Here is a 62,301-nt window from a genome sequence, read left to right as displayed (position 1 = left end):
CCTATACGGCTCAAGAGTTATATAACCAAAAAACGTGAAGCAGGCTTAAGCAGGCTTAAACCATCTTAAACCATCACAAAACCATCACGCACACACGCCTCATGGTGGTTTAGGGCCACCATGAGGTGCCGATTTTCAAAAACTTGAGTGTCTTCTGCGCAAAAAGACTAGTGCTGATTGGCTCACACACATACACACACACACACACACACACACACACACACACACACACACACACACACACACAGGGGTGAAAACATGGCGGAGATGATCAGGCTCTAACTGGAGGAGTTTCACTTATTCGGTTCTTAAGTCTGACGTCATTTTGTAGTCCGACGTCACGTCCGGGTCCAAAAGGCACCAGCGCCGTCCACTCTTCATTGTAAACAAACATGTTAGAACCCGTAAATCTTTTTACAATAACCTCCTTTTTCAGAAATTAACCATTGAGGGTTAATAAGGGTCTTAATGCTAATATCATAGACAGTAAAAAGTAGGCTAATATATATATTTATATTTGTATTTATTTATTATTATTATTAACATTATAATATATATTTTTATATTTATTTATATATATATATTTATATTTAGATGTAAATAAAAAAAACGATTTCCTCTTCTTTTTGTCGTTGCCAGGAAAGCGGTAGAATGACACTTTAGTCGTTGTTTTAGTCTCAGATCTGTTAAAACAGCGAGGGACACAGCACTGCGCATATTGGGAAAATACACACTGGGACCCGGAAGTTATTCTAGCGGGGCGCAACGTCACGTCTTAACAACCGAATAGCGTCTCACTTGGTCAACAGCATTATGGTGACCACTGCAGGGACCAATGCAGTAACCTCCTGAATCCACTAGATCCCCCCTTACCCTCTGCTCTGTCTGCCCGGAGACAGCGGGCAGAGTGACGTAGCGAGGTCAGGGCACGGAAGGAAAGGACGGGGTAGTGATGGAAGAAGTACTGACATGTTTTACTTAAGTAAAAAGTATCAATACCCTATTGTAGAAATACTCTGTTACGAGTACAAGTTCGGCATTCAATATTTACCTGAGTAAAGTACAAAAGTATTGGCATCAAAATATGCTCAATGTACCAAAAGTAAAAGTACTCATTATGCAGATTGTCCCATTTCACAAGTTTTTCCAATTGTATGACAATATTTTGAAAATAGCAGATCTACAAGCTCACAACGCGTCGCGTTGTGAGCTTGTAGATCGGCTTTTTTCAAATAGCCAAAGCATGTATAGTAGGGGTGTAACGATACGTTTTAACAACGATTCGATACGTATCACGATACTTGGTTGTCGATACGATACATGAACGATACAGGTTAATTTAGAACGATACGATACGTTTCGATTCAGCGATTTAGTCGATACGATACATGAACGATACAGGACAGGTTAATTTAGAACGATACGATTCCATTCAATGATTTAAAATCGATATAGTAACTATTTATTTACCCAAAAATTCTGTGTGAAAAATAAATACCTGGATACTGGATATAAACCCCTCTTTCTCTTTTTTTCTTCTTAAAAGTACTTAGTATTGATATAATTGATTATTTGCATTGCAGAACGATTCGATACGATTATTTGCATTGCAAAACGATTCGATACGATTCAAAGTCAAACGATACGATATTTAGCTGTTTGCATATCGATATAGTAGATCGTTGAAAATTCAAAACGATGCATCGATGCAGTTACTGTATCGTTACAGGCCTAATGTATAGGGTTGAAGTGGTTAATGTATATGTTTTGTAATAATATTCAAAATCTTAAGTAACTAAAGTTGTCAAATAATTGTGGTGGCGTAAAAGTACAATATTTGTCTCTGAGATGCAGTGGAGTAGAAGTACAAGTATTGAAATTGGATATACTCCAGTAAAGTAAAAGTACCCCAAAATTGTACAGTACTTGAGTAAATATACTCAGTTACTTTCCACCACTGGGAAGGGGACAGTGCCAGCGGGGCAGATGGGGCCGGGTGGAGGTCGGGGGGGGGGTGGAGGAGAGACATACTTTACATTCATGGATAAAGTTTCTTCAACCTCTGCAGTGAAATGTGCTGGCGATGAGCTTATGCCTAATTATAGCTACTGTAGCTGAAGGGAGCTGGGGTGGACGGTCAGAGTGTTTGTGGTTCAGACCAGTGCTTCTCAAACATTTTCATGGACCCCCAAAATTCACATTTAATGTATTTGATATCCATCCATCTGAAAATAATGAAGTGTTCACACTTTTTAAAGTTTTCTTATTTTTTTTTGCCAATCTGCAAGCTTGTAGATTGGCTATTTTCAAATAGAATATATATTATATTAAACAAAATGTTTTTGATACACCCTGATGAGGATTTATGGACAAAAAGTGTCAACGTTAGCTTTTAACCACATTCAACCTCGTTTTTGGGCATGTAAAAGAAAAAGGAAAGAAATGTCAAAATGTAAACTATTTGAAAATATTTTAATTTGAAAAAATATTGGGAAAAAAAGAGTTCTACAGGCTCACAAGCATTGTGACATTATAACATTGGTAGTCAGAGAGTGCCTTGGAGTTGACATGCAGTATAGCCTCGATCTCCAGGCTTTTATTTTTTAGTTTTGCTAAAAAATAAAAGCCTGGACCAACCAGTTTGATGTTCCTGGAATAGGAAGTGTTTCATTTCCCCAACCAACCAGAGTGCAGTGGGCGTCGCTCCAAATGTGGTGACGTCAGGGCTCTCAATGCTACACATTGGGGAGGAGGAGGGGCGGGGGGCGGGGGCTGACGGATAGATCGGTGAACCAATAGAATCCGGCGGAAATTTTCTCCGCAGATTTTGAACTCGCCCCGTCTAGACATGATATCAGACACGCTAGGGCAGTCAAGTAAAGTGCCTGCGGGGTCAGATTCAAACCCAGGCCAGCTGGAGGAAGCACTATAACCTGATTTACGTGCTATGTATGTATGCACTCTTACTTGTTGAATCACCAGGGAATCCTTCCAATATATATATAGCTGTCGGGCAGAAACCTATCGTCTCCATATTCTAACTGTTTGTTTTTTTTCGTAAATGAATGCCCTATAGATCATACTACAGAGTCACGCAAAAGCATCAAAAGTAGCATATCTACAAGCTCAAAACGCGGCGCCAAGCGACGCATTTCGAGCTTGTTAGATCTGCTACTTTTGCTATTTTTTTATTTGAATCCTGAAAAGTAACAGTTTTGGACATATGAGGTTTCCACCCGACAGAGACGATATATTCACCATACTTGCAGGTTTATGTTGTTAACAGGACCTAAGAAAAATGCAATCACATATCCATTGTCTAAAACATTTATTTTAAACAAAACATTTATTAGCTTATATATATATATATATATATATATATATATATATATATATATATATATATATATATATATATATATATATATAATATATTTTTTATATTTCTACACATATACAGACAACACACATACACACAGGTATGTGACGTGTATCTTGGAGACAGTCGTTGAATGTCAAAAGGCTTTCTTTCAATAAGAAAAACTAGTGCCATACATGTGTGGTTGGTTACATGAAGAATTAAGCACAGCATCTACGATTTTAAAAAGTGTCAATTTTATGACCTGAACAAAATGACATCAGCTGAGCACAACTTGGCACTTCAAAAACGGTGAACAAGAAGATAAAATTTAAATACGTACATTTTATATACAGAGATGTGCTAACAAAGTGAGTCTATATATAATACACTGTGACAATACAAATTGACATTTTTAATACCCCTCTCAGCGCGGTTTTATTCACACATACATTTGTCTCTAAAGCAGCATTCACACTTTGGCTACACCACTGAATAATAAATACTGAATTCAATGGGGAAAAAATGTGCTGTTGGTTTTTTGGGGGGGGGGGGTTTTGTTTTTACGAAACTTAATTCATTTAATATTTGTTGGGATCAAATTTAGGATATTGCCCCTGTTCATAAGGTATGACATTGTCGTATTGTCGTATTGCTACCAACACTGCATACATGTGCTGTAGGCTGCAGTGTGACTCCTCTATATATATTTTTTTTTCTCAAAATGTTTTATTTTTGTAACCCATTTTTTTCACCCAGTGCCAATTGCCTATGTAATCCTGGGCGCTACACTCCCTCTGCCAGCCTAGGGAGAGCCTAGAGCCGAGCTCATGCCTCCTTCAATGCATGGGAGCTAGCGAGCCGCTTCTTATCACCCGACAGGGGGGACTCCTCCATATTTATGGTTGCAAGGGGTATCAAGGCCATTTTTGTGTGGACATAATATGGCCATCAAAAGACACGTGACCTTTCAAATGATGGGATGGATACATCCAGACAGAACACATCCCCCATCCCACAAGCATTCTAATGGATAAAGTGTGACACAAAAAAAATGTGACCCACATCAATAGATATTAGCTTTTCCCCTCGGGACCTATCTGAATAGATGATAGAGCATCATGTAACATAGTGAATGACACAAATGTCTACTGTGCTTCACTATATTTAAGCAACCGATAAATCATTTCTACGACAGTGTGTGACTGATGACTGATGACTTTAGTCACTTTATCAGTCATATAATTGGTCAGTCGGACAGTCAGTCATTGATATACTTGTGTCATTTTTCTATGGACAAACAACAAAACGCTTCTTGAACTCAAACCCTAGAGTGCTATCCAGCGCTACATTATTTGTAATATCATCAACCTTCTAATTATAATGTCCCAAGTCATTTTGATTTATTTTATATAGTATTTTTTTAATTATATATTGTCATATTACTTAAATATATTCTATATTTGGTTCAGTTTATTAAGTTTTTAGACATACATGAAAATATGCCATTGTTTTAAGAAGCTGACAAGATGCTGCTGAAGATATTTCACCCATAATCATGTGGACATTACATATCGTACTTGGTGTCAGGTGGGAAAAACGTTACTTTTTTGTTATTATTTTCAACACATTTTAAAATAGTGAAAATAGCTCACACCGCCTCGCGATCCGAGGCGTTGTGAGCTATGTTATGTAGGCCCCCATGTTAATATGTATTTGCCTGCGGGACCCCCATCTGATTTTTATTTTATTTTATTGCAGATCAAGCTCTGCTATTTTCAAATAGCCAATGTAAATATAGGGTTAAAGTGGTTGAAGTGATTTTGATGCTATATTGACTAATTCAGCTGGGGACCCCCTGGAACCCCCTTGAGGACCCCTGGGGGTCCCCGGACCCCACTTTGAGAACCACTGCTCTGATCAACTAAGGCCCGCTGGTGACCATTAGCTCACAGGTACACACACACACACTCTCTCATTCAGCAACATCCAAGGACACGTGTGGTGGTGGTGGTGGTGGTCGTGGGGGCATTTTGGCATCCGAAAAAAAAAAAAAACGCTAGGTGGCGCTACCATCTCCTCGAGGCAGACACTTCTGAAAGGGGCTGTAAGGGAGGGAGAGCAGGAGGAAGAGGATCCCTCCGATGATGAGGATGGCTCCGGCGGCGCCCACACAGGACACGGACCAGGAGAGCTCGTGGTGCAGCGGTACGGTGTGGTCACTGGCCAACAGGGCCAGCACGGACTGGTGAAACACCAGTACGGACAGGAGGATGAGAATACCTGGGGAGGGATGGGGATGGGGAGGTTAGAGAGAGAAACTTCGAGCCATTTCTTTTTTTTTTGGGGGGGGGGGGGCGAAAACACCAAGACGCTCGCCTCAAAACGCTTCCTGAAAGCATTTCAGCTCTCAGCAAGCAGATTGACCCGTTAAGACCTGGAACGCATCTGTGTCACTTTTTCATTTGAGCTTAAAAAGCATTATTTTACACTTTGGCTATTCAAAAATAGCAGATCTACAAGCTCATAGCACGGCACCGAGTGCTATGACAGGGCAGGGCAGGGCAGGGCAGGGCAGGGCGAACATTTTTAACTCTATTCTTTGCTTCTGGGGGTCCCTGGAACTAAATATTTTGAGATGGGGGTCTGCAGCCAAATACATATAATTCTGGGGGTCCTTGACATGAAAAAGTTTGAGAACCACCGATATAGAAACATAGGTTTTTCAGAAAACTAGGATTTAGAAGACATTTGTAGAATTGGCTTCAGGTCTTAATGGGTTAAAAACGCCACACGTGATCGCGCGACCGCAAGATAAACGTTCAGCGCCTCAGAGTTGTCACGCGGCGGGAGTTTCCCAAAAGAATAACGCAGCTCTCCCATTGTGAACAAATTAAAACATACTCTGTGCTCTGGAAAGAAGTGTCTTGGTGAACACGGACCCTAAATCCCATCCTTCTATAAAATGTGTGAAATCTCTGCCGTGTGAGCGCATCGCTCCTTCGCACATCTCGAGAACCGTCCCACTGATAGACTCGCCGCGCCGTAACTCGTCACAGCGGACCCAAGGGTGTGGCGCGCCCCTGTGCGGTGTGCCCGCTGCGAAGACGGTCAGATCGGCAGTTCTCCCCCAAGTGATGAATCCGCAAATCCCCATAGATGGGTTTGTTTGAGGTAATAATGGGGCTGTAGACCAACCGCGCTGTCTACCTCGATCTCCTCTCGTGACCTTATGGAAGTCATGAAACGTAAAACCCAGACATTTTGGGGCGGTGTTAGGGTGTGGTTCAGGGACTTCCAGAATGTGAAGCAGAGCCTCGTGCCGGGGGGGGGGGGGGGGGGGGAGTGTCAGGCGTTCCAGTTCAAACAAACGGGAAGTTGGGAAGTGCCCAACTTGATAAAACCAATGGCATCCTTACGCTCATAAACAAACATCCACAAGGGGAGTCCACATGAGCCCCTCGTCCCGGAATTAACCACTGATAGTGACACCCGACGCGGCGTGTTGGGTGTTCGGTTGTAAATACCTGCAGGGAGGGTTTCTACATCCTCCCTAGTAGTTATAAATGTGGCTCAAACGCAAATCTACATGTCACTCTGCCAGCCCCCCCCCCCCCTTTCTGTTTGCTTGCCATGGAAAACCTCCAGTTTAATGTTGTCCATAACAGGGATCAGCTGGGGGCACCAGTAAGACGAGTGGAACGTCGAGTGGAAGGTCTTAAAACCTGGAACGCATCTCTGTCATTTTAGATTTATTTGGCTATTAAAAAATAGCTGATCTACAAGCTCACAACGCCTCGCAAGCATGTAGATCAGCTATTCTCACAATTTTTGCCTCTTTCTCCGGTAATATTTCTCAATTTTGGCCAAGGTTTGAAAACGTTTTATAGTATAGTTTGTTGATTACTTTTGATGCAGATATGGTGTAAAGTAGTTAAATTGTAACTTCAGAAATTTGCAGATACCCTGTATACACATTTTGGTTTGTTTATTGTGAGTGAGAAAACAATGTTGCACATTAAAGGTAGGGTAAGTGATATTTTTTGGTAGAATTCGTTTTTGTTGTTAAAAAGGTTAAAGTACTATATTGTGATAGTAATCATCGCTACAGAGCGTTTGTTCGGTCACAGGGGTCTCTCCAGCTCTTTAGTAAACAGAATATAGTACATTTTCAGGTAGGTGACAACATTTAAGACAATCAGGAGAGAGCACTGAAAATGCATTTCCTGTTTAATAAAGAGCTGGAGAGACATGGGAGACTCCTTTTAGTGAAACACTCTAACAAACACTCTATAGCAATGAGTACTATCAGAATATAGAGGTATTTAACACTTATTTTAACCAAAGAAAATCACTTACCCTACCTTTAAGCTAATCATCCGGGGACCCCCCAAAATCATTAGGGGACCCCCCTTGGCCCACAGGTTGAGAATCATTGGTTTTAAGGTATGTACCACCACATAGGCTCTTATGCCTGACAGTGAGTCCAAGGTTGTTGTTTTTTTAATCCCCAACTGGAACCCTGCATGTACAGAGTAGCCTACAGACCTGTGGCTGTTTTGGCATAATTTCAGAGCTGGATCTACTGGGGGAGTATATAGGCCTACATCCACATCATTTACTGTTTTCCTTCTGTCAAAACCATAGACCATAAAAATGTATGGACAAAGTGATGCCATTGGTTTCTACAGACCGTAAATGAAGCCTATTTTTCAGCGATTTTCAAATCCGCCATCTTTCTATATCCGGTCCGAAATCCGGTCCGAAATGCTAACGGAAATTAATGCTATAGAGCATCGCAGTTCCCGCCCACTTCCTGGTTCCACTTCAAAATACTCAATGCATTTTTCCCATTGACATTTCCAAAAATATTTATATCAATTAATTTAAGCCTAGAATCAAGCCATCCAGGGTCCTGGTGAATCATGACCATAAAACATTTTTTTCTGTGATTTTTTTTATTTTATATTTAATTATATGATATACTATATTTAATAAATACCCTTTGTTTTGCCGTTTTCAAAAAAGTTTTTTCACAGAATCAAACGTTTTATGGTCATGATTCACCAGGACCCTGGATGGCTTGATTCTAGGCTTAAAATAATTGATATCAATATTTTCAGAAATGTCAATGGGAAAAATGCATTGAGTATTTTGCAGTGGAACCCGGAAGTGGCCGCAACTGCGATGCTCTATTGGCTGCAACCGCAGCGAGGGCGTGTCTTCACTCGGTAGAACCAGTAGAAACCCTAGAAACACACCCTACTTTATCATTCATTTCAAAATGAATGGGACCATAATTTACTAAACGCACATCATGATGATTTAAAAAAAAAGACTTTAAACTAGCGATTGAAAACATAAAGTGTTTATGAAAAGGTTTACTAAGGTAATAAAACCAAGTGTAAAGTTCGCCCAAAACCTCATTGACTTGCATTGAGTTCATAATGTATTGCGACCGGAGAAGGTGAAATAGCAACATCTGCTGCATGGGCTACACTTGATAGGAACAGCAGGCTGAACGAGAACCCAGAAGTGAGCTTCAATTCCAGCGAAGGGGGTTTGCCCCTTGGTCAAAACGAATGGGATTTATGGATATTATTATTGATATTACAATTTACAATTTAGGTCTCACCTGATAGGATGAAGCAGAAGGAGGCGGGCTTGAGGAAGAAGGGCACTGATTTGCTGATGGACATGGTGATACAGATGGAGCCCATCACCATCATGGTCAGACTGAACAGGGCCAAGACGGCTGCTGATAAGTTCAGGTCTGAGAGAGACACATAACAGACAGACATCACATGGGGAAAGTGAACCGAGATTACTTTACGAGAGATGAAAAGATAGCTGAGTGGTTAGTGAGCCCGCCTAGGGAACCAGCTGGCCCTGGTTGCCCCAGGTTCGATTCCAGGCTATCCCAGCATATGTGCCGATGATATGAAATTTGTCCCTGAGCAAGACTCTTAACCCCAATTGCTCACAGGTTCTCATTGGAAACAAGACCGCAAGGACTTTCATGAACGACCTGTTAAAAGGAATTATCCTTATCCTTATCCGAAGAGAGGATGATGGAATTTTTTGTTTTGTTTATTTAAACGGATGCCCATTAGCTGACGCCTTAACGTCAGCTCATCTTCCTGGGGTCCAAGGCATTAAAATACATTAACAAAAACATTCATATCACAGTGTATTACAAAGAAATACTAAAAACAACAAAATCTAAATAATACATTACAAAAGTCGATAATCATCGTTCATGCATATCTTTCACACTTGTTCTATAAGAACAACCCAGAACTAGTCTGGCAGCCTTATTTTTGCAACTTGTAATTGAAGGTGGCTGAGAGAATGTATGTATGGATGGTTGGATGGATGGATGGGAGGTGCTTGTGCATTGGGAACATAGTCTCGACCCCATTTTGGGTCTCTGACTACTATGACTAGATTTTTTTATGGGTCACAGGTAAATATCTTTTCTTTTCTTTTTTTTTAGGGGGGGGGGGGGGGGGGGCAAAAAATCTATTTTCAAACTAATTTCAGAAAAGAAAAATCACACATTTTCTGAAATAATAAAAATAGCTGATACAAGCTCACAACGCATCGCAATGCGACGCACCGTTAGCTTGTAGATCGGCTATTTTCACAACTTTTGAAATAGGCCTTAAAGGACCATTTCACCCATTTTCGACACATCTTCATATAGCCGGCCCTCACTACTGCTCATTATAATATGGTACCATTTCTGTCTATGTGTCTCAGAAACCTGCCCTACAGTGACATCATCGGCAGGCAGGTTTGGTCATTTTAAACAAGAGTTAAAAAAACGTCTTTGTATTTTTTATTTAAGCAAGAACATTGACTGAAGGAAGGAAGGAAGGAAGGAAGGAAGGAAGGAAGGAAGGATGGATGGAGGCAGGGAGAAAGAAAGAAAGAAAGAAGGAAGTTGGGGGGAAGGTCAAAGAGTCTCTGGGTTAGATAGACAGGAAGCACAAGATGATACTGTAAGTGTTCATCATTGTGTCTGACTTATGTAATTAGAGAGAGAGAGAGAGAGAGAGAGAGAGAGAGAGAGAGAGAGAGAGAGAGACACAGACACACACACACAGAGAGACACACAGAGAGAGAGAGAGAGAGAGAGAGAGAGAGAGACAGACACAGACACACACACAGAGAGACACACAGAGAGAGAGAAAGAGAGAGAGAGAGTAGGATCAGGGATGGATAAAGGAGTGTGGGGGTGAAAGTGTGTATCTCACTCTTGTTGGCGGTCTTGCCGAATATGACGGCGCTCTCCCCAGATGTGAAGAATTTGAAGTAAGTACAGTTGGTCTCTGTGAGGGGAGAGAAACAATGATCAGAGACACACACACACACACACACACGCACACACGCACGCACGCACGCACACACGCACGCACGCACGCACACACGCACACAACCCCTATGGTTGCTGGTTATTATGTATGATGTGGCTTCTCATGCATCCATGTGCTCTTTCCTCGCAGGCATCTTCTCCTATTTATATCCACACACGCGCACAAACGCAAGCACGCACACACACACACACACACACACACTCTCTCTATCTCTCTCTCTCTCTCTCTCTCTCTCGCACATATGGTGCCACCAGAGAGAGGCAGCAAGACAGTGAGAGGGCTGGATGGGAGATGAAAGATTTTATATAGAAATGAGAAGATGAGTGCAGACGGAAGGGGAGGAGAGGAAACAGAATGACACGGGGGTGCGGGCGGGTTGAAGAACATATCGTTGCTGTCGGGCAGAAACCTCTTATCTCCATATTTTATCTTTTTAGCGTATTTTTCGTAAATTAACTCCCTGCTTGATCACCCTACAGCGTCACACAAAAGCATCAAAAAGTAGCAGATCTACAAGCTCAAAACGCAGCGCGAAGCGACGCGTTTCGAGCTTGTAGATCTGCTACTTTTGATGCTTTAGAATTTGAATTTTGAAAAGTAACAGTTTTTGGACGATAACATGGATGGATGGATGGATGGAAAGAGATGAAGGATGATGGAGGGAGAGTGGGATGGGGGGGGGGGGGGGGGTAAGAAGAGGGCAGATGGAGAGGTGGGCAGTGCTGGGGAAAAGAGACTGGACCACAGATGGAGGGAGGGGATGACAGGAGGGAGAGAGAGAGAAAGAAAGAGAGAGAGGGGGGGTGTATTAAACACAGTCTCTCTCGCTCACCCTCCAAAGTCAACTCATGCTTTTTCCTTCTTGCTCCACCACTGTCCTCATCCCTCGCTTCCTTTAACCTGCCCCCCATGATCCTCTCTCTCCCTCTCCCCCCCCCCCCCCCCCCCCTTTGCTCCCTCTATATTTAGATCAAAACTGTGAAGTGGTCACATTCCGCTTGGCTTCACCGGCACAGAGGAGAGAGACTTTCACCCACTGAGTGAAAAGATCACAGTGTGCTCTCACACACTCTCACACACACACACACACACGGGTGCTAGGGCTGTCCTCTGAACTAATAGTCAGGAATTTGTCGACTATAATCAATTAGTCGACGTAACCACTTTCAACATGGCGTCCCTGTTTTGGGCATGTCATTAAAAAAACTAAAATGTACATTATTTTAAAATATTTTTTTAACCAATATTTAGCCAATGTGATGCATCGCATCACCACACACACACACACACACACACAGGGTAGGGTTCAAAGTGGTTAATGTAAAAAAAAAAATCCCATCGCAAATATTTGGCAGACCCCCTGTATTAACTCAGAGGACCCCCTAGGGGTCCCGGACCCCCTGTTGAAGACCTCTGCACTAGATACTATGTGGTCAAACACATGCTCCTCCGCCACATGCATCCCGGTGAAACCTTTATACTCTTATCGTCACTGCAAATCCTCTCTGTCGGATCTACAAGCTCAAAACGAGCTTGTAGATCTGCTACTTTAGATGCTTTTGCGTGACGCTGTAGTGTGATCAAGTAGGGCGTTATTAATTTACGGAAAAACGCAAAAAGTTAAAATATAGAGTTAAGACGGCGACGATATGATAACAATATTTTGCAGTTGGCAGAAGAGACCTTTGGTGCCAGTGGTGGAAAGTAACTAAGTACATTTACTTAAGTACTGTACTTAAGTACAATTTTGAGGTATTTGTACTTTACTTGAGTATTTCCAATTGCCAATAATTTTACTTCTACTCCACTACATCTCAGAGGCAAATATTGTACTTTTAACTCCACTACAATTATTTGAAAACTTTAGTTACTAGTTACTTTTCAGATATAAATTATTACATTATGAAACATACATTAACCACTTCAGCCCTATTTTATACCTAGGCTATTTGAAAATAGCCGATCTACAAGCTCACAACGGGTCTCATCGCGACGCGTTGTGAGCTTGTAGATCTGCTATTTTCAAATATTTTTGTACTTTTACTTTTGGTACTTTAAGTACATTTTGATGCCAATACTTCTGTACTTTTACTCAAGTAAATGTTGAATTCTGGACTCTTACTTGTAACAGAGTATATATTATATTGCAGTATTGGTACTTTTACTTAAGTAAAGAATTTGAGTACTTTTTCCACCCACTGTTTGGTGGTGGAGATAGATAGATAGATAGATAGATGGATAGATATAGATGGATGGCTAGAGATGACAATCAGGGGGCCAACTCATGCACCAGGGAGGCAGGGACAAGGGCGCCAGAGGCGTGCAAACGGGGCCGTAATAATAACCGGATATGCGGCAGACAACAAAGACAGCTGTTTTCTCTCCAAATGCCACATGCCCACGGCCCACTGCGATGGCCCTGCGTGGGCCCACTGCGATGGCCCTGCGTGGGCCCACTGCGATGGCCCTGCGTGGGCCCACTGCGATGGCCCTGCGTGGGCCCACTGTGTTTGGATGGCTGCTACAGAAAAGAGAGACTGTCAGAAAGCATTCTGGCTGCCTCTCTCTCTCTCTCTCTCTCTCTCTCTCTCTCTCTCTCTCGGGACGCCCACGTTGTCTGTGTCTCTATAAGCATCCGGCTAGATAAATAGACATTATGATATCGTTGCTGTCGAGGGCAGAAACCTCTTATCTCCATATTTTAACTTTTGGGGGATTTATCGTAAATTATCGCCCTTGCTTGATCATACTACAGAGTCACACTAATGTATCAAAAATAGGCCTGGACCGCTGGCGTAGCGGTCAGGGCACCTACAGGCTCAGTGTAGCCTGACAGTGTGTCGTGGGTTCGAATCCCGATTCCCGACGGCCTTTGCTGCATGTCAGTCCCCATCTCGCTCCCTATATCCTGCATGTCAGCCTACTGTCCTATCGAATAAAGGCACCGTTTTAGACATATGAGGTTTACAACCGACAGAGACTATATCTATTTCTAACACATTGTTTATCAGAAGAAAAATCTCAATGTTCTGCCAGAAAAGCGACATCAAAAGCCTGTAAAGCACAACAGGGACAAACAAAGCAAAGACAAATAAGAGCGTTGGACCGAAAAATGCCTTTCTGTAGAGAAATGTTTCATAACAGTAAATAAAACACGTTTTAATGTAAATGCTCGTCCAGACTCGTCCCATGCATTCACAGTGTTCACAACGCCTAAAAGGCAGACAATGTTCAAGGCAGATAAAAAACACAATTAAATCATTGATCGCAATTATTTGTATGACAATTCATCGTCAAGTAAAATGTAATGATCATTGACAGCCCTATACCTCCTATTGGAGGTGGTGGAGAACTACAAGTTCCTGAGAGTATTGGTTCTTCATTCTCTCACCTGTGTTTCTTTCTCACTGCTGTTGCTGCCTATGATCAATAAAGGTTGATCTCATTCTCTTATTTACATTATTTTTTAAAGTGTCTTAGGGTCCTGGGGGAGGGGGGTTCTAGGGGGTCCCCAGCAAAATGAGTTAACCCAAGACCGGGGACGCATCTTTGTCATTTTAAGATTTCTTTGGCTATTCAAAAATAGCAGATATACAAGCTCATAGCACGGCACCGAGTGCCGTGCTATGAGCTTGTATACGTGCTATTTTAGACAAATCGTGAACATTTGTGAAAATCTTGGAATATATATTTTTTAAAGTGAACATATGGAAAATATTGAGTTCCAGGGACCCCCAGAAGCAAAGATTTGAGTTACAAATGTCCGCTTAAAAAAAAAAAAATCTAATATTTGCACAAATGTTCATGGTTTTCAAAAAATTGTAGATCTACAAGCTCATGCGCGGCAGCCGCACTAGCCAAAGAAATCGAAAGTGACAGAGATGCGGTCCCCGGATTGAATGGGTTAATGTAGCAATCACAATCATTTTAACCACTTCATCTACTTATACGTTGGCTATTCAAAAATAGCAGATGTACAAGCTCACAGCGCATCACTTCGTGAAGAATATCAAAAATGTTTTAGTTTTTAGTTTTTTCTCGCCTCGGGTTCCCTGGCACAAAACGTTTTCAGAAGGGGATTTGCGGCCATATCAATTTGGGCTGTCCTTGACATGAAAAAGTTTGAGAACCACTGGTCTACGGTATAGTCACATACAGTAACTGGATTTCTCGCTCAGCATCATATTTCTTTAATGACTCGATTTGCACATTATCTGTAGGATGACCCAGATACATACATATACAGCCAGCCTCACTCACACAACCAGCCCCTCTCCCCCTCTCTCACTAGCCCTCTTCTGCAAGATTACAGCACACACACACACACGCACCCACACACACTCACACACACACACACACACACACACACACACACAGGGTGCATTGATCTAAGAGATCACTTGCGTCGATTATAAATCTGTAGATTGCCTCAGCTAGGAATCCAGAATTTTTGCTTTTTCCTTTATACGGGTCCAGATAATGCTCTCCAAAGACCATTTCCCCCATATTTCATTCAGTTGATGACTGCACTACACTAATATGTTATTATTACCTATAATAATGCCATTACCAGAATATCATACATTCTATACCCGTGGAACGTTTTTGTTATAGGCCTATCACAGATTGATAACACACAAAAGGAGCGAGGTGCTATACGGTCAAAGTGACCATCAAAACCCGTAACACATCCCATGTATCGTCTCTGACGGGTGGAAACCTCAGATGTCCAAAACTGTTACTTTTCAGGAATAAAAATTAATGAAACGGCAAACGCAGCAGATCTACGAGCTCAAAACGCGCCGCTTCGCACCGCGTTTCGAGCTTGTGGATCCGCAACTTTTTATGCTTAATTTTGAGTAACGCTGTAGTAGGCCTATGCTATGATCAAGTAGGGCATTCATTTACGTAAAAAAAAAACTGATAAGCGGTTTCTGCCCGAGAGCAAAGATATTCAAAATACGACATACACATACACATACAATGCAGCAGTGTGCAATTGGGTGAAAGAATGACTCTATATAGATAGATGAATAAACAAACAGTGTGTATGTAAATGCATGCGTAGACATATGTATGTGCATCCCCTCGTGGCTATGCCTGCTCCCCTCTGTGTTCACATCAGCGTGATGATAAAGGGAAATGAAGAAACGGTGAGGTGTGTGTGTGTTGTCCATCCTTTTCTTTCTCCCCTATAGCCTATGACGTCATCATCAACTGGTGCAACTCATTTCGAAAGCCCCCTCTTGGCCCTTTTTTTCCTGTTTTAATCCCCTTTCATCAATCAGGTATTGTTAGGGACGCGGCACATGAGGACAGCCTTGAGGTAAGCCCCCATATGGCCTTGGGGTTCAACAATAACATGACATGAACTGACAGGGGAAACAAATGCATGAGTTCTGCTGATTGTGTGTCTTTTTCTTATTTTTTTTTCTTTTACAAATTATTATTTTATATCAATATAAATAGCTCTCATGGGGATGAGATATGAGATATTTCAGCAGTAACCTGCATTCCCAGGTGTTTACAAGGCCACACAACATAAGTAATCGACTGTTTCACATTATTGAGCTATGTATGCACAGATGATCACAATGTTAGTTATGATGATTATTAATTCCAGTGTGCGGCCTCTGGACAGTGTGACAATGACAAAATGTCTTTCCAGGAAGGTAATGTTGAAAAGTATAAAAGAATAAAATCTGCACACCAGAATATGCCTATTTGTTTGGCAACGCTTCAAGCTCTTCCTCCGAGGAAGAGTTGAAACGTTCACAAACAAACAAAATTTTTCAAGTGGGAGCATAATTTTGGCGTGCAGATGCCACTCTCCTTCGCATGTTGAATTTTGTATCCAGCACCCGCCTCGTAGGTTATTCCGGGATGTGTTAGTCTTTTTGCCTTTTACGCATCTTAATAATGTTGAAAGTGGAGCCATCCTTTCCAGTGGTGTAAAGTAACTAAGTACATTTACTTAAGTACTGTACTTAAGTAACATTTGGAGGTATTTGTACTTTACTTGAGTATTTCCAATTTCCAATACTTTTACTTCTACTCCACTACATCTCAGAGGCAAATATTGTACTTTTACTCCACTGCAATTATTTGAAAACTTTAGTTACTAGTTACTTTTCAGATATAAATTATGATATTATGAAACATACATTAACTACTTTAGCCCAATGTATACCTAAGCTATTTGAAAATAGCCGATCTACAAGCTCAAAACGCTTGTGAGCTTGTAGATCTGCAATTTTTCAAACATTTTAGTACTTTTACTTTTGGTACTTTAAGTACATTTTGATACCAATACTTTTGTACTTTTACTCAAGTAAATTTTGAATTCTGGACTTTTACTTGTAACAGAGTATTTCTATATTGCAGTATTGGTACTTTTACATAAGTAAATCATTTGAGTACTTTTTCCACTACTCTAATCCACTGACAGGCACGTTTTAATTACAACCACAAGATAGACACCTATAATTTCAAATCAGCAACACACAAATCATACGAAGCGCTGTACAGTCCAGACCAGACAATGTCCATCAGTATCTCAATAATAAGTGACAGGCTTGGACCAGGTTTGGACCAGGTAATGTCCACATCAGTGCCTTCTCTGCTGTAAGTGCTGGAGATGTATAGGGCACTGTTTTTCAACGACAGGTCCGGGGACCACCAGAGGTCCACATGGACACATACGGGTCTGTAATTCCAAGAGTGTACAAATGGAACCACATGGAGAGATAAAAAAAACTGGGGGTCCTTCAAATGAACAAGAGAGTTGAGAACAGCTGACCCACCCACACACACACACACACTCCAGAAGGCTGCATCAACCTCAGTTGGCACCCGTCTTCGGCCCGCTCATCCTCGCCAGCTTAGCCTCCTCATCCAGCTCGTCCATGATGCGTTCCTGGGAGACTGAATGAAACGTGTAGCCGTATATTCCCATTACTATGGCTCCGATGGCGAGTCCGGTTAGAACGTTCCTGCCCCGGAGTGTCTGGGTCTTCTTCTTCCACTGCTCCAGCTCTATCTGTCTGATGAGGCGGACCTGCTCAGCAGTACGGCCCTCCTGGTAGGAGGACGAGGAGGTGCCCACTACTATCCTCTTCGCATAGGGAGCTTCTGGAGGCTGCTGCTTGTTGTCCGGCATTGCTGCAGTGAAGTCCGCTGATTGTGTCTTAACATCCTAACATTGGCTAATGGGAGGGCCGGCGGGCGGGCGGACCTCTGACATCACTCTGACTCAGCCATTACCATATAAGGAGTTCCCAATGCAGCTACACCCAAATACGGAGTGTGTTGTGCTGTCTAACCTCAATGTGTCGTCATGGCATCAGCCGCAAATATGGGCATATACTGATATGGGCATATACTGACGACATCAGCGATCTCCATATATGGGCATAAAAGGGATAAGGACTGACAGATACAGAGATCCGGTTTTCCAGAGCCACAGATCCGACTGCTATGCCCATATATGGGCATTTGCATATATGAGACCGACCCACTTCCAACTCGGCGAGTGCAGCGGCAAGGACTCTAGGAGTCCTAGGAGACTCTAGGAGTCCTTGCCAGTGCCCGCCTTGCAGTGCCCGCCGTCGAGTAGTTCAGATTATCCAGTTGTCCAGAACTGCTGATCCAACCAACCAATATGCCCATATGGGCATTTCAATATGGGCATATACTGATGACATCAGGGATCTCCATATATGGGCATAAAAGGGACAAGGACTGACATATACAGATATCTCCATATATGGGCATAATAGGGACACAGGTAGACAGATACAACGGGTACTCTGACAAAGTCCCCGACACTATGACTCTGACATATTGGTCTGATCGGCGGTGCGCCGTATGGTGTAGCGGCCCGAACTCTAGATGTGAGGGGCACGTAGCGGCCCGAACTCTAGATGTGAGGGGCACGTAGCGGCCCGAACTCTCGATGTGAGAACCATGTAGCGGCCTGAACCTCTGTAGTTTTTCCCTAGAAGTTTTTCTCTAGTAGTTTTTCTCTAGTAGTGTTTCTGTTTTTATGTTTTTCCGTACATATTTGTGAATGGAAGCATACAGTACAGTATATAGCCTATATCTGTTGACAGAACCTTAATACAAAATGCATTCGCATGTGCTTTTAAAAAACGAAACTTATTTGGAAGGAATCTACACATTTCAATGTTTTCCGTTAATGTGCAACCCCACTGTCACTTTCCCGCGACTCCCTAGTTTGAGAACCTCTGTTTTATATGGTATCACTGTAAATCCTTGACCATCAACACATACGTGTGAGACATCATCTATTCTACATTATAAGATTGCATGAAATTTGCTTGAATTGTCAGTCTGCATCATAACGTCATACTGTGATTTCCATGTAATCCTCACAATGTCACTGAATTCGCCTTTAACAATTCACCTGAACAACAGTTTATGATGTTGTACATGATATTATTGTAATCCTTGATCATCAAAACATACTGTAGGTGTAGACATCACATATTCCGTATCATCATGTTTGGTTCAGGAGATATGATGCAAATTACATAATTTGTTATTCAAAACAATTGCATTGCAAAAAAAAAAAAATTGCATTGCATTTTGCCCTAGGCAGTGTGATATTGTCTGGCCACGCGAGACTAGGGGACATTAGCCAAAAATAGCCAATCTACAAGCTCACAATGCGTGAGCATTGTGAGCTTGTAGATTTGGCGTAGATGGGAAAAAGTGGTCAAAGTTCAGTTGTGACTCAAGTCCAGTGCTCTAAGACAACAGGGGGTTTAAGTGGTTGATTATACTCACCTAGTATCCTCATGATTAATATAGCAGAGTGCCTATTCACACTCGGGTGAGAATAGTCTCCCGCCAGCTATTGGGCTATTTACACCCAGGCCCGCTCACCCACCCCCTGCTCCACAAAGAAACTCAAACAACGTGGAACCCTGTCGACTCAATAAAAATGTTGGCATCGAAAACAAGGCAGGCAGGCCAACAGAAGCCGGGGCTTGAGCCCCTGTGAGGGCGGTGCGCCCCGGCCCAAGCAAGGCCAGGTGCAAGCCAAGCGAGTGCACCGCGCCGAGGGGTGGTGTGATGGCCCCGCCCTGTGTCGACTCGGCGTCATCCGAGTTGCATACCGATAGGGTTGGAATCGGTTTAGAATCTATTTTTGGTTCCGAAATGTTGACATTCAACGTATCCATAGTGTGCAGAATTCCAACATTTCTTTGGAAGGAAGGACTCTGCTCTCACTATAGAGGCCGAGTCCTCGAGAAGAGTGTCTGTCGGCCTGGGCCGCTGGCGTAGCGGTCCAGGCACCTCGGCTCAGAGTAGCCTGACGGCGTGTCGCGCGTTCGAGTCCCGATCCCGACGGCCTTTGCTGCATGTCACTCCCCTGTGGACCAATCAAGCACACCGCAAGTAGGCCAATGAAGTATACAATCTCGAAAATATTTCCCATATGTTCTATACCTTTTTTCTTTTTTACACTGGAAGTCAATGGAAAGGCAAATGATTTGGAATAGAAGTTGATATGACGTCACAGTGTCAATAGGATGTCATCAATAAGGACGTCCAAGGTTCACACGGAAGCCACACTGTTATTAGACTGACTGTCCTTGTTCTCTGGAGGTTGGGTTGGGCGAGCCAAAGGCACACACAAAAGGATCAAAAGAGGCAGATCCACAAGCTCGAAACATGTCGCGAAGCAGACCCCCAGTGCAAATAGCATTGTTGAATGTTGACGCCTAGTGCCAAGTTACAACCACAACAAAACCTATACCTCAGGGGGTTCCCGAACGTTTCCACGCCAAGGACCCCCAACAAGCCATAGCCTCTGGCTGTACAGGGTCATACAGGGTTATGCGGCATCAATGTCTATGTAAGCCAACGCAGGAAAACGTGGGATCACTGGAAATGTTAGAATTGTCACTGTTTCATTTAATATGAAAGTGGACGATCATACCTACAGAATCAGGTATCACTTGATTTTTTAAGTTTAAAAAAAACAAACATTTTAGAACAGTTTTGTTTAGATTGACCAAACATTGTTGAGCAATCAGGCTCAACCACTTAGACCCTCTATTCCTATAGTGAAAGAATAGAGTGAGTTGCAACTGTACTTTTTCCCGTCCAAACCAAATCTCTTCGCCAAAAATACACTAGCCGATCTACAAGCTCACAATGCATCGCAGCGGCAAAAATATGCTGGGGTTTTTACCATTTTGCCGATGATTTCCATACTTTACTTTCTCAGATCTTTAATACCTCTTTGGGAAAAGATATGGTAAATGTTTGAACCATAAGATTATGACAATATTAAAACACAATACTGATTTAGGGATCAATTTGAACACTTTTATGTTAAATTCACCCCCCAACTCTCCTACACCAGCCTGAAACTTTAAAACAGCTGCTCTTCCTACGGTATCAAAACAGAAATAGGAGTCAAGAGATGTGTCAAAGGGTGTTTGTGTCTTACCAACTATACTGGTAAGCCCTGGCCTGACACCTATCCTACAATTCATTGCATGTGAATACTTGGAGCACCGAGGGTTGGGTGAGAAAACTGGCCTGAGTGGCTGGGAGTATGACAAGGAGGGGTGGGACTGGGAGGCATGGTTGCAAGCTCCATTAAAAACTATCCCTACAAAAGTCAGAGAGGTCTATAGTGAAAAATATAATGCACTATATCTATTAAGGGTGGGACGATATGGGTACCTCACGATACGATATATATCACGATATTAGGCCCACGATAACAATATATATCACGATATTCGACGATGTTCGATATATTGCGATATCACGATATTCGATATATATTGCAAGAAATTTCACCAACGATATATCACGATATCTGAAAATATCGATATATTGCGATATCACGATATATTGCATGAAAATTCGCCAACGATATATCACGATAGTCCTTGTATTCAATTCATAAACACATAAAATAGCACCAAACAGTTCAAAATCATCATTACACAAATACAGAGTAGGAAAAACAACGTATCACAAACTTGTTTTTATTTAATTTTTTTTATAAATATCGATATTTTTCGGCTGTATATCGATTATTTATCGCGGGAGAAAGTATCGCGATATATCGTCCCACCCCTAATATCTATACATACATTTATGTTGCATGGTGTCAGCCATCTTAGCGCCATCCCAGACGGAATGGGTCAGAAGAAATGGGTCCTTCAGCGCAGTATGAAATGTAACAGAGTCAAGGACGCCAATCCACCACAGAGTTTCTGGCAGTGTCTGAAATTCTGGGCCGTGTGTGTGCTGTGTGGTGGCAGGTGCTACGATTGTCAACGGGAGACCGCTATATATCAGCTATACCCGCACGTTAAAAATAAAGAGCGGGTGATTGTTTGTGTTTACAGGAGCAGGTTGTAGTCTTTTCACTCTAAAGTCAGGGGTCTTCAACAGGGGGTCTGGGACCCCTAGGGGGTTACTACAGGGGGTCTGCCAAATCTTTGTGTGATATATATTTTTTTACCTTAACCACTTGAACCTTAGCATCCCTTTTCTGAGGAGAACCTTTAGCCAAAAATAGCAGATCTACAAGCTCTCAATGCCTCGCGCTGCGAGGCGTTGAGAGCTTGTAGATCGGCTATTTTTGGCAAAGAGGCTATTCACCTGTTTCCTAGGCTGTGTGTGTTTCACTTCCTGTCGATTTGATCCAATGAAATCCAATGAAACTGGTCAGATGACCAATGATATCCAATGAAATCGACAGGAAGTGAAACACACACAGCCTAGGAAACAGGTGAATAGGTGTAGAGGGAAAAAAGAGCAGACTAATAAAAAAAACACTTTACTCTGAAACACAATTTTATACAATATAGAGTAGGGGGTCCCTGCTTCATCTCTCTCTCAGCTAGGGGGTCCTTGGCCTGAAAACATTGAAGACCCCTGCTCTAAGTGACAGGTATAGGCTCAGGCTGAATTCAATTCGACTGACAAGGTGGATAATGACTAGCCTGACACTCCACTATTCAGTCTGAAAGCCCTCTCAGTGCAGCAGTTTTCTGAGATGGGGCGTGGCCAAAGTGGGACTCTTTGTGGCGATTGGTTCATACTGGATTATCGCGACCCCGATTGGGTCGTTTAGATTTGCAAACGAGAAAACCCCGCCTTCTACAGCGTCACCAGACCCTGAATGCGAGGCTAGTGAATTCAGGGGGTGGAGCCAAGCTAGATAATGACGAGTTTACCGTTTAACCGTTGTACAGTGTGACATGTAATAAACATATAAGATCAGCAAATGTCCATAATGCTTCATTTGCCTACTTCCATTAGATGTTGTGAAAGACCCAAAAGACCCAAGTGCTCCCCAAATCTCAATTGTAATCTCCTTTTTAACCTGTAATGCGATTCAATCTCCATTCAATCGCATTACAAACCGCCTATCCACAAGTTTCCATGAGCCGTCGTGTGAATTATGGACATCACTTCTTGTTGTCAGAGTCATTTAATGCATTCAAGTGATCTGTGGCAGTCAACAATAATGACTGACACAGAACCTGACAGAAGTCAGAAAGGGTCACATTAAACCAGCCTTCTCCCCCACAACATCTCCCGTGACACAGCTGATTCAAACTAATGATCAATGGCTCTTGACCAGGGTTCATCGCCATGCCGGCTTGTGGTGGACATTTTTGTAAAATTTCCATTTCTGCCACGGACATACAAAATGAGTGGATGTTCTATTGAAACGGTGGCGGGCCGCCCTTCCCGCGAAAATGACGTCATCCGGCCGGAAAACAGTAACGGAAATGCAGCGGTTTCCTGTTTGTCCAGGAACTACCGCACCGGTTTCCTGTTTGGCCAGGAACTACCGCGCTATTAACAAAAAGGAACTCACGCTGTTTTTAAGACATTATAGGATTTGAAGATGGAAAAACAACAGCAAAAGAAAACACAGCTCATGGTAATGCTCCACTGGCTAAGAGAAACGATCCGCAGATAGTATAAAACAATTAAAATAACGCTTTTTGAAACCCTTCCGCCTTCCGGTGAAAACAAATGGAATTCTGGGTAATGCAGGACTACGGAAAATACATGCAGTGACGGTAGTGACCAGCAGAGGTTGCTAAAAATCGTTATTTGTGGACCTGCCTTGTATTGCTTTAAGGGAGTCCTTGCAAATAAAACATTTGAGAACCACTTTACCAGTGGACTCCTAATATGCCATAGTGTCGTAGTAAATAAGTGTCTTACATATTCAGAAGAAAACCTGGAGACTTGACATTCAGTAATTGGGTCTTATGATCAAAATAAGAACATTATAATGGTGTGTAAAAAAGATTTTAAAAAGAAATTTGCCACGGACAAGAACAAGTCTTTGCCACGGACACATTTTGTCCGTGTACGGACATATTGATGACCCTGCTCTTGACGCTTGCTCTTAGCAGTAGCCTAGCTCCTGTCCTGTGTTTCATTCTTACTGGCTGCCTGCAGTTGCTGCTGTGACCAGTGAAACCTGTGAAAAACGGCCAGGTCTATGAAAAAGAAGCCCAAAAGAAGCGACTATAGGCTAAGTTTTACTACTCTACATCGGCTATTCGCCTCGCGACACGTTGAGAGGTTGTAGATTTGCTATTTATTTAAATTATTGCGAATGAAATTTTATATCTTTGAAACATTTTAACAACACAAATCTTTTATGGGGGCCCCTGGCACAAATTAATTTCAGATGGAGGTCCGTAGACAATTACAATTTAATCTGGGGGTCCTTGACATGAAGAAATGTGGGAACCACTGGTTTAAAAAACATTAGGAAGCAAGACCAAATAAGCAACTACAGTTTAGAAACAAGCCCAAAAGAACGCAAGCAACTTTCCCCCAGTTAGCTCCTTGGGAAACTTGTGGATAGGAATGCGGTTCAAATCAGATTAGCAAAAAAATCTGTTTAATTTTTTTGCTGTTCAAACTTGATTCCAATCTGGATTGGACAAAAATCTGATTTGGTTTGCCTGTCTGAACCATAGACTGAAGTCACTTTTTTGGTAGACTGCCCCAACGCTCCTGATTTCGTGTGTATAGAGCCGGCAAGAGATTGCGCCTGATCCCATTGGTTCACCGATCTGTCCGTCAACCCCCTCCCCGTTAACACAACATTACGAGCGACGCCCACTGCACTCTGGTTGGTTGGGAAATGAAACACTTCCTCATACCGAGTACACCGACGCGCTGGGCCAGGCTTTTATTTTTTAGCAAAACTAAACAATAAAAGCCTGGAGATCGAGGCTACTTTTTTGGCGAATTCAAATCCGCCATCTTTGAACTTCCGGTCCCGAAAAGAAACCGGAAACGACTGCTATAGGCTGCAACCGCAGCGAGGGCGGGTCTTCACTCGGTAGAACCAATAGAAGCCCTAAAAACATACCCTACTTTATGATTATTTTATTAATGGGACCATAATTTACTAAACGCATATCATGATCATTTAAAAAAGACTTTAAACTAGCGAGTGCCAGACACACACAAACACACACACCAGTCAGCCAGTCAAGTAGAGCAGTGGTTCTCAAAGTGGGGTCCGGGGACCCACAGGGGTCCTTGGGAGGGGTTCCAGGGGGTCCCTATAGCTCTTAGAAGGAGTTCTCCTTAACGCTATATTACTTTTCAGCCGTTGCCTGCACACCCCCGGTAGCGCAGGCTGCGCAGCCTCTCGTCTGCAGTAAAAAAATATATATACACTTTTGCTACTCACCAAAACAAAGACGGTTTTAAGATGTTGAAAACCTACTTTCCTTAGTGGGAACACTCGGAGCCCCCCACCTCACGTCTAAAATACACTTTTACAATTTTGGCCAGAAAAGAAAATATTTCACCGGATGGAGAAATGATTTAGTTACTCCACTGCGCCCCCTACAGATCTGAACAATGGAATTGTTCTATCACAGCTACCAGGGGTGCGCGGCCAACGGCTGAAAAGTAAGATAGCGTTAAGAAGAACTCTTTCTAACGTTATGGACCAGAGCTAGGGGGTCCGCAGCTAAATGACTGATAGTTAGGAACCAAATGGACCCTTGTGGGTCTGTAACTCCGACAGTGTACAAATGTAACCAGATGGACCGTACGGGTCCATTTGGTTACATTTGTACACTGTCAAGAGTCAAATTAACACTGAGGATTTTACAGTGCAGATTGGGGTCCTAGAGATTTAAAAAATACATATCAAACTGGGGGTCCGTTAGCCTGGCATTGGCCAGACTGATAACGTGGATTCACTCTCACGTTCCTCCCCGGTATCAGTCTGGACTTCGGCCCATAGGGAGCGAGTATGAGAAATCATAAAATGATCGGGCCAATCAGTGACTGCGTTTCAACTGCTGTCCGTACAACAGTGAAAAGCATCAAAATCATTTTCTGATTTCTCATACTCGCTCCCTATGGGCCGAAGTCCAGACTGATACCGGGGAGGAACGTGAGAGTGAATCCACGTTATCAGTCTGGCCAATGCCAGGCTAGGGGTCCGTGGCCAAATGCATAATCAAACTGGGGCCGGTCCTTGAAATGAAACGGTTTGAGAAACACAGAAGTACGTAGCGTCTCACCTCCGTGCAGTTCCTCGGGGCCACAGCTGGCTCTGTCGGGGTCTATGTCGGCCACCAACAGGGTCTTGGTGCAGCCCTTCCACAGGCCGTAGTGGGCCATCTGACAGGTGTGGTTGCCGCTGAAGGTCTTGGGCTCGGCCAGCTGCACCCAGAACTCGGTGCCCACGCCCAGCACCGTCAGCGTCACGCCCACGATGGCCACGAAGAAGGCCAGCTTGATCTTCCCCTCCTGGGTGTCGCTCATCTTGGGGGGGCGCCTCCGCCCGCCGCCGCCGCCGTCGCCTTTAGCCCCCCTTGCATCCTGCTTTAGGATGAAGTTGGACCACATAGTGGATGTGGACTAGAGGATTGGGAGAGATCTGGTTAACTAGTGAGGGATGTGGACTAGAGGACTAGTTAACTAGTGAGGGATGTGGACTAGAGGACTAGTTAACTAGTGAGGGATGTGGACTAGAGGACTAGTTAACTAGTGAGGGATGTGGACAAGAGGACTAGTTAACTAGTGAGGGATGTGGACTAGAGGACTAGTTAACTAGTGAGGGATGTGGACAAGAGGACTAGTTAACTAGTGAGGGATGTGGACTAGAGGACTAGTTAACTAGTGAGGGATGTGGACTAGAGGACTAGTTAACTAGTGAGGGATGTGGACTAGAGGACTAGTTAACTAGTGAGGGGTGTGGACTAGAGGACTAGTTAACTAGTGAGGGATGTGGACTAGAGGACTAGTTAACTAGTGAGGGATGTGGACAAGAGGACTAGTTAACTAGTGAGGGATGTGGACTAGAGGACTAGTTAACTAGTGAGGGATGTGGACTAGAGGACTAGTTAACTAGTGAGGGATGTGGACAAGAGGACTAGTTAACTAGTGAGGGATGTGGACTAGAGGACTAGTTAACTAGTGAGGGATGTGGACTAGAGGACTAGTGAGGGATGTGGACAAGAGGACTAGTTAACTAGTGAGGGATGTGGACTAGAGGACTAGTTAACTAGTGAGGGATGTGGACTAGAGGACTAGTGAGGGATATGGACTAGAGGACTAGTTAACTAGTGAGGGATGTGGACTAGAGGACTAGTTAACTAGTAAGGGATGTGGACAAGAGGACTAGTTAACTAGTGAGGGATGTGGACTAGAGGACTAGTTAACTAGTGAGGGGTGTGGACTAGAGGACTAGTTAACTAGTGAGGGGTGTGGACTAGAGGACTAGTTCACTAGTGAGGGATGTGGACTAGAGGACTAGTTAACTAGTGAGGGATGTGGACTAGAGGACTAGTTAACTAGTGAGGGATGTGGACTAGAGGACTAGTTAACTAGTGAGGGATGTGGACTAGAGGACTAGTTCACTAGTGAGGGATGTGGACTAGAGGACTAGTTAACTAGTGAGGGATGTGGACTAGAGGACTAGTTAACTAGTGAGGGATGTGGACTAGAGGACTAGTTCACTAGTGAGGGATGTGGACTAGAGGACTAGTTAACTAGTGAGGGATGTGGACGAGAGGACTAGGAGAGTTATCGTTAACTAGTGAGGGCTTGGGTCAGGGAAAGATCCCAGTTGTAAGGATGCAACGGGAGAAACATTTGACAATGAGTCAAGTATCTCTACTGAGAGGCAAAACTGGTCAGTGGACTGACTGGATGGATGGATGGATAGATTGATGGATGGATGGATGATGTAGATAGATAGATAGGTGATGTCCAGGCTTCTTGCTGTTCCTCTAAATTGCTCCTGAAAAACAATAAGATAGGAGAGAGAGAGAATTAAAGAGCGGACAGCGGAGGAAAAAAAGCGACCGCCCAGGTTGTAAAAGAAGATAAGAAAATCCCCTCTCATCGTCAGCTACAGCGTTTTAATTCCCAACAGCTTTATCAGCATCTCGCCCCCCCCCCACCCCTCCTCGTCTGAGGAGCTGTGTCTGACCCGACGGCTGCTCCTACTTCAGCCAGCAACAGATAAGCCGCTGCGGCTTCACTTCCCTGAAAGGCAGATTCCACTTCCGATGAAAAGACAAAAGGGGAGCCGAGTGTCGGCCCGATTTAGAGGTATTAAGAGTTGGACCGATACCCGGGGGTCAAGGAGAGTGATAACACCCCCCCCCACCCCCCCCACCCTCCCCACAGTTTGTGTAAGCGGACCACCCGTTGTGGCGGGAGTGAGTTATGGTCCCTGCGGAGGCAGAGCAGGTATCTGTGGCATTACAGACACAGATCCCTCTTTGATCCGAGGGGATAATGGGTTGCCACAAATACCCCAACCGCTCTCTCTCCCTCCCTCTTTCTCTCTATCTGTCTCTATCGCTCTCTCTGTGTGTCTCCCTCTCTCTCTCTCCCTCTTTCTCTGTCTTGTCTGTCTCACTCACCTTCCTGTGTTACATGGAGGCCTATACCGGAACATGGCGGGAATTGTATGCCATGCCACGAGAATGCTAATAATGCGTGTGTGTGTGCGTGTGTGTGTGCGTGTGTGTGTGTACACATGTATGTAATGGAGGGACTGAGTGAGGTGAGGACATGTATGTTAGTGTGTCTGTGGCCATGCAATGACATACAAGGTTTCTGTAGGGCAAAAACCTTGTATGTCCAAAACCGTTACTTTTCAGGAAATGGGGGATACAAATATAACCTGCGTTCCAATGGATCCAATCATCAAGTTATTTTAGTCACAAGCTCTCGTTAATACTTTTCATTGTTTCAACATTTATAAAACTCACAGACAGACGTAACCACTTTCACTTTCAAAGTGTCACTGTCAAAATCTACGAGCTCGGAACATTGTGAGCTTGTTGAACCGCTATTTCCGCTATAGTTTTGCAAGTTGAAATATGGAGATACAAGGTTTTCTTTCCCCCGACAGCAACAATATATACTGTATGTGTGTACAGCAGTGTGCGTGTGCATCACATGGGTGTGTTTATATGTTGCCGTCAAGGTTTGCATTGCTCATGGGACGGGCCTAACACGGCGTGCAAGAACCTTTTTTGAACAGGAGCACACGCAGGCACATGCATAGATTTAAAACAACTTTAAATTCACTCTTCAACAAAGTTAACAAAGGCTGCCGACCGCCGGTTGTCACACCAGCATGAATTAACATAGGAATGAGCCTAGAAGCATATCAATTGTCCATTGTGTGACCTCTAGTGTAGGTGTTAAGCGACGTGCGCATGACGTCATTAAAATAGAGTGCAACCACATACCAAATCGGCAATGCAACACTGGTTGCCGTCATGCACGTGTACACACACCCCACTGTGTGTGTGTGTGTGCGTGCGTGCATGCATGCATGCGTGCGTGCTTGCGTGCATGCTTGTGTGTGTATACGTGCATGCATGCGTGTAGGTGCAACTCACTCTCAGAGGTGTTTGTGTTGCTCCAGAGAGTGCGGGGTGGGGTGGGGCCGCGGGGTGACGGTGTGAGTGACGTCCGGGGCACGGCAGCGCGGCCACCCCGGGTGCTGGGTGGGTGCTGTTGTGGGAGCACCCCGGATGGCGGGTGGGTGCTGTCTGTGGGAGCGGAGGTGATAATTCAAAGGCTGAACCCTGCAACACAGTGAAGGGGGGGGGCTGCTGTAATTATATCGTTGCTGTCGGGCAGAAACTTCATATCTCCATACTCGAACTTTCTGTGTTTTTTTCGTAAATTAACGCCCGACTTGGTCATACTACAGCGTCACACAAAAGTATCAAAAGTAGCAGATCCACAAGCTCGAAACGCGGCACCAAGCGATCAGCTTGTAGATCAGCTACTTTTGCTGTTTTTGAATTTGAATTCTGAAAAGTAACAGTTTTGGAGATATGAGGTTTCCAACCGACAGAGACGACCATGCACAGTGCATGAGGTCGGGTCACATTGTGGAGGCTGCACACACACACACACACACACACAAAGGCCTCAAGTTGGTGCCAAAAAAACATATTGTCTTTGTCGGGCAGAAACCTTGTATCTCCATATTTTTATGTAAATGAATGCCCTACTTTGTTATACTACAGTGTCACACAAAGGTAGCAAAACATTTTTTTAAAGTGAAAGTGGCAGTGGTTAAGTCTGTGGGTTTTATAAATATCTAAATAATAACTGCATTGAATCCAATGGAACACAGGTAACAGTTACAAGGTTTCCGCCCGGCAGCAACGCTGTGAGGATGTGAATTTGAGGTATAGGCCTATCTGTTTGTCTGTGGGTTATGCATTGGATGAAAGCACAAGTCTTTGGTCTAACTGAGGCCATTAACGTGATACGTTTTCAATTTGTCAGGAGAATAAGTGGGCAATCTAATCCCATTGTTATGACAGCAGGAAAGTGGTACATCAAGACGAGATGAACGCCCTTCCTGGTATCCACATCAAGATCTATAGTAAAAACCATCAATCAGCCAGAGGAATGGGGTCACTGCAGACGGTCGCCGGACCCAGGCGAACAGTAGACCTATAACCTTGCGTCACCAGGCTTTCCAAACGGCAGAGAAAGCCTGGTTTTGACCAGTGGGATCCGGTCTCGAGCCCGCTTTCCAAATCCGGTAACTTGCGCTCACACGCATGCATGCACCGCTTCTGTATCCACTCTAGACCAGAGGTTCTCAAACATCTCAAAAGCTTATTAGGTTTATTTTAATGATCAATCAATCAATCGATTGTGTTCCAGCTTGGATCAATGGAACTAACGTAGTAAGTTCCTATGTATTGGTATCAACAAGGAAAATATTTTTTTTCAAGGTTCCAAAGAAAAAATCCCATGACATTTACATAATTTGTTTTAATTTAATGTTATAATAATAACATTGTATCTTAATGTTTTGCCAATTATTTGGGGGCCCACTTTCAATAGCCTCGTGGCCCACCAGTGGTCCCCGGCCCACAGGTTGAGAACCACTGCTCTAGAGACCCAGGCCGGATCAGCAACGTGCGAAGCCAAGCTGATCTAGTATTCCTACCGGCGTGTTCAGCTCTCTGTGCCCCCGACACCTCAGTCTCCTCCTCAGCTTTCTGAACTACAATAGCTAATACAAAAAGACAGCCAGGTGTTGCCAATGATACTAATTAAAGGTTCCATTCCATTTAGCGAGGCAGAGCCAACATGCACAATAGCAATACTCTGACTCTGTTTGACTTGAATGGAACAGGAACTTAATTAGCGTCATTACAGTTAACACCTGTGTTTACCCTACTATTTCACGTCAATGTGGCTGCCGTGGTAAAGGGTCTATTATCCTTTTAAAATAAAACACAAATGGAGCTGTTTGACATTAATTAAGCCACTCAAATAACCAGCCCATATGGGCACGTCACATACACGTCAGAAACAGAGCATCCAATTCACTTCCATCCTATGAGAGCAAAGGGGTGGAGCTTCACATTGCGGTGGTGTTGACACGTCGAGTTCAACGCATGGAGTTCAACGTTGGTGAAACTTGGCTGCGTGTCAACCAACAGGAAAGGAGCATGTGCTTGACCCCACCAATAGGCTCTATACACAGCAGCCATATTGGAAAGAAACTGGACCTCTTCCTTACTTACCAGGTCTTTTTATACAAATTAAGGCTCTGTTCCATTTAGTGTAGCACAGTGGTTCTCAAACCTTTACATTTCAAGGACCCCCATAACACACCCGTAAGGGGCCATTTGGAACCCCCTCAAGGATCCATGAGCCTCAACAAACCATGAGGGTACCTGGAACACACTTAACCCTAACAGTACGTTTTAACAGCGGGCGACTCTCGGGCGATCGCCGGGCGACATCGTCCAAAAGATAAAGAAAATCCATCTTTCATCGCCCCCCCGCCCACTTCGCCCTATCGCCAGTAGTTGCCGGCTCTCATAGACATAATGCACTTCCGGAAAATACTATCCTGAATCGCCGCTGTTAAAACGCACCGTTAGGTAAGCAGGGAACATAGAACCCGGGGAACATAGAACCCGGGGAACGTAGAACCCGGGGAACATAGGGATGACCCCTTTCCAGAGCCTTAATTAGTATTATTGGTAAGACCTGTGAAGGAAGGAAGAGGTCCAATTTCTTTCCAATAAGGATGCTTGTGCATAGAGCCTATTGGTGAGCTTTTTCCTTGTAGTTTTCTTTCAGTGAGCCTACTCCAAGGTAAGTAAAATGAACGACACACCAGCAAACTGATTTCCGTGCATGCCATGTCACTCCTGATACTGCCCACAATCCACAAGACAGCATGAATTGATGTGCCCGATGACTCATAGGTCCAATTTACAATTTAGGCATTTAGCAGACACTCTTAATCTAGAGGTAAGATCATAGGTACACCAAGAACCTATCATCAGTCTAAAGTTTTTAAATTATATTATACGGTTTAGACTCTAAGCAGTATAATATAAAATACAAAAATGATCTGTGCATCGAAACTATACAAACTATAGGATGCCAGGTCAACAGATGAACCTAGAATCTGTCTAATAACATGCTATCTAAATTACAATTTAACCTTTGCATAAGCCTGCAAGGTCACCACGGTTAGGGCAAGTGCTATGGGCTAAGGTGGAGTCTGAAGAGGTGAGTCTTCAGCAGTGTTGATTTCGTCGACTAAAACTATGACGAAAAATGTTCGTCGACTACCTTTTTTCACTGACAAAAACTAAATAAAAACTAAGCTATGATGACTAAAAATAAGACTAAATATATTGACAATTCCATCAACAAATAAAAACTAGACTAAAATGTTAGGGAGGGACGAGTGGAGAAGAGATCCTAAAAGACAAGTCATTTTATGTTTGGTTGCGCTCAGGTGTTGCGCTCTGAAAATAGCAGATCTACAAGCTCACAACGCGTCACGTTGTGAGCTTGTAGATCGGCTATTTTCAGCATGCAACAAAGTGTAAAATCAGCCATTACGACGCCATCAAGGCCCGCCACAATACATTTTTAGTCTAAAACCTTATGATATTTAGTCGACTAAAACTAGACAAAAACTAAAACATTTCAGATGCGGGGCACGGTGGCACAGTCGGTAGTGCTGTCGCCTCACAGCTAGAAGGTCCTGGGTACGCTGTGGGCACTGGGGGTGTGTTCTCTCCTCCGCGTCATCAGTGCCCATACCCTAGGTGGGGTTGGCGAAAGGGCCTTTCTGTGTGGAGTTTGCATGCATGTTCTCCCCGTGTCTCCTAGGGTAGGTACCCTCACAAAAAACATGCAGTAATCCTGGTCACTATACTGCCTCCCCCTGGCCAGCCGGGGCGCCTGATGGAGGGGAAGGGAACTGGTTGGAATAACGTGTTCCTTCCACGCGCTACGTCCTACCAGGGAAACTCTCCCCTGTCAGGTGACAAGAAGGTCAGTTGGCTCTCATGCATTGAAGGAGGCATGAGCTCGGCCCTGGCCTCCCTAGGTTGGCAGAGGGAAGGTAGTGCCCAGGATTACATAGACAATTGGCACTGGGTGTAAAAAATAGTGTTACAAAATCGTGGGATAAAAAAAAAAAAAAAAAAAAAAAAAACATTTCAGATGACTAAAATATGACTAAAACTAAATAGAATTTTATTCAAAAGACTATGACTAAAACTGAATAAAAATGTTATGTCAAAATCAACACTGGTTCTAATTGCAATGAGTTTGTTCCACAGTTTGGGATCCAAAAGGGAGAAGAGTCTGGGACGTGTGGAGCGTTGTACCCTCCCTTTCAAGACACGCTCCCCTTGACGCATGATGTGTGACCGTCCCCTAACACTACACCCCTGGAAGACAGGGGTTTCATTTAACCACTTAAACCATTACATTACATTACATTACAGTCATTTAGCAGACGCCTTTATCCAAAGCGACTTACAATAAGTGCATTCAAACATAGGTAGGGAACGAAACTACTTATCACCAGAAGTGCATTCTCTTCTAAAACAAGCAACTAAGAGTATACCTAGCGCTAAGGTAAAAGTGCAATATATCAGCTACCTACTTTCATGAACAGATGAGACAAATAGGAAAATCAAATGAGCAAGAGCTAAAACAAATAAGTGTATCGAATAAACAAGATCCAATAAAACAATACAACAATAAAACAAGAGTTCGTACAACTAGTTAACAACAAGTAGGCAAGGCGAAGAGGAAGGGTAGTGTTTCCTGAAGAGGTGGGTTTTCAGCCTGCGGCGAAAGATTGGCAGTGACTCTGCTGTCCTGACATCAGTGGGGAGTTCATTCCACCATTGTGGGGCCAGAACAGAAAAAAAGCTGTGACCGTGTAGATCGGCCAGAAGGACCCACTGAGCGACGAGGCAACCAGTCGTCCCGAGGCGGCAGACCGAAGTGGTCGGGGCAGGGGTGTAAGCATCGACCATAGCGCGGAGGTAAGAAGGAGCAGTTCCTTTCACTGCCCTATAGGCTAGCACCAGGGTTTTAAACTGGATGCGAGCCGCTACGGGGAGCCAGTGTAGAGAACGGAACCATATATACTTAGTTGACCGGTGCCCCCCCAGGGCTCTATACTAGATCCTCTAGTGTAGTATTTCCCTCTACATCAAATCTCTTCGTTTGAAAATAGCCAATCTACAAGCTCACAACGCGTCACATTGCGACGTGTGGAGAGTGGAATGTCTGCCCCCAGAATAGGGTCGCTAGGGCTCATGTGCGTAAGACAGGGCTCATTGTCTTACCTCAGAAGTTCTCAAACTTTTTCTTGTCAAGGATCCCCAAAGCAAAGAGTTTGAGCCCCCCGGGGGATCCTGCGTGCCACAGGGACACCGTTTCTCCAATCCGCACCAAACTTGGCACAAACACTGTTCAGGGGTCTGCCATGAAAATAGTCACACCAGGGGGCCACGTCAGGGTTCCCCCGGGGGCCAGAGGCACACTGTTATTCCAATCCTCACTAAACATGGCACTAAATGGTGTTCAGGGATATTCCATGACAATAGTCACACCAAAAAGCTGCATAGCGGCCTGAAAATTTAGCCATTAACCCATTAAGACCTGAAGCCGATTCTACATGTCTCCTAAATCCCAACAGTATTCTGAAAACCCTATGTTTCTATATCAGTGGTGCTCATTCTTTTTCTTGACAAGGACCCACAAAATTATAAGTATTTGGCCGTGGACCCCCATCTCAAAACATTTTGTTCCAGGGACCCCCAGAAGCAAAGATTTGTGTTAAAAATGTTTCCTTTAAAATAATGTATATTCAAATGATTTTCACACCGATTTTTCAAAAATAGCAGATCTACAAGCTCGTAGCGCGGCACTCGGTGCCGCGCTACGAGCTTGTATATCTGCTATTTTTGAATAGCCAAAATGTAAAATAATGCTTTTTAGCTCAAATTAAAAAAATTACACAGATGCGTTCCAGGTCTACCACTGTCTTAGCGTACACCAAAAACTGTGCATTCCTTTTTGCGACCACTATTGTTGCACTGCCCTGCACGGTTCCACTTGCACGGTTCCACTTGCACGGTTCCACTGCACGGTTCCACTGTGCTACATTGCTGAACCTGCCCGCCGCTCCACTCTGAACGTGGCCTGTCATGACATTGAGCATCACTGTGCTCCTGTGTGCAAAATGGCAGATAAACATTGTCTGATTGTGGGATGATTTAATATAGGATGACAGCCACCGGGGCATAGGGTGGCAGCTGCTGCCCTAAAATAATGTTGTGCCGCCATGACTGGTGCCACCACTATCTGGACCCACCGGTGTGTGTGTGTGTGTGTGTGTGTATATAGCAATAATAATGTTGTGCCGCCATGACTGGTGCCACCACTATCTGGACCCACCGGGGTGTGGGTGTGTGTGTGTGTGTGTGTGTGTGTGTGTGTGTGTGTGTGTGTGTGTGTGTGTGTGTGTGTGTGTGTGTGTGTGTGTGTGTGTGTGCGCGTGCGTGCGTGCGTGTGTGTGTGTATATAGCAATATATCTCTATCTCTATTGCATGACTGCAGATTATTGTTCAGTAAACAATCTGAACGCAAGCTCTGGTCGTTTTCATTGCCTCTGAAGAAGAACTCAACACTGGAAAATGGAACTACAGTCTATTCCTCATTTACTAACATGAGTGAATGAGGAATAGTTACAGCTTTAGAATGGACTTATGCATAGCACCCTGGGGGGTCCTTAAAATGTTAAAGGTTGGAAATCACTGACTTACAGTACAGTATATCGTCAGAAGACATACACCCTGTAGAAGATGTATACTGTATACATACGCCAATATTTAGTGCCATCCTCTATTACAGTGGTTCTCAAACCTTTTCATGTCAAGGACCCCCAAAATTATGTATTTGGCCGCGGACCCCCATCTCAAAATATTTTGTTCCAGGGACCCCCTCCCCCCAGAAGCAAAGATTTGAGTTACAAATGTTCCCTTTAAAATATATATATTCAAAGATTTGCAAAAAAAATCAAGATTTTTCAAAAATAGCAGATCTACAAGCTCATAGCGCGGCACTCTGTGCCGCACTATGAGCTTGTAGATCTGCTATTTTTGAATAGCCAAAGTATAAAAGGTTAAAGTGGTTAAAATGATTGTGACGCTGAATTAACACATTTTGCTGGGGACCCACTGGAACCCCCCCTCCCCCCCAAGGACCCCTGGGGGTCCCCGGACCCCACTTTGAGAACCAATGCTCTATTAAGACCCCAAACTTAAAAAGGATGGGGTCTTTTCAGAATAGGGCAAGACTCAGACCAAACTCTGAAGACCTAGACACAACATCATGGAATATTTATTGTAGACTGTGTTGTCTTAAAGTGAGCTTTTGGCATGCACAAATAAATACAACCATCATTGAATAAGTTATAATTATATTGATGCCACCTATTACCCAACAAAACAATGTATCCGTTATGGCCTAACCGGATAGTGGTTCTCAACCTGTGGGGCCGGGTCCCCAGATGACAATTTAAGGACTTTTAAGACCTTTTTAATACCTAAACAAAAAAAAGGGTGAAAAAAAGAAATGAAATTAAATGGAAAAAACTACTACATCAAAAGTAACCAACAGATCTGGTCAAACAAGGGTTTACGAGCCATTTAACAACCTTTATGTTGATAATTTCTTCTCCTCGTTCGCAGACTTGTCTGTTAAGTTCAACCTCCCCAATTGTCATATGTTCCGCTTTTTTCAAATCAGGCACTTTGTGAGAAGTCAAAACCCTCAATTCCCGTCCACCTGATTCTGTGATAGACTCCTTTCTATCTCTTGGGACTGGTGAAAGGAAGCTTACCTCAAGTATATACGATACTATCTTTAAAGTTAATTCGACTCATTAAAGGAGTCCAATTCAGCTCTCAGGGAGCTCTCAGACTCCCAGAGATCTGCCTGGGACCGGGACCTCGGTATTAACATGTCAGATGACCAGTGGGTAACCTGCGTTAGACCTGGTACATACCTCCTCTAAATGTGCAAGGCCCAGACTATTGCAGTGCAAGATACTATAGAGTCCATTACACCAACGCAAAGCTGGCCAGAATATACCCCAACAGGTCCGATGCATGTAATTTATCTGATGATAACTTAGTAATTAACCTAAGTTATCATTGTTCTGGTCTGCTGTGTTTAACACTTGCTGGGTGAACCAATTGACCCTGATCCCCTCACTGCCCTTTTCGGAATCCCCATGATAATGCCTAATGCGTCCAACTCAGCACGCCGAGTCATTGCTTCCACAACTTTACTATAGCTAGGAAGCCCCCCCCCCTCTCTCTCTCTCTCTCTCTGTCTCTCTCTCTCTCTCTTTCCTGTTCCTCGGTATGAATGAGTGTCTTTGGTTACTGTCTGTCTTTGTCTATTAATGTTGTTTTGTTTTGATACGCCTTGCATTTGAACATGTACCTGTATGTGTGTTATCTGTTTACTGTTTTTTTGTTCTGTTATGCTGTGTTTTGTTGTTTTTGTTTTAATTGCTGTTGTTGTTTTTTGTCGGAAAATGACAGACCTCTTTGAGTTTACTACTTGCTACAATTTCTTGTTTTTTATTGTCTGTGCAAAAAAAGTAATAACGTAACCAACAAACATTGGCCAAAATAATGTAAGAAAGAGGCCAACATTGTGAGGCGTTGTGGAACGGCTATTTTCACAATATTTATCTGTGGAACCGAGTCAAACTAAATCTAACGCCTCATCTCCTACAATTCCAAGTGCTTGTCTGGGTGGGGGGGGGGGGTCCCCATTTCAAATATGATTATTTTGGGGGGTCCGCAGTTCAACTATGATTATTTCGGGGGGTCCCCAGTTCAAATATGGTTATTTTAGGGGGTCGCGGCCTGAAAAGCACCCCTACATTTCACCTTGCCGCCCTTCCGTCACGCCAGCAATACATTTCTAGAATCGCCGCTGACAGGTAAACGCAGCTGAAAGGTATTAACATTAATTCCGGGGTGTGTTTTCGCTTAGGTGTTTCTGTGTGTGCCTGCCAGACACATAAACACCTATGACATGTCAGAATGCTCTGGCCAGAACAAAACAAACATCATCAGTTGTTCTGGCGACCCCCAGGCATGCAGCTGGTTTCCATTCTGACCATCTTATCAGGAGCCAATTTAACCCCTTAAGACCTGAGACCGATTCTACAAATGTCTTCTAAATCCTATAACAGTTTTCTGAAAAACGTATGTTGCTATACATCAGTGGTTCTCAAACTTTTCCATGTCAAGGAGGACCCTCAAAATACTTCGTCCCAGGGACCCCCGAGAAGCAAAGATTTGAGTTAAAAAATGTTCACTTTAAAATGAGCAAAAGTAGCAGATCTACAAGAGCTTGTATATCTGCTATTTTTGAATAGCCAAAGCATAAAATAAATATGGCTAAAATCTAAAAGGACACAGATATGCTTTCCCGGATTGAATGGGTTTTTAGACATAGAACACCAAAGTCCAATCATGGCAAGACGACTCAAGCCACTGCTGGGTGGAGAACAGCTGGTTCAAAGTGCTTCTCCGACAACCATCCGATGTAATGGTAGACCGCTAATCAAGACCAAAGGCAGCTGCTGACAGCCACATTAGTGTTCCGTTTACACGGCTCGGTCGCATTACCTCCAAATGAACCACAACACGGTCAAGATGAGGTGTGATCCATGCCAGAACTACTCAACAAGCATGGCATACGATATATAAAACCCAAACCAATGATTCGGTCTTGATTAATGCAGGAGCGGTCAGAAGAAGCATGCCAAAATGCAAGCTCATTTCCCCAAGTAATCCAGTATCTGTTGCAGCTGCAAGGAGCCTCATATTATGGCATGTATACAGAGCAGTCGAGCACAGCATATATAAGCTTGTGACACTCTCTCTCTCTCTGCTGTTTTTATAAGGCAAACATGTGCCGTGCAGGAAATGCAAAACAAGGACTTTCTCCTCCTCCTCCTCCTGCCTGAATTCTCTCTCTCTCTCTTTCTCACATTTAAACAGCGACAGCATCCCCCCGTCAGTCACCTTGCGTGGCATGATGATGATGATGCTGATGCGGTGGTGGGCAAAACCAGAGAAAGCAACAGATGTCTAAATGCAACTCGAGCGAAAAGATAGGAAGTCTGACCTGTTTGCTGCCTGTTGTTCAGTTCGGAGGGAGAGCCGCTTGAAATGTAATAGAGAGGGTGGGAGTTTGTGAGGGAGTGAGAAGGAGAGAGACAGACAGAGAGAGAGACGGAGACAGAGAGAGAGAGCAACAGGGTGGGAGGGAAGGAGGGAAGGAGGGAGGTACATGAGGGTTATGGAAAGAGAGTGTAAGAGGGGAGTAAGTATACTGTGAGGCTCGGTTGCTGTCGATGATTTAAGTGTGTGTATGTTCTGGCTCGGACCGACACGACCCCCCTCCTCAAATCCAGCGTGTTGACACTACAACGTATGGACTGTGAGCGTCCGGTGTGTACGCTTAAGGTCTTTATGTTATGTTGGGCCAAAGGTGCTATGCTGCCTGCAGGGTGGTCTGGTCTGTTTCCACAAAGACAGACAGACGAGACGGACCCCTCAACCCCCTCATGAATAAAAATCGTGTCTGTATCTGTATCCGTGTCTATTTTAGACAGCCACCTGTTAATGACATTAAAGTCGCCGGGAAAAAGGAGGAGCCTGTGTTTGTATGAGAGGAGCCAGGAGGCTCGCGCAGAATGAATACGACTGTGGAGAGGACCGTGACCCTCAGACAGAGGAGAGAGAGAGAGAGAGACACAGACAGACAGACAGACAGAGTATTAAGAGAGAGGGAGAGGGACTGAGACAGACAGACAGACAGACAGACAGAGTATTAAGAGAGAGGGAGAGGGACTGAGAGAGACAGACAGTAGACAGATAGAGAGAGACAGAGAGATAGAGAGAGAGAGAAGAGAAGAGAGAAGCAGCAGACATCATGCGTAACAGGACACACAGAATGTCCAGAGCTAGTTGTGAGCCAAACCGCTTGTTTATGTGAGGTGTGTGTGTGGGGGGCACAATCGAGGCTCAATTACAGTTCTATTAGGTACCACAACAGGTACCACACACACACACACACACACACACACACACACACACACACACCCTCTATCACCTTCAGTCTTTATCGCCGTGTCAAATTCTCACTTTCCTTTCAACGGTGTGTTACTCTGCGTTGCTTTAACTGGAAGCTATTTCCACAGACCCCTGTTGTACATGTGGCCGATCTCTAATCTGATCTAGACGGCAGAACCACCAGTCAATTGTTCCACGGCTATACACTTTAGAACCAGATTGAGCGTCGGATATAGTCTCTGGGATTGTGTTGAAAAGGGGGCTTTGAATAAAAAGCCTCCAACTCCAAGAATCCTCAATAGCCACTCACTGTTCCGCAGCTAGACAGAGGAACACGTGGTTTTCGTGGCTATAGATGAGAGGCGGCAGAACGACCGCACTTGAATTCGGATCCTCTGGCCTTGGACGCAAGGAGGCTTAATCTCCCTCTCTGCCAAAGCTTTCGTCACCTACTTTGACAAGGTCGATGGTATCAGAAGCGTGTTCTACCCAGCTTACCACTAATCAAACGACTAACTCAATCTAATTCTAAGGCCAAACATCTCATGTCTATCATCCACCTGACCTCCACTCCATGATCTTATACAGACAGACCTGAGGCCCATTCTACAAATGCCTTCTAAAATCTCTACACCAACAGGCTGCACCTCTGATCACCAATTATTGGTCTACATTGGGGATGAGTACACCTACAGATGGGAGGTTGACCATCTGCTTTCTAGAGGTAGGAAACATTTGGAGCTCAATGCTCTACAGGCTGTACTAGTTGCTCACACTGTTACTTGCACAAGTTGCACTAACGTACATATCGTTGCTGTCCGGCAGAAACCAGCTAACTCCATTTTGACGCGTTTGCATTTGTTTCCATAAATCAGTGCTATTGAACACCCTTTACGTCTGTGTGTTGGTCAAACAAATATTGAACCAATGAAAAGTATTAAAAACTGCTTCTGACAAAAGCTAACTCCATTGGATCCTCAAACTTTCTGCTAAACCAGCTAACTCCATCAAAGGGGGGTGGAGTTATCTGGTTTTGCTGACTCCAGGCTCCACCCCCGTTTGACCTCCAACCTCATTGTGAGCTTGGAGGTCCATTCAGCGGTTCTTATCAACGATGAACAAAACCTCCTAACTCCACTTTGATTTAGTTTTTGTCATTTCCTGAAAAATTAACATTTTGGAGAGATCTCAGCAGAGATATACAGTATATATCGTTCATATATCGTTCAGAAGCTGTGTTCACGTTCACTCTAATAATAGACTCCAACCTGCTTCAGGCGGCTACCTACTGCACGCAGATACGGGAAGTAAATGGTAAATAAAATGGTAAATGGTGCATTTATATAGCGCTTTTATCCAAAGCGCTTTACATAGGTTGTGCATTACATTCACCCATACAGTACCGATGGCGGAGGAAACCATGCAAGGCTCATCGGGAGCAATTAGGGGTTCAGCGTCTTGCTCAACGACATTAACTTGCGGTTTCCAGTTTACTCTACCCCTGAGCCACTGCCGCCCACAGTAAACTGGAGATGGCATTTTTCATTTATTTTATTTCTGTGTCTTAGACAGACCCTATTCACCTTCATCAAGAGGGCCCAGCAGAGGATGTTCTCCCTGAGGCAGCCGGATGGAAAGGATGGTCCAGTTCTACGCATCCATCAAGGGGTCCATCCTCAGCACATCCATCAGCATCATGGTGGCCCGCCGGCTCCAGTGCCAAGGACAAGGGCAGACTGCAGCAGATCCCTCAGCCGGCAGACAGGGTCGTCGGGGTGGTGTGACCTGCCGTCTCTCCGGGCGGGACCTGCAATAATGCTCCAGGACTGACGGAGAGTGGCTGGCCCCTTTTTTTTTTTATCCCCAGAAACCACCTCTTAGAACGATGGTTCCCAAACTGGGTGTCGGGACCCCCAGGGGGGTCCACAAATGATTTGTGGGGGTCCCCAGATGATTTGCTTAACGTGCAACATTGTTTTCTCACTCAACAGTAAACAAACCAACATACAGTAGGCTATACTGGTTGATTTTTAAATCTCTGTGTTGTTGTCCATGTCCTCGCCGTATTGCCTGATTCACTGCCCTTTGCTATTATTTTAATGTTGTTCTATGCTTCAGCTTTTCTTTTTTGCTTTATTGTTAAATTAGTTGTAACTGTAATTGTATTCTTGCTCTGTAAAGCACTTTGAGCTGCATGTCATGTCATGAAAGGTGCTATGCAAATAAAGTTTATTATTATTATTATTATTATTATTATTATTATTATTATTATACGTGTACAGGGCATCTGCACATTTCTTCTTCTTTTTTATAAAACTAATAAGACCATTACAACATCAAAAATAACTTAAAAAAGAACTATACTATAAAACAAACTATACTTTAAAAACATTGGCCAAATCTTAGTCAAAAACAAATATTAGCCTAAGAAAGAGGCAAAAATAGCCGATCAACAAGCTCACATCGCCTTGCATTGCGAGGCGTTGTGAGCTTGCAGTTCGGCTATTTTCACAATATTTATCTGTGGAACCGAGTCAAACTAAATGTAATGCCTCAACTCCTACAATTCCAAGTGTCCCCAGTTCGAATGTGATTCTTTTGGGGGGGTCACTCACGGGCACGGCCTGAAAGGTTTGGGAACCACTGTCTTAGAAGAAAGAGTCACATCCAGCAACTGGTTCTGGTCTAATATCAAAACCCCATGGCAGTGAGACTCAAAAACAAGCCCCCTGTCCCATCACTCTGGGACTATAGGCTACCACTATCCAGTCCTTCTCACATGCGCACGCGCACACGCACACGCACACACACACACACACACAGTCTATCCTTTATCGTTATATCATGTATATTATATACATATATATGTATATAATATACATAATATAAGGATAAGTGCTTAACGTGCAATATACTAATATTTGCTGTTTTACTAATCACCAGCCCCGCCCAGTCAGCTTCCTTGCATGTGAAAAATGCTATAGACTGTCTATTAATGTAGGCTACAGCGCAAAAAAAAAAGAATGTTCAGTGTGGCTGTAACTCTGAGCGTATAGCCCTACATACACTGTCCTGTCAGTTAAATTAACACTGAGGATTATGCTGTGTAAAGGCCCTGTCAAACAGACACATTAAATACATAAAAGCGCCACAGAGAAGCGACCGCGCATTCCCCTGACAGTTCAGGTTACACATGGGCCACGGTGAGTGAGGAGGAGGCCAACCCCAGGCTGCCAGCATGCCTGCACTCTCAGTGGTGGAAGAAGTACTCAGATATTTTACTTAAGTAAAAGTAGCAATACTACAATATAAAAACACCCTGTTACAAGTATAAAAGGCCTGTGTTCAAAATGTTACTTGGCGTCAAAATATACCAAAAATAAAAGTACTAAAAATGTTTGAAAATAGCAGACGGGTTGTGAGCTTGTATATCGGCTATTTTCAAATAGCCTATGTATAAAATAGGGCTAAAGTGGTAAATGTATGTTTTACTTTACTTATTTGGACAGGACAATGCATATTAATGGACGTCACATGGACGTAAATACACCGGATTTAGCAACAATGCTAGTTTTCATCCGCAGTCCTCATATATAATAATATGATAATTTATATCCAAGGTAACTAGTAACTAAAGTTTTCAAATAATTGTAGTGGAGTAAAAGTATAATATTTGCCTCTGAGATGTAGTGGAGTAGAAGTACTGAAAATTGGAAATACTCCAGTAAAGTAAAAAATACCTCAAAATTGTACTTAAGCACAGTAAATCTACTTAGTTACTTTACACCACTGACGGTGAGTAAGCCTGCACTGCATGCTTGCACTACACTGCACGCATTGGAGGGCAAAGAGAGAGTGACAGTGTTGCCAGATTCTGTGAAAGAAACAAGCACAACAGGTCTACAAAAAACAAGCCCAAAAGAAGCGCCTATACCAGTTTAACCACTTTGAACCTATACACATTGGCTATTTTAGCCGATCTACAAGCTCACAACGCGTCGCATCTGCTATGTTCAAGTAAGAAAAAATCTATTCTTGAGTAACTGTGATGAACTTGTGAGAAGAATGAGAACACTTTTTGAGTAGGAAACCTAGTCCTCCAAGGGTCACTTAACCCAAGTTGGTCAGCATGATATTGCAAAACTTTGGCTGATTTTGACAAAGTAGTTTGTTTAGCAGATGACCTATCAAGAGCAAAAATTTGGACTAGGTTAAAATCTCCTCCAATGATTATTTGATATTCATCAAGGTTAGGTATGGAAGAGAAAAATTTGGTAATAAATTTGTCGTCATCCCATGTTGGAGCGTAGACTGAGGCCAGGACCACGGGGGTGTTTAGCAATTTGCCCGAGACTATAACATATCGTCCATTTGGATCTGACACAGTGGTGTTTAATTCAAATGCAGTGTCACGATGTATAATAATGGCGGCCCCTCTAGAGCTTTCAGAATACTTTGAGTGGAACAGGTGGCCCATCCACGGCTTTTTAATACGCGACACCCGTGCAGTGCGCATATGAGTTTCTTGTAAGAAGCATATGTCTCCCTTGAGCATCTGCTATTTTCAAAAACAATCTTGAAAAAAAGAAACAGCTAAATGTTTTAAATACACAAATCTTGTGAGGGGGTCCCTGGCACAAAATATTTTCTGATGGGGGTCCGCATACCAATACATATTAATTTGGGGGTCCTTGAAAAGGTTTGAGAACCACTGGTTTAAACAACATTAGGAAACAAGTCCCAAAAAGCAACTCTACACTTTAATAAAAACAAGCCCCCCCCCAAAAAAAGCAACTCGCAAACTACCAATATTTACAAGCGACTTTACAGGAAAAACAAGCCAAAAGTCGCTTATAATAAGCAGACCTGGCAACACTGGTGAGTGAGTGAGTGAGTGAGAGTGGAGAAAGAGGGGGAGAAACTACAAGAGTGAGAGAGAGAGAGAGAGAGAGAGAGAGAGAGAGTGGGTGAAAGAAGAAGTGCCAGACAGTGTAAGCTGAGAGTGAACCAGAGGAGAAAGGAGGGGGCGAGTTAAGATAGGTGCAACGAGGGGGATTCAGTGAAGTTAATATGGCTGCAGGCTCGAAGGACAAACGTAAACCACAAGCGCGCGAACACGCGCACACACACACACACACTTCATTTTTGAAGTCTTCTCTGTCGTGTTGAAACCTCATAATGTTCCAAAAACTGTTACTTTTCAGGATTAAAATTCAAAAGCAGCAAAAGCAGCGTTCGAGCTTGTGGATCTGCTACCTCTGCTACTTTTGTGTGACGCTGTAGTATGATCAAGTAGGGTGTTAATTTGCAAGAAAACACAAAAAGTTAAAACATGGAGATAAGAGGTTTCTGCCCGACAGCAACGAAGCGCAAGCTGCAAGTTCCACCGTATAGCAACAGTGTTGCATCCTGTACAGTTGAGAGAGAAAGGGCCATCCAACTAATATGCCCATATATGGGCATTCCAATGTATATGGGCATATACTGATGACATCAGGGATCTCCATATATGGGCACAAAAGGAACACAGACAGACGGGTACAATTGGGTACCCTGACAAAGCCCCCAGCACTATGGACCCAGACATATTGGCCGGATCGGCAGTGCGACGTAGTTGTGAGTGCCCCGAACTCTAGATGTGAGGGCAGCATAGCGGCCTGAACCTCCAGTAGTGGAAAAGTAGCAAAAAGAAGTGATGCACAAATTCAAATTACCTTGACATAATGTGTTTGTGTGATTGCAAGCATTAATACAATAGACCATTTTTCACAGTAATTATTTTGACATGAAACGATTGGGTAAACACAGGTGTTTCTTCAAAGGAATGCGAGCGCTTCTCTCAACAACTTAGTTTCAGGATGCGTTCCAATAAAACGAAAAGATCACCAGCAGCACTCACTTAAGTACTTGAACCCCATTATTGCATGCCTCGAACATTCGCCAAAAATAGCAGAGCTTGTAGATTGGCTATTTTTGGTGAAGAGATTTGGTGTAGAGGCAAAAAAAAAGTGGTCTGAGGACAGTTGCAACTTAAGTGCGCTAGAGGGTAGAGCCATATGAAATCCGTTTTATTTTTTTCCCAATTCCGTTTTATTTTTTCCCAAATTCTGTTTTTTCCATTTTAATATTTCTGAATTCTGTATTTTGCTTTTTATGCTCATTTTTACCATTAAAAAAAGTGTCTGGTAAGTGGAAATGAATAAATGTTCACAATTTAATAAGATATAACAGTCCATACATGTCTCTGAAAGAAATCTACACAACGCCCATGTATTATTATCATTTCTATCGTCTTTCTAAGACGATTTCTACGTGGATTTTATTGTTTTAAAGTAGGATGTGTCCATGCAAAATGGTGGTGTCCCGTGGATTTGTAAAAAAAAATTTTACCGCGAATATTTTTTATATTCCAAATTAAGCAATATTCCGTTTTTTATTCCAATTCCATTTTTATTGGTCATTTCCGCGATTCCGTCCGCGATTCCGTTAACATGGATTTCATATGGCTCTACTAGAGGGTTTAAGGCAGGGGTCTTCAACAGGGGGTCCTGGACCCCTAGGGGGTCCTCAGAGTTTCTACTAAGTATTGACGGTTTAAGTGTCTGAAAATACACATTAACATGAATCCAACACAACACATTGATAGTGCTGTCCAACACGTCTATGAATCTATGAAATGTATGAAAAAGTTTAATCTGCAACAACATTTTATACAATATGTAGTGGGGGTCCCTGCTTCATCTCTCCCTCAGCTATGGGGTCCTTGGGCTGAAAAACGTTGAAGACCCCTAGTTTTATTTCGGCCTGGCGAGAGTATGTTTTGCACCCTGTCCGTACGTCCGTGTGTCCGTCCGTCCGTCCGTCCGTCCGTCCGTCCGTCCGTCCGTGTGTCATTCTGTATGTCTGTGTACAGCTAATCTCCGGCACTGTTGGCTTGATTGCAGCGAAACTGTGCACACACACACTGCCAATTCAGAACCTCTGCCCCTTGGGGCCTGTTATAGAGCCACCAGAAGGCCACTTTTTGCAATTTTTTACTCCTACAGATTTTGTCCAAACATCACGCAAATCGCTACACAGTATCTCTATGGTCATTAAACGAAACAGGTCCTTCAGATTTTTCATATTCCATCCTGATTGGCTAACCTTTGCCCTGCATTTTTCACATCTGCCTTTTATAGTGCTACCAGGAGGCCGACTTACGTAAAACATTTTTTAAATATTACTCCTTCCGATTTTATCCAAATTTCATGCAAATCGGTACACATGATCTCTATAGTCATGTGATCACGACGGATCCGATTGATTTTTCATATTCCATCCTGATTGGCTAAGATTCACATCTAAAGTTTACAGTAGTGGCTTGTTTTGAACAAAATGCAGCGTCCGATTGCAGTCAAACTTTGAACGCACATTCACACTATGTTGAGGAACAAATGCCACCCTTTTAACATTGGCTTGTTATAGCGCCACCAGCAGGTCATATTTGCAAAACACATTTATGGAACAAAATGCCTCAAATCATGAATGCAGTGTCCGAAACTTGGTCTCTCCCCCCCCCCCCCCTCACTTTACAAAAGAAAAAAGTGACCTCTTCAAATGTCTAAAAAATGTTTAATGCAAATGTTCTCTATCACACACACACGCACACACGCACACACTTCCAATAACAGTCACAATACAACCGACATAATAGTGTAGATTCAAATCAGCCTTCAATTCCAGAGCCACAAACCAACAGTCGCTGAACATGTTTCACTGCCACACCGGGCCCCAACACGGCAGCAACAGAGCTACTGCACATCTTGAACCACATCAGCACATGACACGAACAGCATCAAACACGAACAACACACAACAAAAACATCATACAACACAAACTGCAGCAGCAGCAGCATCCAGAAAAGGAAAAGGAAACATTAGGTATGTCACAATTATTACATAATCACCTGATTGCAAGTATTTGAGATCATCGCAATACCTTTTCGGATTATCGACATAATCATTTCCATGTTGAAAAATGTCCATATGTTTTCAAACATAAAAAAAAATAGTGGAAATAGCAGACTGCTATTTCCACTATTCATGTTCTCCACTTCATGTTTTTTTTTCAAGTATAAAGTTATTGAGCTATGCAAGTTATTTGTCATATCTGACCCGTGCACCTTTTGTTTACGAAGACAGACACATTTTTATTAATAATGTTACAATGTTCAGTGTACGACGCAATAATTAATTAATTCAGCTTAGTTAATCACAATTATTTGAGCGACAATTAAAAAGTCAAGTAAAATGTCATAATCGTGACAGCCCTAAAGAGGTTCCTACTTTGAGCCGTCTTCATCAGCCGTCTTCAGGGGAAACCCGAGAAGGACAAGGTCTTCGGCCGTTCGACCGTGCGGACCAAGTCTTCGGAGGAATCCCCCATGCAGACAAACCCATGGATAGAGAGAGATCTCCAGATCTCGTTCTCTAGGGCAGGGCATCCTCGGATGAGCCTTCCAGTGGGCGTCTCCCGTCATCTCCATCCTCCGTACATCTGGTTCGCTTCACCAGTACTTTACATCTCCATCCTCCGTACATCTGGTTGGCTTCACCAGTACTTTACATCTCTCTGGTTAGCTTCACCAGTACTTTATTAGAGGTGGATGGTCTGGAAGGGTGTTACACTGTAGGTGAGAACCTCAGTCTTCAAGGCATTTACAATGCAGATGTCATCTGCATCGTCATATGTACGTGTGTGGGGGTGAATGGGTGGGTGGGTGTGTGTGTGGGGTGTGTTTGTGTGTGTGTGTGTTTATAAAATAAAAAAAAGACTACATTAGAGAGTCATCTAGACCTCCTAGTTGTAGTACTGAAGCCCAGTTCTTGCTCCCCTCCTCCACTGATGGCCTGTCTTCATAGTCCACGCTTATAATGAAGAGGAGGGAGGAAGGGGGTGTGTCCCCTGCAACACCTCTGCCAGCCTTGAGTATCTGAATGAAAGAAAGAAAGAAAGAAAGATTAATTCAAGTAACCGAGAGAGCCACATACGTATACTGTATCCTGTCACAACATACAGCCTAGTATACGTATACTGTATCTGTCATAACTGCATAACATACACAGCCTAGTATATGTATACTGTATCCTGTCACAACATATACAGCCTAGTATACGTATACTGTATCCAGTCACAACATACAGCCTAGTATTACGTATACTGTACCCTGTCACAGCATACACAACCTAGTATACGTATACTGTATCCTGTCACAGCATACACAACCTAGTATATGTATACTGTATCCTGTCACAACATACACAGCCTAGTATACGTATACTGTATCCTGTCACAACATACACAACCTAGTATACTGTATCCTGTCACAGCATACACAACCTAGTATACGTATACTGTATCCTGTCACAACATACACAACCTAGTATACGTATACTGTATCCTGTCACAACATACACAACCTAGTATACGTATACTGTATCCTGTCACAACATACACAGCCTAGTATACGTATACTGTAGGCCTATCCTGTCACAGCATACACAATCTAGTATACGTATACTGTATCCTGTCGTAACATACAGCCTAGTATACGTATACTGTAGGCTATCCTGTCACAACATACAGCCTAGTATACGTATACTGTATCCTGTCACAACATACACAGCCTAGTATACGTATACTGTACCCTGTCAACATACAGCCTAGTATATGTATACTGTACCCTGTCAACATACAGCCTAGTATACATATACTGTACCCTGTCAACATACAGCCTAGTATACCATGGAGATTTCCGAAAATATTTTTTATAAATTATGTTAAGCCTTTAAAGAGTCTACACCATGAAAATCACTTTTTTCTTGGTTTTTTGTATTTTTTGGGGTCCCCAGTGTCTCTTGTACCCCAAAAAATGTTTTTTTTTTTAATTTTCATTCCTTCTCATTTCATGGATTTCCAGAATGGGCGTGTCTGAACAGGCGATCTCAGAATGGCAATGTTTATGAGGTCATAAACATTTTTGATGGCAAACCCAATGTTAAATGAAAAGTGCCCGAATCGCTCCGAAACTTTTTCTACCCCCCCTAAGTGGGGGTCTACGAACAAATACTTCGGGCTCGGATTTTGGCTCCGCCCCCCGGAAGTGGGTGAAACAGGCACCTCAAACACTTGGTGGAATTGTTCAAAAATGTTCAAAGTGTTTTTTTTTCGATTTTGTATTTTTCTTAGATGCTTCTTTTTATGCAGAATTTTTCCATTTTTTTTTTAAATATATTTTTTTATTAACAGAATTTTGTATTAACAGAATTGCTCAGTAGCCCCCCCCCCTGCCCAAGAGGACGTTTTGGTATTGCAGCTGAAAGTGCTGTATAAGCCAGAGACAATTGACTTGGGATGAGTATATCTGAGTGATGATTTAGGCTCAAACCTTTTGAAAAAGGTTTGAGGGACATACACCATATGATATTAAATATCAAATCTTTTTTTTAAATTCATGGTGTAGCTCCTTTAAGACCTGGAACGCATCTGTGTAATTTTTAGATTTGAGCAAAAAAAAAAGCATTATTTTACACTTTGGCTATTCAAAAATAGCAGATGTACAAGCTCAGATATACAAGCTCATAGTGCGGTAGCCCTAGAATGTCTGTGATCTTACATACATTTCAAGTATTCCAAATACACAGTCATAGATCGCTCTCGGAGCCCCACTGTGTAGTGGCGATCTGAGCGGCCATAAAAGTGCTCTAAACTCCGTCTGTACTCACCCAATAATTAATTCCTAAGAGTTGGAGTCATATTTTGTCCTCTAGTTTCATATCCATTTGAAAGTTCTGCCAGAAAACGTGTGTTTAGTCAAATATCTCCACTTTTTCACGAGTTGCACACGGACGACTTTCTGTAGGGAGCTAGGGGGGGCAACTTGAGTGATGGACCGTTTGGGTACATTCGGTCCGTCACTCAAGTCGCACTCGGTGCCGCGCTATGAGCTTGTATATCTGAGCTTGTAGATCTGCTAGTTTTGATTTAAAAAAAAAGTTTTTGCAAATCTTTGGATATATTTTGTGGTGCAAAAAGCACCAAAAAAAAGCACTAAAAATCTTAACTTGAGTAAAGGTACCAATACAGCAATTTTGAAATACTCTATTACAAGTACAAGTCTGGTATTCAAACTTTACTTCAGTAAAAGTACAAAAGTATTGGCATCAAAATATACTTAAAGTACCAAAAGTAAAAAATACTTTTTAAAATACTCCAGTAGGCCTAAAGTAAAAGCTCCTCAAAATTGTACAGTACTTGAGTACATGTACTTTGTTACTTTACACCACTGACTAGGCCTGCATAGCCTGTCTTAGCATCACAATCAAACACAGCTCAACAATACAACATATTCACTTCACATCACATCACATCACATCACATCACACAACACAACAATGCTTCATCCTGACTAGTTGTTGCTTTACCAAGTAAAATAAGAGTGAAACAGAGTGAAGTAAACACGCAATTCCATCAATTCCTTTCATGCTAAGCAGCTAATTAGCTAAGCTAAGTCACCTGCAGAAACTCACCTCAGTTTGGTCAGATGGAGAAAATGCACTCCTGTTTCTACAGTCTTGTCACAAGCAGCAGCTTTCACCACTCTGGTAAACACTGACAACTCTACACAACGTTCATGTTGCACTATGAGTTGTTTATTTTGCTCTTTTACTTCCAAACTTTGCAGAGCTTGTAACAAACTGTGTATGTGTGTCTGTGTGTGTGTGTGTGTGTGTGTGTGTGTAAGGGGGGGGGGGGGGGGGATAATTGGAGGACTTATAAAGCCCGCCCCTCCCTCCCTGCTTCCTAGGGAGTGTGGAGCAATAACTACCTCCCATAGGGCAGGGTTTCTCAAAGTGGGTGCCCTGTGGCCAGTGGTGTGAAGTAACTAAGTATATTTACTCAAGTACTGTACTTAAGTACAATTTTGAGGTATTTTCACTTGACTGGCGTATTTACAAATTTCAATACTTTTACTTCTACTCCACTATATCTCAGAGGAAAATATTGTACCTTTACTCCACTACAATTATTTGAAAACTTTAGTTACTAGTTACTTTGCACTTTTGCAGATATAAATTATTACATTGTAAAACATACATTAACCACTTTAGCCCTATTTTATACATAGGCTATTTGAAAATAGCTAATCTACAAGCTCACAACGTGTCGCATCGCGACGCGTTGTGAGCTTGTAGATCTGCTATTTTCAAACATTTTAGTACTTTTACTTTTGGTATTTTAAGTACGTTTTGATACCAATACTTTTGTACTTTTACTCAAGTACTCAGACGTGCCAGCACTCTCCCCTCAGTGCTCCATATTCTTTTTCTTATAGGCTCGGCTTTCCATCCACACACCTGCACTACACCATGTTCCACACATCCACAGTATACACATTCATACACCACTGATTTACTGACTCCACACCTCACATCTCATCTGTTCAGTTATGCCATCCATTTATATCGTAGTTGATTATGTTAGGTTAATTCTTTAATAAACATGTGTTATTGATTCTACACCTGATGTTCCTTCCCTTATTTGTCATGGATTTGAGCCAGTGGGGACACCCTGCCCCCCTGGATTCGCAATTTATCTGTGCCAGATTACATTATCTGCCATATGTGTTTCTTCAAAACACACTAACTAGGGTCATGTGATCAAGATGTATGAGTCAGACCCCATTCCAATTGGCTATGACTGGCTTCCAAAGGGCCCTGGGTAGGCAACCCGGCCTGGCGGAGATCTGTGCTCTGAGGAGCACACTTTTCTAGTTTGTATTTGTTTTATTGTATGGCATGGGCAGCAGCATTGCGGACGCGTTCCATTGGAGCCTTCTTCAGCATCAGTGAAATTGAAGAAGGCCCTGCTGCCCATGCCAAACACAATAAAATGTACCTAAAAAAGGACTTTAAGTGGGTGCTGGAGACCTTTTCCTTTTATTTAAACACAGGTGTTAACATTAATTAAGGTTGTGTTCCATTCAGGTCAAAGTGAGTCAGAGGGCTGCTGGAAAGGCTCTCAAAATGGAACAGAACCGTAACCACTTCCAGCCTGAAAAAAATATCACTGTTTGTCCTGTGAAATGTTTTAAACCAAGAACGAAGAGACATTCAATAAAGCGCAACAACAATAAAATAAAAACAAATTCTGACAAGAGGACGGCAAGAGTTGCAGAGCTGAAAATTGGTCGTATCCAGGCTACATGTCTCATTATATTTTTGATAAAATAATTTTTTTGTCCATTTTTAATGAAGTCAAATGTATAATTTCTTTCAGGTGTTCCGGCAAGTTCTTCCAGAGGCATAGACCTTGGTATGGAACTGTAAATTGACCTATATAGTCCTAATGAAAGCCAAGGAGAACAGAAGATATTCCTATTGGATAATTGTGTAGCCTACATGATTATTTGGCAAATACTTTGGCAAAAAGATTACAGAAGCTTGTAGGGAGAAGATTAGTTTTGTACTGGAAAACAAATAACGGCCACTCAGGTGGAGCAGGGGTAAAGTACCTGTCAACCACCACAGAGTCAAATATACTATATAATATATATATATGTATATACACACACATTCAGACGGAGCCTGTGCTCGAGGTGGCCCCTCAAGTGTTTGAGTCACAGTGTGGGTTGAGCTTTCTCTGTGCCTTTGTTTGTATAACACACGCTGTTATGTCATCTACTTTGATACTCTTTTGGCTGAGTTTTATAATTTTATTTTTATTTATCTCAGGTTTTTCCACTTTTTGCCCTCTTTCCTGTACTTTTTAATACATTGTCAATTACTATCTTGTGAGGGTTGGGTGGGGGGGTTTGTGTTTGTCTTGTGCGTTTGTTTGTTTGTTTCACAGAAAATCTGAAGAGTTCTGTCATTATTTATCCTCCTGTAAAACTGACATCTTCAATAGAAATTATGTGAAAATAAAATACACACACATTCAAAGAGTTGCACAAATGTTCAAGACTTTTCAAAAATAGCAGAGCTTGTATATCTGCTATTTTTTTTTAATGCTATGAGCTATTTTTGAATAGCCAAAGTATAACATAATGTTTAAAGTGGTTAAAATGATTGTGACGCTATATTAACTCATTTTGCTGGGAATCCCCTGGTACCCTCCCAAGGACCCCTGGGGGTCTACGGACCCCACTTTGACCCCACTTTGAGAACCAATGGTGGTTCAAATCCACTGCGTCGTATCCGGCTTAGCTGAGCGTCTATACGGGCACAATTGGCCCGTGTTCCGGGGAGGAAAGCCGGGCAGGGTCCAGGGAGGATGACATTTGTCACTGCACAGTGCACATACTCCTATGGGCTGGGGGTCACACCTGTCAGCGGGGAATGTTGAGCGGGAGGAGTGGGACGGCGGCCTTGGGCAACATCCTCCCGGTGGGGGCTCCTCACTGTAGGGTACCGCAGCAGTTTCAAGCACTGGGAGGAATTAATTGGCAAAATGGCTACACTGGGGAGAAAACGGGTGAAATTTTAAATAAAAGCCCAATAATAATTGGTTTCTCTAAATTATGAAAAACATGAATTTATTAAACAGATTTGGAGTGCATTGATGTCATAGATTTTGACATATTTCAATGTTTTACACCAATGTACAAAGTATAACCACTTAAACCACAGCATCCGTATTGTGGGGAAAGCTTGAGCTGAAAATAGCAGATCGACAAGCTTTCAACGCGTCGCTTGTCGATCTGCTATTTTCAGCAAAAGCTTTCCCCACAATAACAGAAAAGACACTAATATAGAGCCCTGAGGGACTCCGCTCAACCATATGGTTTAAGTGGTGGTTAAGTGTGGTTTAGCTCAGGCCCATAGCCAGGGGCGTCAATTGGGTATGGCAAGGTATGGCAGGTGCCATACCTTGGCTCAAGAAAAAAAAGAAAAAAAGTTCATTAAAAAAAAAGAAAAAAGGATAGTAGCCTAATGCAGGTGTAAGACCATTGTGTTTGTATTGTGTTATAGGTATAATGCATAGTTTTCTATGCATTTCGGGGTTTTTTGGGGTTTTGACCCCCCCAAAAATATTGTGAAAAATAAGGGACACCTAAAAATGTGTGAAAAATAAGGGACACCTATCCTGGATAGGTGTCCCTTATTTTCATCTCTGGGAGTTGGCAACCCTAACCTTGCCAAGTTGCCATACCTTAGCTTTTGCTGAACTGACGCCACTGCCCATATAGCCTCCTTCTTCTAAGCTATGGACCAAAGAAGTGTGGTTACTAGTATAGCTGGTAACACAGTTGTGCTTACCTACCATTTCATGTCAATATGGCTGCCCTGAAAAAGGACTATTGCCCCCCCCCCCCCAGTAAATAATTACAAATACTCACAGTGACTGACTGTACACCCCCCCCCCCACAAGCCATCCATCTGTCATGCATGTATATTAGACTAATAGAAGAGGGTGAGCCTCTCCGCATAGACTATCTCAGGTCATCAATAATATAGCCTACGTTATGCTGATGTGGACAACCGCGGGCTCTCTCTCTCTCTCTCTCTCTCTCTCTCTCTCTTCCGACACATCACTCAGAAGTCCCCGCTGTCAGCATCAGCACCCACACTGATTTATGCTCTGACACGCTCAGATGCACACGTGCATGCTCTTACATAAATCTATGCACGCATGCATGCAACCATGTGCACTCAAGAACTACCCCCTCCCCTCCTCTCCTCTCAACACACACACACACACACACACACACACACACACACACACACACACACACACACACACACACACACACACACGCACACACAGCTGCATCCAGCGCTGCATGACTTTGATGCTGCAATGTATTGACTGAGAAAATATGCTTGATTAACTTCCCTATAATATTATCAGACGGCTCACATGCAACACACACACACACACACACACACACACACACACACACACACACACAGTGTGTGTCACAAACACACGCACACACAGTGTGTGTCACAAACACACACACAGACACACACACACACACACACACACACACACACACACACACACACACACACACACACACACACACACACACACACACACACACACACAGTGCTGCTTTAGTTTTGCTTTAGCCCTCTGTGCTGCAGTGTTCTATCTTTCTGAATGAAGATCAATGGAGAGGTGGTGCCCAGAATGACAATGACCAGCAGAGCAGTTCAACGGTCCGCCACAAGGGGGGGATGGTGATTCATTCAGAGTTTACACTGCAGCATCAGCCCTGGATATGTCATACTTACATGTGACGTGTCTGTGTAAGCCAGTGGTTCTCAACCTGTGGATCGGGACCCACAGGGGGATCCCCACATATGTTTTTGTTATTTTTTTTTGGGGGGGGGGTCCTCAGATGACAGTGAAGTGGCAATTTAAGGTCTTTTAATTACCTTTTTTATACCTAAAAACTAAAACAAAGAAAAAGACCATTACTACTATCACAAAAAAATCAACAACCTATACTATGCAAATTGGTCAAACATTGGCCAAATTGTCAAATAATATAAGAAAGACATTGTGGAAAATAGCCGATCTACAAGCTCACAATACCTCAATGCACAGCGTTTTGAGCTTGTAGATCTGCTATTTTCACAATATATCTGTGAAACCGAGTCAAACTGAATTTCATGCCTCAACTCCTATACATTCTAAGTGCTTATCAGGGTGGGGGTCCCCAGTTCAAATATGATTATTTTGGGGGGGTCCCAGACGGTTCAAATATGATTATTTTTGGGGGTCGCTGCCTGAAAAGGTTGAGAACCACTGGTGTAGGCTAGCGAAACAGGCGTGTGCATTTCCAAATACCTGACTGGACTGTATTGTACAAATTGTATTATTATTTTATCATTGCTACAGTATAGCCTACAGAGACTGCCTGGAGAAAAGAATGCTTCGTAGTAGGTCGGCCTACAGCATGTCAAGGACCCATGCTGCAACCTTGAAGATCATGAACACAAGGCTGTGTTGTGTATACCAATTATACAGATTTGTATAGTGTTGCACAAAACCAAAAAGACAACAACAAAAAAAAGCCTATGTACAGAGTACAGACTCACACGCACAGAACAGGTCTATTTTCAGTGCGTGACACCGGGCGCGCAACAAAGGCATTAGTAGCCACCAAACGTAGGCCTCTGCGTTGTTTTGGATAGAACTGAAAACAACAGTCCTGTTCTAAAAAAAAAAAAGAAGAAAAAAATGGTGCAAGATAACAGCGCATAAAGAAATGACTAAAATAAATACTGACATTAAAGCTGAGATATTTGGGAGGGTCTGGTTCTATACATTTGCCCGCAGGGAGCAGCAGGGTGATGGTTGCTGATGCTGCAGCATCAGACAGTGTGGGTAGTGTTCAGAGGGGTGCAGCCATGCAGAGAGGGAGATGATGGGCGCTATATAAGCTGGCTGACACATTACTTCACGTCACTGAATCATTTCTGCCCTGGGAGCTCCACTATATAGGAATTCCCCCTGGGTTAAACCCCAGGTGGGCATCATGGGGCTTTATGCCACAGACATAATAATGCCAATGCCCCCATAACGGTGTACTGCTTCAGAGAGACTGAATGGAAAGGACAAAAGAAAATCCCTCTAAACGCCATTAGGCTCCCAGTCTGTGCCATATGCGGTCGATTTTCTTTGGTGCAGTTCTGAAAGGCAGCACTGTATATGGTGTGTAAATTAAAATAATAGCCTACACGCCATGCAACAAAGCATGTGTATATATTGTAAAGAAATCATCCTATTTTTATTAGCCTACATTTATATTCAAGACATGCTCTTATCCAGTGACTTATAACTACTCTTTTTTTTTTATAGAGGTAAGAATTATGCAACAAAAATACCTCAAAGTGACTTGAACTCCATTAAGTGTGAAATGGCTCCACCATTTGGGCATCTTGTTTTACTGCAGGGTGCTTAAATCATGCCGGTCGAGCGCATCTAATGGATTGATTCCATTTTACACTCTTTTCTTGGCTTTCTTTATATTCTTCCCAACAGCAAATTAGATCCGGCCGTGGAATATAGGCCTCAATTCCTAGTTCATCGGCATTACAAGTAGTAGTAAGTAAGAAATAGTAAAGTACATCAGGGTCAGAGCTGTAGTGGCTGACTTGTAAACCAATTATCCTTGAGACACATTTTCAGTAGGTGACACCGTTGTACGACGGTGTACACACTAAGCATGAGGGCACATTTTGCTGCCCACACAGGCATAACAGAAGAAATCGGGGCACTGTTGGTGAAATGTCAAGAACACACCATCATGTAAATTCAGTTTTTAATCAATAGTTGAAAACAAAATAAACAGACAAATGAAAGATTGTTTCATAAACTAGATGTGGGTTGTTGTTTTTTTTAGCACTTTTGTTTTAATTTTCCATTAATTCACTTTAAGAAATCACTTTTTTTTCTGAGAAAACTGGAAAACAAAAAGAAATTAAACGACACAGTTAACATTTAAAAACCAAAAAAGAAAAATTCATAAAAGGAGTTTGAAAACAAATAATTCACTGACACAGTCATTCTGTCTTAAGCGGCCAGAGGAGCCAAATGAAAAGCATGGAGCTCAAGCCCGTACACTGAAACGTATCAACAGGTGGTCCTCAGAGAAAAGACGGCAGGAGACCATGATGGGGCGGGTGGGTGAGAGGTATGAGTGACAGCGAGACAGCTTTAGTTGCAGTACTGATGTGGGTACATGGTTACCATTAACATTACGACTTCCATAGACGGATGAGATACCTGTACATTTATTGCCCGATTTATGCTTCGTCACACGACGCAGACGCCAAGCTGAAAATAGGCGAGCTGCAGGCCGATTAGCCATTTCCGTCATCGTCGTATGACGGAGTATATATATATACATAAATTAAGCATAATGCAGAATTCACTGCTGCGGTCAAGTGATAGAAGTAGACATCATAGATTGCAAAACAAGGTCAAACTGTTTAATCCCTGTGGTTATTCCAAAGTCCCTCATCAGATTCAGCCTAATAGATTTCTACTAAATCGCCCATCATGCGCATTGAGACCAACATTTTAAAAGATGCCAACTCCAGTGTAATGTTGTAACTAGCCCCTTAATTAAGTCATTGGTTTAGCTAATTTTACATGCTGGAAGTTAAACTATGCTGGGAACCGAACGGCCCAAAGCCCTGAAATGTTAGCCCTACTACGCAGTACATGCTGGCAGCCATGGTAGAAGCCCCGTCAATTCATTCTTTAATAATGACTCAGTTGCTAAATTAGTATATCCTCACAACTTGTGCGTTCGTGAACACACTTTGACGTCGTTGAGCGCTCAGAGCGTTGCCGTTTGACGATTCAGAGCGCAGCGTTCTTGGAGCACTAAGAGCGCCTACTGAAAGCATCAGCCAAGCACACGGTGACAACTGGGACTTGTACAATGGCTGCGTCTGTACTGCCTTTTAATTCCAGCAGACAGCAGTGCAACATGAGCCGTTGGTGTTAGTCATGTGTTTATTTGGTCATGTGAAAAGAGGAGAGATGCTGTACAACACAAAGGTTAACAACCAGGGTCCGACACATCTCCCATATTGGCTGGAAAATAAAGAGGAAAACAATGGAAGGAAGAACTAGAAATGCAACACTAAAGCATGATATAGTGAGACATGTATGAACATACAGACATCATATATTGACAAAGAGAGAGGGGGCGGGGGACACAGCCTAGCCAGTTCTTTGCTCACAGACAGATGTGGGAAAAGTAACATTAAGGCTTTTTTTTGTGTCTGGAACAGATACCATTCAAATTATTATGCCTCATTAAAAAAAAAGGAAGCTCCACAGCCGCATACACTGCAAACATCACGAGTGTTACTTTAATTAATAAATAAAAAAATTACCATTACCTTCCATTTTTACTTTGTCATATGACTGTCGTTTCGGCGAAAATAGCCAATCTAGAAGATTGCTATATTTCAAAGAATTTTCAAAATCTTCACCTATAATGGCATGCCCAGAATGGGGACGCCAAGTGGCTAAATGAACACTCTGGACCTTTTGCAGTGTACTCTCCTCCTTGTAGCTGCTACTATTTTTCTACCGTTGGCTTCCTCTTTGACTGCGACGGACTAAAGCTGAGAGACGGACGTGAAACGTTTGGAATCGGGGGAAAACAATCAAAAGAAAAATAATTTAAATTGACAAACGGGACTTTATCATATTTTTTTTTACATGTACTCATAAGATTTCATCCTGTTCGGATGACCTGAATACGACGTCTATTTATTTAAAATTTTTTTACTTTACAGATCAATGATGCTACAACACAGTATGGGAAAACGACGACGACTGATATTCTCCTACGAAATAACTAGTTACTCTGACACCTCGTCCTGAGGGGGTGGTGGTGGGCTGCATGGTCTGATGAGAAAAACTAAGCGGAGGAAATTATCTTGTTGAAAAAGAGAGAGAGAAAAAAAACAGAGGTCGTCATCTCCCCTCGCCGCACGTAGACATCGCGACCCCCGACGCTTGATTTATACTTAGTTGCTGAAAACAGCAGATCTGCAAGCTCAGATACAACGCGCAAACCGCATATAAAATCAGCCTCGAAGGTGACGATGAAGCTATTATCTACACTGGAAGGTCACAACTGAAATGCCCTCATCTTCCACTGCCGTCCCCTCCCCCACCCGCACCCCTCTACGGTTGTTGTTCCCCCCCCCCGCCCCCATCGTTCGCCCGTCCGGGGTGGGAATAGTCCAGTAAGGTATTCCTCACCACACCTCCTGGCTCCTTCCTAAAGTACTTAAAACAGGCTACCTCCATTTAAATACAAAGCTTTGACATGTGACATCCCACCCACCCCACCCGGCCTCCCCCCCCCCCCCCCCCCCGGAAACGACCATCCCCATTTCGCACAAAGTATAAAAATCATTTACCTCCCCTCCCCCTTCCCGATGACCTCTCACTACGCACATTTCTCAAAAAATCTTTTAACAGCACCCGCCCGCCCCTCAAGATTTTTTTTTTAAACGTTTTACCTTTTTAAATGACGAGAATACAAACCCTCGCAATCCCCGATCTCCTAACCCTTACACCCCCCCCAATTCCAACTCTACCGTTATCCTAACCATAAGCCCGCTGGACATTTCATGTATAGGCCCTCAAGTGATAAAATGGATCATAACCAAAGTCACTCTGCGAACTGTTAAATACTCCCCAAGCCAAGGTATACATGAAACGTTGAGCTGAACGTATGACCTAAGCACAGGGAAAGGGTTGATCTGAAATTGGGTGGCACAACTTCTCCCCCATCCATCCATACCTCCCCTCCCTCCCCCCATCCCACCCCTCCTCTCCTCTCATCCCGGGGAACTCCTCTACCAGAAGTCTCGGCGGTGGTAGGCGTCGGGGTCGCAGTACTTGGTCACCACCACCCTGTTGGCGAACTTCCTTCCCGTCAGGCCCTGCATGGCCTTCTGGGAGTCGAACACCGACATGAACTCCACGAAGATCTAAGAGAGAGGTGAGGAGAGGAGAGAACGGGG

The 62,301-nt window shown here is 43.2% G+C and overlaps 2 protein-coding genes and 1 long non-coding RNA gene across 4 annotated transcripts in view; all 3 read right to left on the bottom strand.

The window, feature by feature from the left end:
• Nucleotides 1–3,469: 3,469 nt before the first annotated feature.
• cacng6b (calcium channel, voltage-dependent, gamma subunit 6b) lies at nt 3,470–26,646 on the bottom strand (the record flags this gene model as incomplete). Its single annotated transcript, XM_080425782.1, has 4 exons — nt 3,470–5,641; nt 8,994–9,131; nt 10,618–10,692; nt 26,319–26,646. The coding sequence occupies 4 exons, from the start codon at nt 26,644–26,646 to the stop codon at nt 5,418–5,420; spliced, it is 765 nt and encodes a 254-aa protein (XP_080281908.1). The 3' UTR covers nt 3,470–5,417.
• A 1,158-nt stretch (nt 26,647–27,804) lies between these two features.
• On the bottom strand, nt 27,805–39,969 carry LOC308084184. The gene is made up of 3 exons (XR_013933058.1): nt 39,794–39,969; nt 29,664–29,852; nt 27,805–28,042 (listed from the first exon to the last, which is right to left on the bottom strand). It is a non-coding gene; the product is annotated as an uncharacterized lncRNA (long non-coding RNA).
• A 21,695-nt stretch (nt 39,970–61,664) lies between these two features.
• The window catches only part of u2af2a (U2 small nuclear RNA auxiliary factor 2a), a 12,721-nt gene continuing 12,084 nt past the window's right edge, over nt 61,665–62,301 (bottom strand). Inside the window, exon 12 of one of the 2 annotated variants that reach the window (XM_080426700.1) lies at nt 61,665–62,268. In XM_080426700.1, coding sequence (XP_080282826.1) covers nt 62,134–62,268 — 135 coding nt within the window. In that variant the 3' untranslated portion in view covers nt 61,665–62,133. The remainder of the gene's footprint in view (nt 62,269–62,301) is intronic. The other variant, XM_080426699.1, reaches the window with a different exon arrangement.

Source organism: Gymnoscopelus braueri (assembly GCF_963280865.1).
Source record: "Gymnoscopelus braueri genome assembly, chromosome: 4".
Taxonomy (NCBI): domain Eukaryota; kingdom Metazoa; phylum Chordata; class Actinopteri; order Myctophiformes; family Myctophidae; genus Gymnoscopelus; species Gymnoscopelus braueri.
The sequence above is the reverse complement of the archived record's forward strand: the minus strand, read 5'-3'. Positions and strand labels throughout refer to the sequence as shown.